Source organism: Malania oleifera, chromosome 4, assembly GCF_029873635.1.
Source record: "Malania oleifera isolate guangnan ecotype guangnan chromosome 4, ASM2987363v1, whole genome shotgun sequence".
NCBI classification, from domain to species: Eukaryota; Viridiplantae; Streptophyta; class Magnoliopsida; order Santalales; family Ximeniaceae; genus Malania; species Malania oleifera.
In genome coordinates, this window is record NC_080420.1 from 84,503,051 (window position 1) to 84,563,998 (window position 60,948).

At 35.2% G+C, this 60,948-nt stretch overlaps 1 protein-coding gene across 4 annotated transcripts; it reads left to right on the forward strand.

Moving 5' to 3' along the window:
• Positions 1-54,010: 54,010 nt before the first annotated feature.
• LOC131154459 (delta(24)-sterol reductase) lies at positions 54,011-60,646 on the forward strand. 4 transcript variants are annotated; one of them, XM_058107258.1, is made up of 3 exons: positions 54,011-54,259; positions 57,793-59,066; positions 59,607-60,646. In XM_058107258.1, exons 2-3 carry the CDS (start codon positions 57,819-57,821, stop codon positions 60,057-60,059), a joined length of 1,701 nt encoding a protein of 566 aa, XP_057963241.1. In that variant the 5' UTR covers positions 54,011-54,259; positions 57,793-57,818; the 3' UTR covers positions 60,060-60,646. The 4 variants fall into 4 exon arrangements, with proteins under 4 accessions (XP_057963241.1, XP_057963243.1, XP_057963244.1 ...); XM_058107260.1 differs by having other exon boundaries at positions 54,157-54,771; XM_058107261.1 differs by lacking the exon at positions 54,011-54,259 and adding an exon at positions 54,291-54,683.
• Positions 60,647-60,948: the final 302 nt, after the last annotated feature.

A 60,948-nucleotide genomic window follows, 5' to 3' on the forward strand; every position in this document is an offset into this window, starting at 1 on the left:
TGTTTCCATCTTGAAGACGTTTCTCTTGATGCCATCTCATATTGGTTGCAATATTTATGCACATGTACAATCGTTGCAGTCGCGGGATTAATAGACAATATTGCAATACTTCTTGGGGGATCTTTTTACCCTTCTTATAATTAGTTATATATCTTAGTTCACCACAGTCTGGGCACTTGTTCGCATTTTCATGTTTAACATAAAAGAGTGCACAATTATATTCCTACACACATGTATTGGAATGTAACTGAGACCCAATCCACGCATGTATGTCTTCACCTCATAAAAGGACTTCAGAAGTGTTTCACCATCAGACATTATCACCTTAATGAGGCTTAAATGCATATTGAATGCGCTCTGAGATAACCTATGCATTGTCCTTGCATGAAGCAACTTTATGAGAAACTTTAATTTTGAGAACTTTTTACAGTTTGGATATAGGGGCACCCATGCATCCCTCACAAGATTAGCAAATGGTTTACCAAGTCAATTTAATGTACTAGGATCGCAAGGTATGATACTTGCGGAAGTAGATTCATCACCAGTACGCGACACACCGACATCGTCTGTGTACACTACAATCCCCCTTTGCAAGTCACCTAACATTTCGATTAATCCTTCCAAACGTGTATCACCACCTACTATATTTGCCCTCTCATCTTGATTGTTATTATCATCGCTCTGAACTACGTAATCTTCACCGTGGAACACCCATGTTGTGTACCTTTTCTCCATTCCAAAGTTTAATAAATGTGTATGAACCAAATCAATGTGTTTGAATGTTATGTTTTGGCATTTCTTGTAAGGACACCTTATTCTACTGGCTTTGTCTGCACGAGGATGCACGAACTCTATAAAATCATGTACCCCTTTCACGTATTCTGAAAAAAGCCTACCCCGAGTGTTCATCCAACTCTTATCCATGTTTATTAATTACCCTATAACATGTTCAAGTAAATGGTGTTGATTACATTCTTATAATGTTTATGATGCATGCATCGTGAATAATATAATCAACCACCTTCCTTCTAAAGGGTATAGATCCTATCCCATTTAGGAATGTTGCATTTATGTTCCGATCAATCACTCAAATTCCTTCGTTGTGGTCATTATAAATTTCGACAACATCTCCCCATGGCTCTCCAAGTACACGAGATGGGGGAAGTAAACATGTTTCTAGCTTTCCATCACTAACAAATTGTCATGACACCCCACTATACACCTAGAGAACACAAGTAGAGACGCTTTCGAAATATATAATGACAATCAACTAATGACAATTGACAAAGCGTGAACGATGACAACAATATAAATACAACTTCCTGAACTATCCACATTGGACAATCCAAGAATGGTTGAAATACAAACATTACAAATCGTAAGTGAAACAAATAATTAACATGTTCAATTGATTATTAGTCAACATAATATGACTAATAATCAATTGAATTTCAATAATTGTTTTGTCTCACATGTATGATGAGACATGATTGTATAGTAACCATTCTTGAACGGATCTAAGCTTCAATGAACACAAGAAATGACAGTAATTAATTTGGCAGTTTACTTCATATAGCTTTTAGTTCTTGGCCTTTCACTATATTTTATACATTGTTGTTCTAAAGATTTTCTAACAGTGCACAATCTCAAATGTTTGCGTTTCCCGCCAGTCCAAGACACTATAGGCATGTATAAATTTTAATAATTTAGTATGTGTGGATTTTGTTTGCATAAGGAGCCTGTGATAAGTAGGTCATCCTCAAACCTGTATTTTAACATTCATTTTATCATAAATATCTTTGTACATATATATAATTCTTTTGATTGTTCCCTCCATTTTTGCACATTATAGATTTTTAACTTCATATATGTTGGTCATCTGGTTATTATATTATTTGTCATATCATAAAATTACTATTATTAAGATTTAATTACTCATAATTAAAAAATTTAAGAAACTTTTTATATATTATTCGATAGAATGGACTAGAAGAATGATGGGATATTGGATCTCATTCATTCAATACTACATGTGATCATGATTAAAAATTAGTCAACATAATTTGATTATTAATGAGCTAGCTAGTATTTGTTTGATTTAGTAAACACTCAAAGAATTCCATAGAGTTGAAAATTAATTTTTGACATATATAAATCTAGTGGTAATAATACTAGATAATCAAAATGATTTTTCCTCTTACACTTACACACTTAAAAGAAGACCCATTAAGTGATAAATTGTTAATTAAAGATCGACCAAACTCGAAACAAAATAATGACTTTTCTTTTCAATGACTTTTTGCGCAAATATGTATATTGAATTATATAGTGAAGCAATATATAATTTTAATTGTAAGAAAGTATATTTTTCGGAAAGAAATAAGTTAATATAACTACTTAAGAATATAACATAACACGCAAATGGTATTTTAGTGAAGTTAGACAAAGATTGAGAAGTGTTCTTCTCTTTTACATCAACTCATTGTCCTACATGCAATATTCATGATATTTTTCACCTTTCTTTGTCAATTGCATGTATTCCAGTAGTTCAATGAAAAAAAATTATCACTTACAAATAATCATGAACATACAAGAGCAGCTTATCTATCTTTGTCTGAAGTAGAGTTTTCACTTCCAAAAACAAGCCCAACACCCCCCCTGCACAATAATAAGTAACTCGATCACATATTAATGAAACATATAAAGCATAAAGTCATAAAAGACAGCTATGGCACTATCTCAAATGAATGGACAAGAAGGATAAAAAAAAGTGAACACTTATCTGCCTACCTTATCTGTGTAAGTAACATCCACATAAAATTCAGAAATAGCAAGAAAAACATAATGATATAGTGAAGCACAAAATACCGGTAGAAATCAAAAGCACCACGTATTTTCATTAATTTTAAAGGCAATACAATGTAGATAGAAACATTGAAGCACGCATACATCCATTCAAAAGCATGGTAAAACTGAGTACAAGAAAAAAAAATCAAAGAAAAGGAAATAAAATAAAAACAAAGGGTGCATGAGCACAGTACATAAGCAAAAGAGAAAGCACATCAAAAGATCTCAAGCATCTAGTCTATCCTAATCAGAGTCAGAATTAAAATCACAACTGACCGATTAAGGCGAGGCGGCTACTGCTCTAGCGGCATCTCGGTCCCGTGCCATTTCCTCCAGAAGATGACGCAAGTTAGGGTTAAAAGGGGAGAGTCGTGGTTTGCATGGCTTGAGGATACGGTGCAACACTAGCTCATCAAGAATGTCCACCGGAGGCCCTGCGGCAAAATCATATGGCATTGTCGGCATAATCGTATAGAACAACACCAGATGAGTGGGTATGTCCTCCGTAAGCCTTGGGGTAACATTTGGGGACTACTCTTTATTAGGTGGCGCAACAGAACGTGCTAGGGGCAACTGCACATCCTCAAGAGTCACCCTTGGTGCTTCAATCTCATCTGAAATCCATTTATGCTCACTCATGGCCGCTCAACCCCTGGAAGAAGACTCTCCCCTTGGTTGGTCCTGGACCCTCTGCTGCTTGGTAGAACATCATGGCAAGTGGCCGTGCTTTGAGGCATACTGAGGCTTCGTTTGCAGAGGCATTAGCTAGGAAAGATGAAATCCTAAGATTTATGTTGAAAACAAATTTTTTTTAGAGGGGCATACTTAACAATAACATTACGAGAAAATATTCACCCCTACTTTTAAAAAAGTTCAACATAGTTTTAATTTTAAAACTCATTTACTAAATAAGTAAAGTATGTTAAAATTTTACTCAATTTGGATTGACTTGAGTGTAATCTTACCTAACAATAACATTACGAGAAAATATTCAATTAATAGGCAAACATATATAACTCACCCCTTTCATACCATTGGAGACATGTGTGGATGTGGTCAAATGATCAACTGTGGCCAGCTTAAACATAGACATGCATACAATTGTCATTTTTAACTTTGAAAAATACAATGTGTAGAGACCCATTGAATTGTAGAAATTAAATAATAAAAGGAAGGAGAGGAAAGGATGTTTTTAAAGGGGTACACAACAGGATCTCGTCGACGAACGTGAAGCAGCTTATTGGGATTGTTGATGGAAACACGTGTCTCATCGACAAGGAATTACTGAGAGGGCTATTTCAGGGCCTAAAATTCCTCGAAGATGAATAAGTGTTCGTCAATGAACTCTTTACTTGGCCTCGTCGACGAAGTAACGTGTCTTGTCGACGAAGGCTGGTGTATAAATAGGCTCAAATCTGATTTTCTATGAGAAAATTCAGCCAAACCCTTTTCTCTCTCTCCCACTTTGACTCCCTTACCTTCTCTCTTCGATTCCAGCCCCGTTCTTTGCCAGTTTGATGATCGGAAGCCACCAAATCACTCTTGGGAAGACTCTTTGCACATCTGCTGGAGTGATTTGTTGGTTAGGCTAACTTGGGAAGCATCCCAAAATTTGAGTAAGTTAGTTAATTTCAATTTTATTAGATATTTTGTGTTTCTAGACAGAGAAGAAAATGTAAGGTAAGATAATACTGCAGTTTTATTGGGAAAATATCAATTTTAGGGTGTTGAGCTGGAGACCACACGGGTGTAATTTTGGAGTAATTTGTAGGCTTTTTTATAAGTCAGGTAAAGGGATAAACTAAGTCAGTATATCTATGAAATTATTTATTAATGTTTAGCTTTTATTTTCAAGGAAACTATATATGTTATTGAATTGAGTTTGGGAATACTGCTATTTAACAGGAAAACTATTTTAATACAGTTTAGTAGGGATTAAGATTTTGTGTAAATTTTATGAATGGAACAATATGCATTTTTGTGTGGCATCAGTATGAAATTCCATGATTTGATGTAATATTAGAATATTATATTTTCAGAATAAGCATGTTTTTACTGTTTTCAGGAAAATATTAAAAACGATATAGCGATTTTCAAACTATGAATGTTATATGATATGTCAGTGTAAGGGCCGTGGATTTTATATGATATGCCGGTGTAAGGGCCATGGATTTTATATGATATGTCGGTGTAAAGGCCGTGGATTTTATATGATATGCTATGTCAGCATAAGGGCTGTGAATTTTACATGATATGTTATACAAGAATTCATGAAAATATTATCATGACAGATATTATTATGAAACAACTATGTATCATTATTTGAAATTTACTATATGTTATTAGAATCCAGATGACTTGGTTTAGGCTTTCACAGAGAACTGTACCGTAGCTATATGATCACGATTATGTTTATGTTAGTGCTACCACTTGTCGTATGGGGTAGTGGGAGATCAGCAATCGATGTGGTTTTATGGTAGTGCAGGCGTCCCTCTGGTGTCCAGACCAGGAGGAGTAGACTCATCGTACTTACAGACTTATGTTGATCTAGTGTCGTCGACCAATCATTGCTAGGTCCTGCCTTCGGGCCGCACAACCCAGTCATGTGGGGGTAAGACATGACACTAGTTAGCTATCCATCCAGGGTGTTATTTCATGTATAGTTATATATGATGATTTCATGTATAGAAACTCAGAATGTTATATCATGTTATGATAAATTATGTTTTAAACAGATATAAAACAGACGGTTTGATTAGATATGATTTATGTAATTTTATATGTATAACACGAAAATGCTCATGTCGCCACACACCAATGTTAGTTTATTTCCCTTACTAAGAGGTGTCTCACCCCAATTATATAAACATTTCAGGAGCCCCAGATAGAAGAGTGGATAAAGCTCTACAGCGTTAGAGGTCGATTGTCCTACCCTGTCAGAAGGGTAAGTTGTTATGCTAAGGTCTAATGGATTTTTGGGTTGTGACCTTTTGGGCACTTTTTGGTAATTTTAGGATGTGTGTCTGTATATAACAGTTTTAGTAAAACTCTGGTAATATTAGTTGTAGTAAAACTCTGGTATTGTGTTGGATGGATGATTTGATATGTATATGATTTTACGTTTCGCGCTGCTTAGGTATCAGTGTTGTATTTTAGGTATATCCCTGGCACCCATGGGTCCAAGTTGATTATGTTTTACTAGGTTTATTATGTTATTATGAAAAAAAATTATGGTAAAATAGGTAGGTCGTTACAGTTTGGTATTAAAGCCTACGTTGCTAGGTTCTGTAGACTCTAGAGTGCAGTGGAAACGATACCAGAGTATAGGAAAGGATTTGAGGTTTTGTTTTGTAGGTTAGAGACAAGACTTCCGTGGTGGTTTCTGTGTTTTTCTTGGAGTGACAATTTCAGGAAAACCATAGTAAACTATTACCGGGTTGTGTTTCTAAAGTGTAGGACTGTATCTTGAATTAGGATAGGGATGTCAAGATAGGGGGATGATATAAGATTTTAGTTAGATGTGTATATTATAAGAAAAGGGTCCTTGAGCCATGTTTATAGTCTTTTCAGGATGGACCCCTGGAGAAGGTAGTGCCCATGCGAGTGGTAGTAAGGGTGCAGGGCCCTTGAGTGTAGACAAGGCTGATTCAATGCAGTACAACATAGTGTAACTCAGAAGGTTATGGTTGAGATCACTAGGCACTCTAGAGCAGGGAGGCCCGTCTGCAGGCTATGGGTGCACGATAGAGAAGTTTATCAAGATGAATCCTTCAGCATTTTTAGGAGGAGTTGATCTTGCAGGTGCCGAGAAATGGCTACAAGAGATCAAGAAAGTTTTGGCGATATTACAGTGTATGGAGGAACAAAGGGTCCTCTTCGCCACCTATAAACTGACAGGGGAGGCTGAGAGGTGGTGGACTGCTGAGGACGACGCCGATAGCTATGACATGGGACCGACTTAAAGAATTATTCTTTGACAGATATTTCCCAACCACTATCAGGGAAGCTAAAGTGGAAGAGTTCTTGAATCTAAAGCAAGGACAATAGTTAGTCCAGCAGTATGCGGTGAGGTTCATAGAGTTGTCTCGCTTCACTTCGTATATTATTCCTGATGAAGTAAAGAAAGCAAGGCAGTTTGAAATAGGATTAAGGCGTGAAATATACAAGCAAGTGGTAGTGTTGAAGATGCAAGATTTTTCTAAGTTAGTTGATAGAGCAGCATTATCCGAGGCCAATGAGTGCATGGATGCAGAGGAGCAGGGATAGAAGAAGAGATCTACACCTTCATACTTCTAGCAAGGTTAGTGGAGGATAGGAAACTATAGCAGAGGACAGAGGCTGGAGGCTGGAGATCGTGAGTTGCAGGTGGTGAAGAATTTTCGTGTTTTTTAAACTTGTGGAAAGAGACAGTTGGGAGAATGTCGAGTGGGGAGAGTCGTCTGTTATCGTTGCGGTAGGTAGGGACATTTGGTGCGAGATTGCCCCACACCACCTAGTACCACTCCTATTCCCAGACCATATTGGGGAGGCTATTAGGGGCCTCGTGGAGGCCAGCAGAGGAATGTAGCTTCAGTGAGGGTCTATACTTTGACACCAGGAGATGCTAAGACAGCCGGTGATGTGGTGACAGGTATGATTAACATGCTTTCATTTTAAGTTATTGTATTGTTTGATTCAGGAGCCACACACTCGTTTGTGTCTATGAGGTGTATTAAATTATGTAGGGTAGAAACACAGTTCTTAGACACCGAACTGTTAGTAACTACACCGACAGGGTCAGTAGTGAGGTGTAGTAGAGTGCTTCGAGGTTGTCCAGTTGATATTTAGGGGAAAGTCTTGCCAGGTGATTTGATAGTATTGGACATGCATAGGTTCGACATAATTTTTGGTATGGACTAGTTGGCAGCTAATTACGCCAGTATAATCTGTCGCTTGAAAGAAGTAAAATTCAACCCTCCGGGAAGACCAGAATTCAGATTCATAGGGTTGCATGTACAATCCTCCCCTCAGTTAGTATCAACCATACAGGTGAGGAGACTACTTCTAGACAACTGTTAGGGGTTCGTGGCCTTGGTAAAGGAAATGCCAGAGAATGAATTGAAGCTTGCTAATACACCAATGGTGAAGGAGTTTTTAGATGTTTTCCCAAACGAGCTACCCGGGTTGCCTCCTGATCACGAGGTAGATTTCGCTATTGATTTTCTTCCCGGGACGGCACCGATCTCTAAAACTCCTTATAGAATGGCTCTAGCAGAGTTGGGAGAGCTAAAGGGTCAATTTCAAGACTTATTGGATAAGGGTTTTATTCAGCCCAGTGTATCATCGTGGGGAGTTCCCGTGTTATTTGTAAAGAAGAAGGATGAGTCCATAAGGATGTGTATAGACTACAGGAACAAGTATCCTCTACCTCATATAGATGATTTATTTGATTAGATTCAGGGTATGCGGGTCTATTCCAAGATTAACCTCAGATCAGGCTACCACTAGGTGAAAGTAAAAGTAGAAGATGTCTTGAAGACAACTTTCATGACCATGTATAGGCATTATGAACTCTTCGTTATGCCTTTTGGTCTAACGAATGCTCCTGTTGTGTCATGGATTTGATGAATAGAGTTTTTCACCAGTATTTAGACTAGTTCGTTGTAGTTTTGATGCAGCATGGTAGGGTTGTAGCTTATGCCTCCCAATAGTTGAAAGAGTATGAAAAGAACTACCCTACCCACGATCTGGAATTGGCTGCAATGGTGCACACGTTAAAGATTTGGAGGCATTACTTGTATGGTGAGTGATGCTAGATATTCTCCGATCACAAAAGTTTAAAGTATTTCTTCACTCAAAAGGAGTTGAACATGAGGCAGAGACGGTGGTTAGAACTTATTAATGACTATGACTGCACTATTAGTTACCACCTAGGGAAAGTAAACGTGGTAGATGATGCTCTAAGCAGGAAATCAGTAGGATCGACACTGGTAGCTATGGAGGTTCAGTATCCAATCAATATGGGCCTAGAGGGACTCGGTGTAGAATTGGTAGAGAGTGATCCTCAGGAATTTATCGCCAGCCTGGTAGTGCAACCAACTTTACAGGAAAGGATTAAGACAGCTTAGAAAGATGATGCATAATTAGCAAAGCTAATAGCTAAGATGCAGGACGGATAGGGAGATGAATTTAGCATTTCTGATGACGAGGCCTTGAGGTTCTGTTCCAAGTTGTGCGTGCCTGCAGACGCTGATATCAGAAGGGCGATTTTTGAGGAGGCTCATAGGTCCTTGTACACGATTCACCCAAGTAGTACTAAGATGTATAGGGATCTGCGAGAGTCTTACTAGTGGAGTGGCATGAAGAGGGAAATTGTCGAGTTTGTACAATAGTGTGTGACGTGCTAGCAAGTAAAAGTTGAGCACTAGAGGCCAACAGTCCAGCTATAGCCACTTTACATCCTAGAGTGGAAGTGGGATCATGTATCTATGGACTTTGTGACGGGTTTGCCACTGGCACCACATGGTTATAATGTAATTTGGGTGGTCATTGATAGATTGATGAAGACCGCTCACTTTATTCCAATTAAGGTCAACTATTCCATAGACAGACTGGCAGAGATTTATGTTCAGGAGATAGTCCATTTTCATGGTGTGCCAGTGTCTATAGTATCAGACTGAGACTCACGTTTAACGTCACAATTTTGGAGGAGCTTTCAGGAGGCTTTGGGGTCTCAGTTATCTTTCAGCATGGTGTTTCATCCTCAAATGGATGACCAGACTGAAAGGGTGATTCAGATATTAGAAGATATGTTACGGGTGTGCGTGCTAGATTTTGGGGGTAGTTGGACCCTGTTTATGTCGCTGGTGGAGTTTGCATATAATAACAACTATCACGCCAACATCGACATGGCACCTTATGAAGCGCTCTATGGTAGGAGATGTCGTTCTCCTTTATGCTGGGATGAGTTAGGTGAGTGGCGAATTGTGGGGCCAGAGCTAGTGCAACAGGCATATGATAAAGTTCGGCTCATCAGAGACAAGATTAGTGCAACTCAGAGCTGACAGAAAAGTTACATTGATACTCATCGCAGGAAACTAGAGTTTAATGTTGGAGATCACGTGTTTTTGAAAATGGCACCATTAAAGGTAATTATGATATTTGGAAGGAAGGGTAAGCTTAGCCTTAGGTTATTTGGCCCGTTTGAGATCCTTGAAAAAGTGGGGTCAGTTGCCTATAGGCTAGCCTTACCACCCGTTTTGTCCAAAATACACGACGTATTCCATGTCTCCATGTTGAGGAAATACGTCCTAAACCCCTCCCATGTGATCAGTTATGGTGAGATAGAGCTCGGGGATACTCTGGCATATGAGGAGGTACCAGTATAGATTTTGGACAGGAAAGAATAGGAATTGCACACTAAGAAGATTCCTTTAGTAAAAGTCTTGTGGAGAAATCATGCGATGGAGGAGGCCTCATGGGAACTCGAGGAGCAAATATGAGAGAAGTACCCGTATCTCTTCAGCGAGAATCAGTAGTAATTAGGAAGAACTACTGGTGAATATGTAAAAATTTCTTTTGTGCAAGTTAGTTAGATGTAATAATTTTTCTAATAGTGTTTTGGTTGTGGGAGAATTTTATTTTGTGTATATGTAATCTCCCAGAGTCTTGAATGTAACCATGATATTCCTCCACCATAAGTAAGGGTAAATAATAAAATAAGTAGCCCATTTTTCTCAAAGGATGGTGTCCAATATAGATAGTAAATTTCGAGGATGAAATTTTTAAAAGGAGGGGAGAATGTAGAGACCTAGTGAATTATAGCAATTAAATAATAAAAGAAAGGAGAGGAAAGGAAATTTTTAAGGGAGTACACAGTAGGCGTTCGTCGACAAAGCGGCTTATTGTGATCGTCGACGGGGACACATGTCTCATTGATGATGAATTACCGAGAGGGCTATTTCAGGGCCTGAAATTCATCGACAATGAATCAGTGTTCGTCAACGAACTCTCTACTTGGCCTCGTCGACGAAGTCTGGTATATAAATAGACTTAAATCTGATTTTCTACAAGAAAATTCAACCAAAACCTTTTCTCTCTCCCACTTTGGCTCCCTCACTTTCTTTCTTCGATTTCGGCCTCGTTCTTTGCTGATTCGATGATCTAAAGCCACCACGTCACTCCTGGTAAGATTCTTGGCACATCTGCTGGAGTGATTTGTTGGTTAGGCTAACTTGGGAAGCATCCCAAAATTTGCGTAAATTAGTTAATTTGAGTTTTATTATATTTTTGGTGTTTCTGGACTGAAAAGAATATGTTAGGTAAGATAATACTGAAGTTTTGTTGGGAAAATATCAATTTTAAGGTGTTGAGCTGGGGACCACACGAGTGTAATTTTGGAGTAATTTGTAGGCTTTTCCATAAGTCAGGGAACGGTATAAACTAAGTCAATATATCTATGAAATTATTTATTAATATTCAATTTTTATTTTCAAGGAAATTATGTATGTTATAGAATTAAGTTTGAGAATACTGTTGTTTAACAGGAAAACTATTTTAATACAATTCAGTAGGGATTAAGACCTTGTGTAAATTTTATGAATGGAACAATATCCATTTTTGTGTGGCATGAGCATGAAATTTCATGATTTTATGTAATATCAGAATATTATGTTTTCAGAATAAGCATGTTTTTACTATTTTCAAGAAAATATTAAAAACAATACAGAGATTTTCAAACTATGAATGTTATATGATATACCGGCATAAGGACCATGGATTTTATATGATATGTCGGCGTAAGTGCTGTGGTTTTATATGATATGCTATGCCGGCATAAGGGCCGTGAATTTTACATGATATGTTATGCAAGAATTCATGAAAATATTATCATGACGGATATTATTATGAAACAACTATGTATCATTATTTGAAATTTACTACATGTTATCAAAACCCAGATGGCTTGGTTTAGGCTTTCACGAAGCACGATACCATAGCTTTATGATCATGATCATGTTTCTGTTAGTGTTAGCACTTGTCGTAAGGGGCAATGAGAGATTGGAAATCGATGTGGTTTTATGGTAGTACAGGCATCCCTCTGGTGTCCAGACCAGGAGAGGCAGACCCATCGTACTTACAGACTTATGTTGATCTAGCGTGGTCGGCCAACCATTGCTAGGTCTCGCCTTCGGGCTGCACAACCCAGTCATGTGGGGGTAAGACATGACACCCGCCAGCTATCCATCCAGGGTGTTATTTCTTGTATAGTCATATATGATGATTTCATGTATAGAACTCATAATGTTATATCATGTTTTGATAAATTATGTTTTAAACAGATATGAAACAAACGATTTGATTAGATATGATTTATGTATTGTTATATGTATGACACGAAAAAACTCATGTTGCCACACATTGATGTTAGTTTATTTCCCTTACTGAGAGGTGTCTCACCCCAGCTATGTAAACATTTCAGGAGCCCCAGATAGAAGAGTAGAGAAAGCTCTCCAGCATTAAAGGTCGATTGTCCTACCCTATCAGAAGGGTAAGTTGTTATGCTAAGGTTTGTTGGATTTTTGGGTTGTGACCCTAGGGTAGTTTTTAGTAATTTTGATGTGTGTGTATGTATACAACAATTTTAGTAAAACTCTGGTAATATTAGTTGCAGTAAAACTCTGGTATTGTGTTGGATGGACGATTTGATATGCATATGATTTTGCGTTTCCCGCTGCTTAGGTATCAGTGTTGTATTTCAGGTATATCCCTGGTACCCATGGGTCCAAGTTGATTATCTTTTACAAGGTTTATCATGTTATTATGAAAAAAAAAATTATGATAAAGTAGGCGGATCTTTACACAATGTGCTTAACATATTTTTTGAAAATACAAACAAGAAAATAATCGTATGCGTATTTTTCTAAATCTAGAATATAAAAGTATGAATTTGTTAATGTTTAAGCATATCAGTGCATTTAGAAGAATTTGTACAAGGAAAAAATAATAATACGAGTAATGACTACACATTAATGCAAATCTTTAGTTTCTGTTCTTGTTGGCCTTACGAGGCTTAACATCTTGTTTTGATTCTAACAAACAAGTAGAACTTAACATGTTTTATTTAAGTGATGTATTTTCAGGACTCAATGATGAATGCAAGGGTAAAGAATTCATGAAAGCTTGTACTTCATATATTGATTATTATATCAAGCTTGAGGCATGGATTAAAACTTGAAGAACATGAGAGCATTGATATAAAAGAAAAAGCTTCAAAAATGAAAGCCTAAGTGATCTAAAGTAATATTGAAAGATCAAGAGAGATAGATCTTGAAAGCTCACGTTAAATTCAAGATCATTGGAGCTCAACAATAAAGAGAACTCAAAGCAAAGAAGAGTCAAATGAGTCTTTAGGACAATCTTTGTAAGTATTTCAAATAATTTCAATATGGATGCATGAAACTCTTAGGTTAATTTATTGGACCTAGATACCTTTTAACATCCTTGTAAAATATTTTTGTAAGGTCAAAAATTGTTTCAACATGCAAGTTTTAGGATTTTATCTTAGCTTTCATTTGACACCAAGAATGTCAAATTTCGAGTTATATAGAAAAATTTATGATTAAACGACTAAAGGGTGCTTGAAGCTGACAGCCTGACATACTACTGTCAAGAACTGGACAACTGACTGCCAATACACTTTGAGGCATCTGTTCGTGTTTGGACAGATGACTGCCACCTTACTGTCCCTTTGGTTTAACTGGATAGACGATTGCCAAAAATGGACAGTCATTTGTCACACGGCTGTTTTGAATTTTTTCATAACTGTCAAATTTTTAAATGAGGTTGCTTAGGGCTCAAAATTTGTGAAAACTTGGGGAATACTCCATGTCACTTGGGGATCAAGTTATATATATATTTTAAAGTCTATTAATAGGCCTCAAATATCATTGAATCAATGGAAAAAAGAATTCAATTCAGCAAAAATTCAAAATCTCTCTCAATTGCTCTCAAATTTTCAAGGCTCTCTCTTGCTCTCAACTTGCACGAATTCAACTGAACTTTTGCTTATCTTCTTCCACCGCAATTGTGCTACAAATTCTAAATCTTTCAATCATTGAAAGAATTAATCAGTGATATACTTCATTGAGTTTCAAGTTAATTTCCATATTGTTATTTACTTTGAAGTATATACTTCTGTAATTGTTGTACTAACCAGCTCTTTGAGGAGCAAGTTCTTTGTACACATCTATTTGATTTATATCTTGTAGATTGATGAGTCCAAGGATTATTTGGATCATTGGCTAAGCAAGGGGATATTGCTAAGAGAGGCGGGCTCTCGCCTAATTAAGGAGTGACCGAATGAGGGGACATCGTTTGGAGAAGGCGGGCTCTAGCCTTAACCAAAGAGTATTGTAAAGGTTTGTTCCGCTCGTCAAAAGAATAGGTTTAGTAAATCCTTTGGTGGTTTTCCAAAGGCGAGGACGTAGGTTGCACTGGGTATAAGCCGAACCTCGTAAAAATCTCTGTCTCACTCTTTCTTTCCCTACTCTTTATTTTCAGTACTAAATTTAAATTGTATGGATGGTTTAAATTGAAAATCATATATACTACGTATATTTGGGAATCAAGTAAACTTAAATTTTAATTTTGATTTGGGTTGTGGAAACCGAAAGGGAGTACGTTGGCTAAACCATATCTTGCGGAAACCATAAGGGAGTATATTACTTGGTTAACATCTCAAAGATAAATTAACTGAGAGTTTATTTGAATTCTAAATATTGGGAAGAGTGTGCATATTGTGTTGATTGGATTTCATATTACACATCATATTAAAGAAGCAAATCCATTACTACAGGGCTTGATTCAAATTTATAACCAGGGCTGACAACAAAAGCTGAAAGTTGAATTTAATATATCGATATATTGTGGTTGAATGGTTTAAAGTTTGAATGTGATTATATTCCAAAGAGTGTTGAATCTTGCATACTTTCATTAATCTAAATAGTGCTGCAATGAACTTATATTTGGCAAATAAATTGGTTGTTTGGTTTGGAGATTATGCTTAATTGATAGGTTGTTTAATTGTGTTGTTGATTGGATAAAGGAAACTAAGTTTTTGTATGATTGACAAATTAAACAAACAAGACAAGAATTGGTTAAAAGAAATAAAAGAAGTCTAAAGGATTCTTAAAAGGAATTAAAAGAAAATTTTAAAATCCAATTCACCCCCTCCCCCTCTTGGGACTACACCTTGCTTTTCAATTCTATTTCGCAGTTTTCTTGGCAACCAAACAGAGAAACAAACATCTGACGAAGAATTGAAAAAGAAAAAGGCATGGAACTCCAACAATAATTTAAGAAACAACAAAACAAAGAAAGTAAACCATGAAATTTAGGTCAAAGAAGACAACCCACAAACATTAACAGTTTTCCAAAAAGAAGGCCAATTCAAATATCAAAGCAATCTTCCTTGGAAGCAAAACACATCGAAGGCATTCATTGAAGACACTCAAGCACACATGTAAAGCATAATTTCTAAAATGGTATGACAATTGGAGAGAATGTCTCAGCGATAGTATCTGGAGGTTACCTTTAGAAGGTGTTCCGTGAAATTAAGTGTTGAATAATGAATTCAAGTATGATTTTGTAAAACAATTTTGGATTTAATTATAATTGATTAGTGAACTTATATTTAAAATTATTGTAAATATTTGATATATAATATCTGAACATGTTTTATTGTTCAATTTTAGCTTTTTTGCATTATTGTTTGGTAAAATTAACATGTGATACAGTATATTGAAATTTTTAATTTAATATAAACAATATTTTGTTGCAATATATTTAATAATTATTATAATTTTATATATATAAAGGTTAATTACCAAACAAATAAAATAATTTAACATTCAGATTTAGAGATCCAAATTATATTTAAAACTCAATTCACAAATTCAGAAATGCAGTTTTAATTCTTTAAAGTATCAAGAAAAAACTTGTTTGCTAAAATTAACAAAAAAAAATTGAGATCAATTTATATATATATATATATATATATATATATATATATAAAATAATGTGTCTCAAATATAAAACATAAAAATATTAATTGAAAATATTTTCTAATGTAAATACTTTTTTCTAATTAACACTTCAACTAAATGGTTGCTTTTTCTCCATATTTTTTCACCTTTTTTTACATATTGGTAGGGAGGGATAGAATCAAATTTACTTGATTTGGTCACTCACAATTTAAATTTTTATTCTGTTCCTTACGCATTCCATTTTGCAAACCAAAAATCTCCCAACATGGTGTTTTAGTAAAAATTGTAAAACTGCAATAGCATAGAGACAAAATGAGACATTGCAATCCATATCCAAAAAGAAGTTCATGAAGTTTAGAGAAAAAAACACAAACAAATAATAAAAATCAAAAATTGAAAAAAAAATCACAAAAACAAATTCTTCAAATCGCAGTTCAAAGAAACATAACTTGAAGGCTGGAAGGCTTCCTGTGGTTGATCTCCTCGGCGAAGGCGACAGGGAAGGATCTAGAGCGTCAGCGGTGGCAACAAAGAGAGATGAAGAGAGAGAGAGAGAGAGAGAGAGAGAGAGAGAGAGAGACCGGAGAGATTGAGAGATATGGAGAGACTAAGAGAGAGAGACCGGAGAGATTGAGAATACCTTGAAGGCCTCGAGCGGTTGATCTCCTCGGTGAAGGCGATGGGGACAGATCTAGAGTGTTAGTGATGGTGGCGACAAAAAGAGATTGAGAGATGGAGAGACTAACAGACAGAGACCGGAGAGATTGAGAGATGGAGATATTGAGATATAGAGGATAATGAGGAGGCTTGGAGGGAAAGGAATTGGGGAATCCGCATGCGGTTTTTCAGTGTTAGACTATTAGTGACGAATCTTCAAATTCGTCACTAATAGTGTTTAATAAAAAGAAATTTCTTATTTAAAATAAATGAATTATTAGTGATGGTTCCCAAATCCATCACTAATAAGGGGTTAATAGTGACGAATCTACCAATTCGTCACTAATACTATGAAATAATTTTATTTTTATTTTTTTAAAATAAAAGAGTATTAGTGAGAGCTTCCAAATCCTTCACTAATAAGTGGATAATAGTGACAAATGTTCACATCCATCACTAATACTATGAAATAAAATTTTTCTAAGTTTTTTTTTTAAATAAAAGAAGTATTAGTAACGGTTCGCAAATTCGTCACTAATAATTAGCTAATAGTCATTAATGTTCACATCCGCACTAGTACTATGAAATAAAATTTTTAATTTTATTTAAATAAAAGAAGTATTAGTGACAATTCGAATATCCATCATTAATAATTGGTTAATAATGACAAATGTGAAGATTCGTTACTAATATTGTGAAATAAATTTTTTTTTTCTAAATAAAAGAAGTATTAGTGATGGTTCCTAAATCCGTCACTAATAAAGGGTTAATAGTGACGAATCTACTAATTCTTCACTAATACTATGAAATAATTTTTTTAAATTTTTTTTAAATAAAAGAAATATTAGTGATGGTTCTCAAATCTATGACTAATAAGGTGCTAATAGTGACGAATCTTCAAATTCGTCACTAATATTGTGAAATAAAATTTTTTTTTTTATTTTTTTTAAATAATAGTAGTGATGATTATTTAATCGTCACTAATAAGAGTCTTTTAGTGACGAATTTAATTCGTCACTAATATCGCACAAATTGTCGCTAATATTTTTCCAAGATAATTTATGAGCAAAAAATGTTTTCCCGCGATATTTTTCGATTTTTAGTGATGAAACTATTAGTGACGGTTTCAAATCCATCACTAATAGTGTCGTATTAGTGACGGTTGCTAAAACCGTTACTAAGACCCACTTTTAGTGACGAATTGAATCTGTCACTAATAGTTTCATCACTAAAAACCAGTTTTTTTTTTTTTTTTTTTTTTTTGTAATGAGATTTTCAATGATTTATACTTGGATTTACCTGATTTGGCTTAGAGGACCAAAAAATCATAAACAATTCTTCTTCAGGGTCATAAGCCTATATTGCTTCTTTTCTTGTAGATCTCAATGCATAGGTTTCCTAGTCATTTGCATTTTCATATAGATTGAAACCTATTGCAAATAACTTACCCATTTGACATATTCAAAAGTTTCTAATAGATTTGATTTGAGGTTTGAGAGCTCGTGAAGTAAGATTGGACAAATACTCTTAACAATTAGGTTATCATTAAGTTTAGAAGAATATTTATTATGAGTGGACAGTATTCAAAATATTTCGTGGAAGCGAATATATCCAACTACTTAGGCAAAGACTAATTTGGGAGAATATTAATTTTTGAATACTGCTCTTTGGGTACTTCTGATTATCCTACCATTGGACAGTATCCCACAAGTATAATCTCAATTTTAAGTAAAGGAACGAACCAAGGATAGATGAATCTTTATCGGATATGATCGTGGCATGGTAAAGATTCCTTGTGGAGGAAAAGACCTAATCACAAATCAAAATTAGGCAATTTTACATTTTAAGCACAAAGGGAATATTTATTAAAAATATCTTGATAAACAATTTGATTCCCTTAGAGAATGAGCCTAATTTGATTATAACAAGATGTCTTGTTGACCTTATAGGTCACACCCGATTTTGATAATGACAAATACTTGTTGTATTTGACGGCTATCTAAGGACATGTGCAGATATATAATTGGAAAATCAAAATGATGGCACATGAAGTAGAGCTTGAAGACCTCAAAGATCATATTTGTGTTGTACTTTAAATTCATTTTATGTAATGCGGGTCTATAATAGTAATTAGGAGAAAAATAGTCTGTAATAATCAAATGCACTACATGCATGATATGATAGGTAAGCTTAACAAGACCTAGAATGACCTTAGGACCCACATGCATGTACAAACCTATGTGCTTATATGAATAGGGTTAATGTATAAGAGGATCAAAACTGAAATGCACTAAAAATGCATGTTCAGTCGACTGAAATGGAATGTATAAAAACATTCAATCGATCGAACCGGTCAGAGGTCAACATTTTGACCATAGAACGGTCGACCGTGCCTTACCAAGTTCATACAACTTGGTCGACCGTACTCCCACCAGGTCAATGTTTTGACCCCTCGATTGACCAACCAGATTTATATAGGCAACGCTCTAGTTGACCGAACCGCCATGTGGGAGATTCCAACTGCTCCCAATCGACTGAACTACCTAGTTCAAAATCACCTAGTCGATCGAACTGTACAGATTTGGGAAAATCGCTTTTAAGACCCTTAGTTTGGTAGACAGAACTCTTAGTTCATTTTTTACACGATCAACCGAACTTTGTCACTTGGTCAACCGAACCTCAAGTTCAGTCGACCGGTGCTCTCGGATTGGACAATTTTTTTTACCGTGGTTAAATTTTTTAAACGGGGTTAACATTGCTAAAACATTTTAAAACAATCTTAATAATATCCTATGTGTCCTGGACGGTAATAATTTTGGGGTACCCTATATATACCCTCTCATTTGAAAAGATTAGTACCTAATTAGCAATCTTTATTAGCAAAATTCTCTAAAATTCAAAAATCTCATATACTCATTTTGAAGCCTCCTACACTCACTCTTGCTAGTTCTTATTGCTAAAATACCTTTGTAAGTGTGTGCTTGAGTGTTCTTATGATTAAGCTATTGCTCTCCCTTGCTTGGTTGATTGAGATTATTTTCTTTGAGAGCAAAGCTTTAAGTTTTTGCTATGAGACTTTATTGATAAGTCTTCCTTAGGAAAACTTCATTTGAGCTTTTGAGTATTGCATTCTCATTGCAATCTCTCAAAGAGTTCACATTGCATTTTGATTTCTAAAAATACTTTTTAAATCATCTCCAAATATCTCGTGTGGTTTACTTTGAGAAATATTTGTTGAGATATTTGTCCATGTGCTAAAATATCCTTGTAGCAATATCCTTTGATTGATTTTATCATCTTGAGCACAAAGATCAAATCATTTTTACAAACTAAATCTGAATATCTTTTTAGGTTTATATTTTGAGAAAAATATTTGTTGAGATATTTAAAGTGTACTAAGGATCTTTGTTTGCACATTGTGATTGAAATCATTATTTTGGCACAAAATTATATCATTTACACTCTCACACACTGATTGCAATATTTGCATAAATATTTGAGAGTAGACATTTAGACCACATTGAACATACTTCATCATATCATTTGGTGATGTATTGATTAAATTGGTACATAATCTGCTTAGATAAGAAGCATACTTGTTGTACGCAAATCAATTTGAAAAATATGTTGTATTCTAGGCATAGCCTGAGGGGGCGGTAATCCAACCTAGTAAGGATTGTTTGTAAAGGTTGAGGTCAGTCTTATGCTAATTGACCTAATTGTTTAGGTGCCACTTCACCCTTTAAGTGAGCCTTATAATAGTAATCATTGTGCTTGTTAGCCAAGGCGAGGACGTAGGCTGTTTTCTGAACCTCGATAACATTTCTTCGTGTCATTTCTTATTTACGGCTTTTTTGGTGCACGCTTGGTTAATTTTATTGTTCAATTTAATTTCCACTGCATATTTAAATTTGTTTAATTTATCTACATTAGATTGGACATAAGATTGTGTAATACTACTGTTAGATTTACCTAGGGCATCAATTTTGAAAATACCAATTCACCCCCCTCTTGGGTTAATGGTAAAGCTAACAATTGGTATCAGAGTCACATAGTATAGACTCAATAGTTATTTTGCAAAAGATCTTAGATGGCTTATTGCACTGTGACCCTTTTCCTTGAGAGACCATCTTCCACACGATCTCCGGTTTTCAGTGGTGTTAATTACACCTTCTAGAAATAGAGGATGCACATCTACCTTCAAAATATAGATTGGAAGGTGTGGAGGATCGTTTCTAAGGGAAATTATGTTCCTATGAAAACAGAGGGTGAGACTAGAGTTCTTAAAACTGAGGAAGAATATAATGATGATGATATGAGAGTTGTTAGTTTGAATGTCACTGCTATGAATAATTTGTATTGTGGTCTTGATGTGAATAAGTTTAATCGAGTAATGGCATGTGCTACTACAAAAGAAATCTAGGATAAATAAGAAGTCATATATGAAGGCACTAGGGATGTAAAAGATAGTAGGATAGATATGCTGACTAATGAGTATGAGACTTTTAGGATGAATGTAGGTGAGTCCATTTAGAGTATGTACACCAGATTCACACACATTATGAACTCACTGCATGCATTAGGTAATACCTATGCTACATATGAGATGATTAGGAAGATCCTTAGAGGCTTGCCTCCTATTTGGGAAGCTAAGGCTACGACCATTTCTGAGGGTAGAGACCTTAAGGCCATCACATTAGATGAATTGATAGGTTCACTAATCACCTATGAACTAGCTATAAATGAGAGACTTAATGAACATAATAGGGTGACGAAGATAACTGCATTGAAAACTTCAACTAATACATCTAGTGAATGCAATGAACCTAATTTTGAGGATGATATGGACATGTTAACTAGAAAAATTAGCTGATTCTTCAGGAAGAATAGAAATTCGTACAAAAGATATATGAGGTCTGCATCTGAGAAGGGAGAGTCTGGTAAAAGGAAAGAAAAATCAAATGCTCTCATGTGCTACAATTGCAACAAAGTTAGGCACATCAAGTCAGATTGCCCACTATTGAAATAGGATGCTAGGAAAAAGAAGAAAGTCATGAAAGCAGGCAATTCATGGGATAAATTAAGCAGCAGACACTCAGACTCAGACTGCAGCAACTCATAGGTTGCTAATCTGTGCTTGATGGCATATTATGATGAGGTATCGTCTTCTTGCTCTTTATCTTCATATTAGTCTTCCGATGATTGTGATTCTGATTGCATGCCTACATTTATAGAATTACAATTTGAATATATTCGTGTATCTAAACTATTGAATAAAATGACCAAAGATAATGATGATTTGAAAAAGAAATGCGAAAATTGGCCAAAACTGTTTGGAATTGCAAAAACCTCTTATGCTTCGATTTTGAAATAAAAAGATGTGACTATTGCTGAGCTTGAGAGAAAATTGGAGGATAGCCCCAAAATTGTTTTTAAATTCACCGAGGGCAAACACAATTTTGAAAAACTACTTGGTGCCCAAAAAAATTCTCTAAGTAAAGAGGGTCTAGGTTTTAATGGCATTGAAAATGTTAGATGACCTAATCTTTACTTAGGACATTTCACACGTGAATCAAAATCTCAAATCCCACCTAAAGATCCTTAACGCAACTAGGCTCCACAAAAGCCCAACAAATCTCCCACTTGGAGACTAGTTCAATCAGCAATATCAACTGCAATCCTCCAAATGAACAATCCCTCATCCCTGCAACTCATCCTCCTGTCCTCAAGCTAGAAGACCAACTAAAGTTGCACACAGCTTCAGCTTCTCAATAGTAACACCCTTAGTCAACATGTCTGTCGGGTTCTTAGATCCACATATCTTCTCAAGTATTACCAACTTATCTTCAACAAGGTAACGAATAAAGTGGTATTTTGTTTGTATATGTTTCGACTTTGAATGAAAAAGCTGAATTTTTAGCAAAAAAAATTGCACTCTGACCGTCACTGCGTAGAATGCCCATCTTCTGCTTCTTACCCAATTTTTTTAAGAAACCATGTAGCCAAATCATCTCCTTTCCAGTTTCAGTTGCTATAACATACTCAGCTTATGTAGTAGATAGGGTAACAATCTTTTGCAAATTTGAAGCCCAAGATATAGTTGTACCACCCAAAGTAAATACAAACCCAGTAGTACTCTTTCTACTATCATTATCACCAACAAAATTAGTGTCTACGTAACCCTGCAGTTTCAAATTTGCACCTATGAAGCAAAGACATGTATCAGATGAACCCCTCAGATATCTCAGAATCCACTTGACTGCCTCCCAATGCAACTTTCCTGGCCTACTCATGAATCTGCTCACAACTCCCACTGCATGTGCAATGTCTGTTGAAATTAGGAATAGCTTCCCAAGAGGAGATGAATTGGCTTTTAAAAATTTCTTTTAATTCCTTTTTAGAATTCTTAAACTTATTTTATTTCTTTTAACCAATTCATGACTTATTTGTTTAATTTGTTAAGCACTCAAGAACTTAGTTTCTTTATTTAATTCTTAACCATACAAACATCCAATCATTCAACCAAACCAATCAACTATAATTAGAAAGCAAACAAACAAGTAAATACACAACACTTATGTAATATAAAAACTCAAAATGGTTGTTTGTTGATATTAGCCAAATTTGAACCAAGCCCTGTAGTGAATGAGAATTTATGCTTGCTGATGTAAAGCCTTGTATAAATGAATCCAATCACTCTTTCCAAATATTTAGAATTCAAATAAACTCTTGGTAAGTTTATCTTTGGGATGTTAACCAAGTAACGTACTCCCGTATGTTTTCCGCAAGATATGGTGTAACCAACGTACTCTCTTTCGATTTCCACAACCCAAATCAAAATTGGACTTTTAAGTTTACTTGATTTTCAAATATATGAAGTATGTATAATTTAGATATTTAAAACATCCACGCAGTTGTATATGAACTGAAAATAAAGAATAGGGAAAGAGAGAGTGAGACGGGGATTTTTACGAGGTTCAGCTTATACTCAGCCGACGTCCTCGCCTTTGGCAAACCACCAAAGGATTCACTAAACTTGTTCCATTGACGGGTGGAACAAAACCTTTACAAGCGATACCCCACGCTAAAACACTCCTTCACTACGCTAGAGCCTGCCTCTCCAAATGATATTCCCTCGTTTGGTCCAACGATTTTACAACCTTGAATCATCTATAAACAAGAACCAAGATATAGAAAAGTTTGTGTACAAATGACACTCTCACTGCAGAATAGGTTAGTACAACATTCAGTACAAGTATACTTCAAAGTAAATCAAATATAAAAGGATTGAAGCTCAATACTGATTTAGATCACCAAATATCTTTCAAATATTGAAAGATTTAAACTTTGAAGGCTTTACTTCAGAGTTTGAATCAACAGCAATTCAGTATTTGAAGTTGAATGAACACAAGAGAGTTTGAGAGCTTTTTAGAGAACTTTGATTGCTGTAAATTTCTTGGTGTATAAAATCTTTGAAGTTTGGGGCTATTTATAGATGTTTTAAAAGTAATTCCTTATCCTCAAAGTTTCCTTGAAGTAATCCCCAAGTTTTTCAAAATATTAGTGCCCAAAAAAATCATTTAAAAAATCTTCCCATTGGAAATTTTTAAACCAACGTTCGAGTGGCAGTCGCCTGTCATAGAAGAAACTTAAGACACAGAACACTAGCAGTCGCCTGCCAGAACCCAAGAAGTCGCCAAGCATGACCACCTAGGCGCCTGGCTATGATCAGGAAGTCTCCTAGCATCCTACTGCCTCTTTGAGAATTCTTCATTTAATTTGGGCAGTCGCCTGGCATATGGAGTTAGTCACCTGGCCCTTCTATTTTTTTAAAAAAACTTTTCTTGTTAAAACCCTTTTTTTCTTTGATTTGAAAAACATACTTTAGGGTTTTTCTAAAAATATATATTTCTAAGTTTCTTTTGATTTTATGAGAGCTTCAATTCAGTTTATACTTGAAATTAACTTGAAGTACTTACATACAAACATCCTTAAAACATTATTCCTTTGATCTTCAAGTAAGTCCTTGTTCTTCCATCATCTTTAAGTTTCTGATCTTTTCTTTGAGCGTTCATCAAATTATCTTTAATCTTCATGCTCTTCAAGACCTTTTTTGATCCATAAACTTAATCATCCTTTTGAGCTTTGTCACTACCTTTAATCTTTGAGCTTTGTCATTACCTTTAAGCTTTGAGCTTTTTCTTGAAAAACTTTCACTTGAACCATATTAAACACATCATGATTTGTTATGATCCAAATAAGAATTGTAAGCCTTGTTAGGTCAACATCTGGCCTTGTACACACCATAGCATACATCAAGCTGCCAATAGATGAGGCGTAGGGCACCTTACTCATATGGTCCCTTTCTTCTTCTGTCTTCGGTGACTATTCCTTGCTTAGTTTGAAATGACCACCCAAGGGTGTGCTTATTGGTTTAGCTTCATTCATGTTGAACTTGCTAAGAATTTTCTTCACATACTCTGACTGTGAAATCTTCAATGTACCATTAGCCTTATCTCTAATGATTCTCATTCCAAGGATTTGCTTTACAGCTCCCAAATCCTTCATTGCAAACTGTTTTGACAATTGCTTCTTCGGATTATTAATCTCCTTAATGCTGGACCCCTGCAATGAATATATCATCTATATATAACAGTAAAATGATGTAAGAATTGTCAAAGAACTTAATATAACAACAGTGATCAGCTTCACATCTCTTGAACCCACTTTTATGCATAAAACTATCAAATTTCTTATACCTTCTGGCTGAATCATGTAGATGTCTTCCTCTAAGTTACCATGAAGGAATGTCGTTTTCACATCTAACTGTTTAAGATGTAGATTTTAAGTAGCCACCATTCCCAGTACCAGCCTAATTGTCGACATATTCACAACTGGAGAAAATATTTATGTGAAGTTGATGCCATCCTTTTGCTGGAACCCTATAACAACTAATCTGGCTTTGTAGCGCTTACTACCATCATGTTCGTTCTTTATTCTGTATGCCCACTTGTTGTGCAAAGCCTTCTTCTGTACTGGCAATTCAGCCAATTCCCATATCTGATTCCCCAACAAGGAATCCATCTCATCCTTCATGGCAAACTCCCACTTGCTTGAACTTTCATCCTGCAAGGCTTCATCATAACACTCTGGCTCACCACCATCAGTTAGTAAGAGATAATTTAGAGCAGGTGAATAACGTTGTGGAGGTCTAATGGTCCTAGAAGATCTATGGACCGTAGCTACAAGTGTATTCTGATTTGCCTATGATTCTACATTCTCCTTATCATCTTCACCCCTTTCCTTGACAATACTTTCAATCAATTCATCTAAGTTAACAAACTCAGATTTCTTCTGATCTATCACTGTGATATCTAACACTACAGTTGACCTGTCCTTGTACATAACCTATTCATTAAATATCACATTTCTACTTCTGATGATTTTCCTGTTTTGTTCATCCCAAAACCGATAGTCAAATTTCTCATCACCATAGCCAATGAAATAGCATATTTTGGACTTTGCATCAAGTTTACTACGAGCATCAAAATCAATATGAACATAAGAAACACAACCAAAAACTTTTAAGTGAGAAAACTTTACCTATTTATCGCTCCAAACCTCTTCAGGAAGTTTGAAATCCATGGGAACTAAAGGTCCTCGGTTTATCAGATAAGATACAGTACTAACAGTATCAGCCTAGAAAGTTTTTGGTAGTCCAGCATGCAACCTCATACTCCTAGCATGCTCATTGAGAGTTCTGTTCATGCGCTCAGCCACACCATTCTGTTGTGGCATCCCAGGAATGGTCTTTTCCATTCTAATTCCACGTGCTGCACGATACTCTCTGAACCCTCCATCTATGTACTCTTCTCCATTGTCCGACCTCAAACACTTTACTTTCAAACCTGTCTCTCTCTCAACCATAGCCTTCCACTTCTTAAAATTTTCAAATACATCATATTTATTTTTTATAAAATAAACCTATACCTTTTTGGTTAAGTCGTCAATGAAAGTAACGTAGTACCTTGAACCTCCAAGGGATGCAACGGGAGAAGGTCCCCACAAATCTATGTGCACTAACTCCAATTTTTCAACCTTCGGTGATCTGCCATTTTTCATGAAACTCACCCCTTTCTGCTTTCTTAAGATGCAGCTTTCACACAAGTCAAAATCAACAAACTTCAATTCCGGTAGTTTCCCTTTTGATAGCAGTATCTTCATCCCTTTCTCACTCATGTGACCAAGTCTGCGGTGTCATAAGCTTGTATCAGTACTTGCTTCAGCAACTGCAATTGTGTCTCTTGGACTTGAGGTCATGTATAGAGTACCAGATTTCTTTCCACAAGCCAATACTCTAGCTCCCTTTGTAACCTTCCAAGTGCCACCAGCAAACAACATTGCATACCCTTCATCATCAAGTTGTTCGATAGAAATCAAATTCCTTCTTAGGTCAAGAATATGTCGTACCTTCTCCAATAACCAAATAGACCCATTAGTCAATGACATCTGGATGTTTCCCATACCCACAATATCCAAGGCTATACCATCAGCCAAATACACCTTACCAAAATCTCCTGTTACATAGTTCTGTATGATTTCATGGTGTGAAGTGGTATGAAACGAAGCTCTTTAATCCGAAACCCAATCATCAAGTGGACTTTCTACTGCAAGAAGTAGTGCATCTTGTAGCTCTTCTATTACAGCATTAGCATAATCATCCTCATTCTTCTTCTTAAGGCTTTTGCATTGTTTCCTAAAATGACTCGTTTTCCCGTAGTTCCAGCATTGTCCCTTTTGGCCAGATCTAGATTTACTTCTGTTTCGATTATAGTTTCTAGATTTTGATCTACCCCAATTTGAATTTCGGTCATTACCTCTGCCTCTTGTCTTAAGGTTTAGGGCAGAACCAAATCCTGAGGTTTCACCCGCATCTCTTCCGCAAATCTCCTTAATCAGCATTAAATCTCGTATATCATTATACTTTAGTTTTTCTTTTCCAGTAGAGTTGCTTACTACCATCCTCATTGCCTCCCAACTGTTTAGCAATGCAGCCAAAATGATCAATGCACAAATCTCATCATTAAAATCAATTTCTACAGGCGATAATTGATTTGTGATAGTATTAAACTCATTCAGGTGTTGTGCTACTGATGCATCCTCTGCCATCTTCAAATTAAACAATTTCTTCATCAAATGTACCTTGTTATTTGCTGATGGTTTTTCATACACACCGGAAAACGCCTTCATCATATCTGTTGTAGTCTTCTCCTTCACAACATTGTGTGCAACAGACCTAAATAGAGTTAATCTTACAACTTCTAGTACCTGTCTGTCAAGGAGAGTCCATTCGTCATCCTTCTTAGTAGCAGGTTTTTCTCCTAGAAGCGGCAGATGTAACTTCTTCCCATAGAGATAATCCTCGATCTACATCCTTCAGAATCCAAAGTTGGTGTCATCAAACTTTTCTATTCTATACGCCTTTCATGCTTCCTCTGCCATTGCTCTCACTCGAACCTAACCCTAGGCTTTGATACCAGTTGTTGGGAATTAAGAACAAATTCTCGAAACCTGTGAGAAACAAAATAGAGAAAGAATACACGCTAGAGAAAAATTAATCACACGCACAAGACAGTATTTACGTGGTTCGGCAATTTTGCCTACGTCCACGGAGTTGTAGGGATTTCACTATTATCAAGAAGTAAATATAGAGAGTATGGCAGTACAATGCTCTCCCTCTCGCTCTCTCGCGAAGTGTGACCACATACCCTAATCACCCCAAAAACAATCACTTTATATGTTGCATACAGGGTTCCGAATGGGCTACAAGCCTTCGCTCCATGGACTAAGCCTTAGGATAGAAATCTCTCATTAAAGAAAGGTCGAGTCATCATCCAAATTTAACGCAACTAGGCTCTACAAAAGCCCAACAGCATGTTTATTTATTCTATAGGTTTAGATTATTATTATGGTGTTCTACATTTATGTTATTTTATTTCGTATATTTATGCTATTATGAAAGTACGGTGCATTTATGTTATTGGTGTGTTAGTATATATTTTTGCATATTCGTGTTATTATTAATGTGTGATAAATTTATGTTATTAGTATTTTATTGTATATTTAATTTGCATATGTATTATTCTCATTGCCTTAATTGTTTATTGGCATATTTATATTATCATTTAATTGCATGTGTAGTTTGCATATTTATTATAGTGATTACCTCATATAGTTATTTGCATTTTATTGTGTTTCAATTTTAGATTTTTGCAATGTTTCCTAATTATCTCATGTTTCCATATTGTACATGTATACATTTGGATAATAGATTTGTAGTTTTAATTATTTCCACAATTTTGTTTCCATGTTGATATATTGTATACTATTTATGGGGTTTAATTATTTTTACATTTGTATTGTCATATTTATATATAATATTTGATGTGTGTACCATCGTTATCATTGTTAGTATTATTATTATTATTATTATTATTATTATTATTATTATTATTATTATTATTGTTGTTGTTGTTGTTGTTGTATTTGTTATTATTATTATTATTATTATGGCAAGAAGCATTATTATAGTATTATTATTATTCTTATCAATATTAATATTATTATTACTATTTTTAGTTTTTTTGTTATTTGGCCTTATTATTATTATCATTATGGCAAGAAGCATTATTATAGTATTATTATTATTATTCTTACCAATATTAATATTATTATTATTATTTTTAATATTTTTGTTATTTGGCCTTATATGTACTATGGTATTTATTTTTATAAAAATATTTTCTTAATTTTATCCCTATGATTTTGATGAGAGGGTATGAGCTTTCAAGCTTCACGAACCCTTAGTTCTGAGGGAATATATTATATATATATATATATATATATATATATATATTGTGGGTATTTCAAAAATTCACTAAAAGTATATATATATATATATATATATATATATTGGGTATTTCAAAAATTCACTAAAAGTATATATATATATATATATATATATATATATTGGGTATTTCAAAAATTCACTAAAAGGGAGTAATTTTAAAGACTTTAAATTTACTTTGGGATAATTTTATAATTAATTAGGTACCGTTCATAAGAACAGACGCATAGGGGGTGCTCGTACCTTCCCCTCATGTAACCGAACTCTCGATCCCAGTTTTGGTAATGCAAACCGATTCTACCCTTAATTGGGTAGTAATCCAGTATTCTAACTACACTAAAAGGTTAGTGGCGACTCCATTCATGTTTTTCCCGAAAATTTAAAGATATGAATTTTATTTCACCACCCTAGGGCACACGCGCGCTAGGACGTCGCGACAAGGAGCATTGTGTTGTATTTCCATCTTTTTGTAAGGTTGCTTGTAAGGTTCTTTGTGATTCGTTTGGTGAAGGTTCGTTGTGAGTCGAAGTGAAGGCTCTTGGTGAGCACGGTAGGGATTTGTTCCCAAGTGTAGGGTTTGGTACAAGAGTTGTAAGGCTTGCTTTGCCGCTGAAGGAGTACTTATAGTGGATTGTAGAATCCTTAGCTTGGTGCTAAGGCGTGGACGTAGGCTTGGTGCCGAACCACGTTAAATTTCCGGTGTTAAGCTTTCACTCCCTTAACTCTTTTATTTATGTCTTGTGCATGATTTATATTTCATATATTGTGATATAATTACTTGTATCTTACCAAGCATTCTATTTTGTAGAAAAGTACACATTCCATGAAAAGAGTCCGTTCACCCCTCCTTTAGACTATATACTCCCAGGGTTAGGACGCCTAACAAGATACGCCAGTATTTTAAAACATGCATAGTAGATCAAATATGAACACAAGGGCGGAAATATAAAGAGAGATAGAGAGAGAGAGAGAGAGAGAGAGAGAGAGAGAGAGAGAGAGAGAGAGAGAGAGAGAGCGCAAACATAGGATTTTTAACGAGGTTCAGCCAAACCCAGCCTATGTCCTCTCCTTGGGCAAAACACCCAAGGATTCCACTATTCTACTCCTTAAATTGGCAGGGAGCTTCTCGTTTACAACATGCTGCGTACAAGAGGTATAGCTTCCTCCTAATCCATTACTTACAAGAGGTACAACTTCCTCCTTCCCGGTTCACAGCCCGAACCGTTAATACAATAGATGAATAAACTTTCTAAGCACTCAAATGCTTCTCAACAAGCTAATGAATACAATAAACTCTAAACATACTCACAGGATATAATGTGAAGCTCAATGAATGTATGTGACATTTTCAATAATATTTTTATAATAACAAATGTATGATCTTTGTATAAAAAGAATGTATAATAAGCTTGCTCCAAATATCTAAACCAAATATATGATCTTTGTATATAAAAATATATGATAAGCTTGCTCCAAAGATCTAAAATAGCTTTTGCAATAATATAATAAGATGAAATATTTGAATAAGATATAAACATAAACACTTTCAAAGATTAAAATTTTGGTAAATACTTTTTCAAAAGGGATTTTTCAAACAATAAGTAGATGAAAGACCAAGGTTTTTCCTCTCAACAATATATTAAATATAAGAGTATGAGAGAAGAAAACCTATTGATATAAATATTTGAATGCACAAAGAAACTGCTTATTTATCAAGCCTCAATACCCAAGGATTGCTTGCAAGATATGTATGTGAATGCCCTTTGAAAACTGAGATAATTGCCCAAAGATGTTTAAATAGATAGAGTGTTGGCAAAAGCTAGAAAACTAGGTTTTAGAGTTTATATATATAGGCATCCTCGACATCTAGACGCTCCCCAACTATTGGATCATTACAAATTTATTTCAATTAAAAATATTTTCTCATTCAGCACTGGAGCTTCAGTCTACGCAACATACTCGTTGATGAGTGGACACATTTGTTAACGAGTGTCCTTCACTCATTCGTTGACGATACTAGGGGTTTGTCTCCGAGTGGTCTATCTGAGATTATGAGGTCTCAGTATTTTCTCGTTGATGAGAGCAGAGTGTTTGGCAATGAGTGGCCTTCAGTCATTCCTCAACGAGACTAGGGGAATTGTCGACAAGCTGTCTGTTATTCAGCCCGATCCAACCTAGGTCAATGCATATGAATATGTCATCAAAAATATGCATCCTAAGGTCAATCTATATGTCATTTTGAGCTTCCAACTATATCATGTGAGCATGCTTATACAAATATAATCTAAAACAATACAACTGAAACAAGACTACGTCTTCACTCATTGATTCTTGAATTCTCTATGGAATGGGCCAAGATATGTGAGCTTTATGTTCTATATGGCTTCCATTTTTCCTTTTCCATGTGTTTGTGCTTGAAGTATAAACTTGTTCCAGTACGAAACGCACAGATGAGATATTTGTGTTTCATCATTATCAAAACGAGATCAGACTCAAGAAGTCAACCGTTGATGATATGTTAGTTGCAAGGAAGAATTTAACAGAGGCTAATCATTTGGAAACTCTGTTGAGAAAATAATTTGACATGATCAAGTACCTCTCTCATTTTAGCAGGTGGAGCACCTCTCTCCCTTTAGTAGGTGGAGCACCTCTCAAGCAAGAACACCCTCTTGCTTGTCCTGATTCAATATCTCAATAGTTCCTTTTACAAATAACAACAACATATTTTCGTACAAGAAGAAACTCTCTCAAAAGAGTGGATTTGTACATGTTAAAATCACTAATATACTCTCAAAGATAAGTTGCAACGAAGCTCAAGAGGTTTTCTAAGTTTTTTGATTTTGGAAATAAGCAATCAAAGAACAAAAACCATAAATTATTTGTAGAGAAGAAGAACGGTGCACAACAGTTTTTGAAAGATGAAATTAATGAGTTTTTGTGTGATTAGGTTTTTAAAACACCATAAGGGTTAGCCTTAAATAGCTGAGTTTGAAATCTGACCGTTTGCCCAAATTTTGGTAACAATATCTTTTGAAAACAAAAAGAAATCATGTTGTTTGCAACTTAAATCATGCAACTTTGGTCGATTGAACTAGTAGTTCGATCGCTTGAGCCAATTAAATCATGAATTTCAAATCAAACAATAGCCTTTTGGTCGACTGAACTTGTTGTAATTGGTGTAATCCCAAGAGGGGGGATAAATTGGGTATTTAAAAATATTTGGCTAATTTAGACTTTGTTCCAATTCACCACAAAACATATCCCATTTAAATTTGAAGCGTGTATGTAGATGGTTAGGCAATAAATACAAACATACATGTGTGACATATCTCATTTAAATAAAGTACGTGTGCATGCAAAGTAGTTATAACCATAAATGAATAAGCATACACATATGGAAATTAACGTGCAGAAAATAAATAAGATAGAGAGAGATAGACACACACACACAATTTGTTATCGAGGTTCAATCAAACCAACCTACGTTCCCACTTTGGGCATACCCTCAAGGATTCCACTAACCCTGCTCACTTAACGAGTGGAGCAGAAACCATTACAACCTCTCCTTATGGGGCGAGGTAAACCCCAGCCCAATTACAAGGCTGAACCACAACCATACTGCCTCTCCTTATAAGGCAAGGAATATCCCAGCTTAATTATTAGGGTGAGCCTAACTGGTCTCTCTTACAGGGCAGAGACACCCCAATTCAATTTATTGAGTTGAACCAAACCGGTCTTCCTTACGAGGCAGAGACTCGTCAGTTCAATTTGCGGGATGAACCCAACCGGTACATAAAAACGGTTTTTGTACATAAAGAATGCTTCTAATGCAAGCAGAGATGTACACAATAAAAGCTCTAAAATGCACTCTTATATGATATGAAATATGCTCAAGAGAGTAAGGGTGTTTTTCTCAAAGTAATATTTTTCAATTTTGAAATATGATGTATATAATAAATGCTTCAAAGATTTAAACCCTAACAAAATTTTCTCCCTAAAACATTTTTCAAGAAATAACAAGAGAACCTAGGGTATGCTTTGAAAGAGTTTTTTCACAAATAAAAATATATGATCTTTGATTAAAAATGAAGTATGCAATGAGTACCTCAAAGATCTTCGAATCCTTAAATGAAATCTCCAAAGAATTTTTTTCAAAATGAAGCATAGGAGATTTTAAAGTTTTAGCTCAAAAAGGATATGTGCAATAAAACAAGATGAGCTTATGAATCTTGTAATGGAAGTGCAAAAGATTCACAAGTAAGAGGTTTTTCCCAATAATATTTATCAAGAAAAATGTATGGGAAAAACTATAAGCAACTCTCAAAAATTGATTTTCAAAAATAAGGAATGGATGAGAGTATTATGCTTTGAATAAAAATGAATGCACAAAATAAAATGCTCTCTTCAAAATAAATTTTTAGAGAATGAGTGGAAGAGAGTTGGAGAGAATGTTAAAAATTTTGCCCCAAAGAAAAATTTGCAAAGAAAATGTAGTTGGGGGAACTTTGATTAAAAATTAGCCTAAAAATATTAGAGAGAAAATTTAGCTAATCAAAGTTGCTAATCAAGCTAATACAAGGAGTATTTATAAACTTCTTGAAAATATGATCGTTTGGGGGCACGGTTGGTACTTTGAAATTTATTTAATTAAAATTTAACCGTGTTTAAGCACTGAAAATTACCAAAACTTGAGAGGTTCGATTGGCTAGTGCTACGGCCGGTCAGCTGACCTTACATAGAAAATTTAAATTTTAAAAGGGTTCAGTCGACCTAGGGAGGTGCCAAGCTGTCAAGCCAAAAGGCGATTCTAAACTTTCGTAGGTTTGGTCAGCTGAGGTCTAGGGCTAGTCTACCGAGCCTAGTGACTGGTCAGCTAAGGGCCTTTTTAAACTAAAAAGGTTGATCGGCCAGGGCATGTAAAAATACGGTCAATTTAAAAGGCTGGTCGGCTGGGGATTTTAGTTATAAAATAGGTCGGTCAACTGGTCTTAGCAAAAATACAGTTTTGCCCTTAAGGCAAGGTTGGTCAACTAAGGCATTTAAAACAAGGATGGGACGGTCGACCAAAGTCAGTTAAAGACAAAAAAAATTTGCCCTATTTTGACCTTAAAACATTTTAAAAACATTTTGTATGATTTTGGAATTTAAGAAAAAGGTTTTTCTTTGAAAGGTTTGGTCTCCTAAGGTCAGTCTATGGTTTGTCCTGAGCATTAGGTCATATCATGCAGAGTTATGCATTCTTACAGACCAAATAATGAAAACCGAAATGCATTACAAATGAAATAATAAATGTCTTCTTCTTTGCTCCTTTGACTTCATGGAATGCGCCTGATTGTGATCTTGACATCCTTTATGGCTTCCATCTTTAATCCCCTTATGTGTGTGTGGTGAATTATATAGCTATTCACAAGCTAAGTACATACATAAGATGCATGCACTTTGTCAGCATCAAAACAGGGATCAGAATCAAAAAGTCAACAATATCTCCATTTTTTTTATGATGATAAACGCACCAGAGCAAAATGGGTTAAGCTTGAAAAGGCTCCCTTTAACATTATGCATAATGTAAAAATAAATGATACAACTCAAGCATATTCACGAAAGAAGACATTAACAATTTAACACGTATTTAGTTTTAGCATTAAGGCACAATAAAGTTCAAATTTTTGCCCCTATGTTATTTACCCTAAAAAAAAAAATCTCCCTTTTTTTTGTCATTATCATTTTGCTCATAAGTTTCTCCCCCTTTTGGCATTAGCAAAAAGGGTTAACTTAAGTAGAAAATAATTTTAGCATTTTGTACATTTTTAGCTTAAAAGAGAAACTCCCCCTTTTTTATTTTATTTTTATTTTACTCAAAAGATTCTCTCCTTTTTTGGCATTTATTCTCATGAAGACAATATAACTAGTCATTTTAGAAAAATAAAAAAATGTAATGATAAACATGATCAGACTAGAGATATCCTTAAACCATTGCAGTTTATGCACTACATAAGACCCGCAAAAGATTTGAATGCAAAGCATGCGATATATGATAGAAAATGTAAGTTTGAGTATAGAAGTGGTTTAACTAGTTCGCATGCATTTTTATATAAAATCAATGAACCAGTTATGTAACACCTTTAAAAATTTTGATATATTTAAACTTCATGACATAAAATGTTAACACAGAGATAGCACAAGTCATGAAAACATTTAAGCACATAAGTAAGAGATAAAATATATTCTATATAAGTTTATTTCTTTCTTTTAAAAAGATGTATATAAATATATATCCCCTTATGATTTTCGATAAATACTGGGGACTATGCTTAATGAAAAAGAAACTTTAACATGAAAGTTTAAGCAAGTTATGTTTTTATGGAATACATTTAAGTACATAATATTTCAACAAATAACTAGAAAAACCAACCATATAGATCCTCAAGGTATCAAAAAATTCAAAACACGGATCATATGGCAAAACCTAAGACATTTGTGGCTCAGTAACAAAACTCAATCTTAGATTTTCAATAAAATCATCATACTTTAAAGCGCATGCCACAATGAATTAAAATAGATCTAAGCCAAAGATATTGGTGAGCATAACAAGATAGAAATTCAATTTTAGATGCTCCCCCAATCAATTTGAATATGTTCTTAGATTCTGTTAACTACTTATACTGATATAAATTGTGAAAATTCATTTAAAGTTAAAATAGTATAAGTGTTATTTTTCATTCTTAACTGATTTTACTAGATATACATTAAATAATTTGTACTTCACCTGTAATGACCCAAAAATTCATACCATTTTTTCTTATATATAGACTGTAAAATTATATTACTTTGATACCCCTTATAAAATCTACTATAATGTCTCAATCCCAATGTGGACACCGAGAATTCTTATTCATAAAAACAAAACACCTATGCAGCAAAAAAAATAAATTACATCACCATAATTACAATACCAGAGTTTCAGTAATTTCCAAACATACATACACATCTCTCCAAAATCATCCACCAAATCCCCTAAGAACTACTCAAAAATACATCTCCCAAAATCACTTACTCCACAGATAGGGCAGTACAAGGGTCTTCTCTATCTCCGACCCTAATCTGCTCGTCTAACTAGATCACCTGAAATGTTTATAAATACTGTGATGAGACAACTCTCAGTAAGATGAAATATGTTATTACCAGTGTGTGGCAAATGAGTCTACGTAAGCAATGTATTTATTAATCAGGCTGTAACTGGGATAACATATAAAGATAAGATGCATCATAACTCACACTTATGTCACTAAAAGTACAAGTGTTTATTAACTTTCTACTTAATCATACTTTTAGCTACTATATATATACTTTATGTTTTCTGAAAATCTATATACATATATATAACTGTGAAAACTTCCATTGATGGATAATTGTATGTCATGATTTAACCCCTCGTGACAAGGTTGTGCAGCCTATGGGCTGTACTTAACACTGGTTGGCCTACCAGGATAAGTCAACTAAAAACCTCTGTCATCAGATTGGCCGCCTCAACCTGGACTACCAAGGAGTCCTCATCTCTCCCCAGGCACAATCAACTACTCATAAATTCCATACTCTATCTGAGATGTGTGGTTGCACTCTGAATTGTAATAGCTACAGTACCGTGCTCTATAATTTGATCTAGACCATCAGGGTCTGATATTATATGTTGGAATTTGTGTGATCCCAAGAGGGGGGGTGAATTGGGTTTTAAAACATTTTTTGCTAATTTAAACAATTCGCCGATTCACCACAGTATCATATCTCATTCAACATGTATACGTGTATATAAGGCGAGTTTAACAATAAAAGCAAACATACACGTGTGCAGTGTCTTATTTAAATCAAATGTGTGCATGAGAATAGTTTCAACATTAAATAAACATTCATACACATGCTAAAATTAAAGTGCAGGAATTTAAATAAGATAGAAAGAGCGACACCAGATTTGTTATCGAGGTTCGGCCAAACCAACCAACATCCCCACCTTGGGCTCACCCCCAAGGATTCCACTATACCTGCTCACTTAACCGAGCAGAGAAAAAGCCTTTTACATCCTCTCCTTATGGGGCAAGGAAAACCCCAGTTCAATTCCTAAGCTGAGCCAAACTAGTTTCACTTACGAGGCTGAGACTCCCCAGTTCAATTCCGGGCTAAATCGAACCAGTCTCACTTGCGGGGCTGAGACTCCCCAATTCAATTAATGAGCTGAACCGAACCGTTACATGAAAACCGTTTTGTATATAAAATATGCTTCTGAAATACAAGCAAAGATGTACACAATAAGCTCAATAAATATACACACTCCAATGATGTGAAATAATGCTTAGGGGAGTAAGGGTGTTTAACTATGTTTAAACCCTAATAAAAAGTTTTCTCCAAAAATATATTTCAATAATGATATGGGAGAACTTAGGGTTTTGCTCTTTCAATGATTTTTGCATAAATAGACTGTATATGAAAAACGAGTATTATGCTCTCCAATCAAAGATTTATGCAAGTAAATAATATTTGGAGAAACTAGAAATTTTAAGCTCAAAAGAATTTGTGCAATAAATAATCTTTCTCCCAAGAATATTTATCAAAGAAATAACCAAGAGAAATGCAAACAATACTCTCAAAGATTGATTTTCAAAAGGTAAGTAACAAGTGAGAGTATATGCATGTAAATATAAATATAAAGCCCAAAATAAGATACTCTCTTTGAAAGTGATTTTGAGATAAAACAAGTGAAAGAGAGTTGGAGAGATTTGAATAAAATATTTTGCTCCAAAGAATAAATTTTTGTAATAAAAACAAGTTGGGGGAACTTTGATTAACAGAGGATTAGAAAGAAATTTAGAGTTAATCAAAGTTGCTAATCTAGAGAAATGAGGGGGTATTTATAGAGTTTGAGGAAAATATGACCATTGGGGACACGCTCGGTATTTTGGAAAATTTTAATTAAGTTTAATGACGTTTTAAAAACTTAAAAAATATTCCAACCTGAGAGCATCGGTCGACCAGAAGACTTTTGGTCGACCAAAGTTCATATGGCTCGGTCAACCGAGCTAATTTTGAACTTCAAGGTCAGTCAACCAGGAAGGGCGATTTTTCCAAATTAGTGTGGTTCGGTCGACCAAGGGGAAAATGAACTAAAGGTTCGGTTGACCGGAAGAGGCAATTTTTCAAAAGAGCGAGGTTCGGTCAACCGGGACATTTTGAATTGAGAAGTTCGGTTGACCAGGTTGTTGGGGCATTTCCCGAGGACCCTCAGTCGACCAGAGCGTTGGAGTACATTTTGGGCTCGGTCGACTAGGTGGTCAAAAAATGGACTTCCTAGGAGGTTCGTTCGATCAGGGTCATTTGAACTACAAGAGTTCGGTCGACCGGGACATGGTTAACCGTTGACCTGGACCTAGGTTTGGTCGACCGGGCTACAAATGAACTACGAGGTTCGATCAACCGAAAGTGCAAAACTTGTGCATTTCAGTTCTGTTTAAGCCAACAATCACCCTATTTCAAATGACCAAGAATGGGTATGCATAAGTGAGTGTTCTAAGGTCATTTCTAGGTCCTTTTTCAAGACACCGAAAAAATTTGGTGTCGGTCGACCTAGTTTTCGTAAACTTCGTTCTAGCCTCGATTTTGACCTTAAAGCTATTCCAAAAACTTTGTATGATTTTGGCCTATTTAGAAAAGAGTTTTTGGTTAGATGTGTTGGTCCCTAGGGTCTATCTACAGTCGTTCTAAGCATTCAAACACATCATGCAGATGCATGTAATATTACAGACCAAAGATAAAAAAATAAATGCATATACAAATTAAAAACAAATGTCTTCGTCTTTTTGCTCTTCTGACTTCACAAAATGCGCTTGATCGTATAGTCTTTAAGTCCTGCAAGCTTCCATCGCCGTTGCCTTATGTGTGTGTTAAATTAATGGACTTGCTCACATGCTAAGTACACACATAAGAAACATGTGCATTGTCAACATCAAAATAGGGATCGGACTCAAAAAGTCAGCAATGTCTTCCTTTTTGATGATGACAAATGCACCAAAGCAAAATGGGTACAACCTGAAAATGCTTTCCCTAAGAATATGCATAACATAAAATACAAACAACAAAGCGATGGCATATTCACAAAAGAAGACATTACAAATGATCAAGCATTTGAATTTTTCATTAAAGCACATGCTCAGAAATTTGCCCCTATGTTTTTGCCCCTCAAGATATTTGCCCCTATGGTCATAAACATTTTGCTCAAAAATATTCTCCCCATTTTGTCATCAGCAAAAGGGCAAAGCTAAGTAGAAAAGATTGATCATTTAAAACAAACTTAGCAAAGAGAACTCCCCCTTTTGAAAAACTCTCCCCTTATGTGATGTAGCAGTTGGACAAAAAAATTTTATAACTGTTTTAAAGATATATGGAAGTTAAGCACAGAACAATTTTCATAACTGGTCATTAAGAAATTAAAAAGCATATGACAAACAAGATCAGATCAGGATTATCCATAAACCATGACAAATTAAACATATCATAAGACTCGTTAAAGATTTGAGTTCAACACGCACGACATATAATAACAAATGTAGGTTTGAGCATAAGAGTGGTCTAATGAGTTCATATGCATTTTATATATAATCCATGAACCAGTTATGTAGCACCCTTTAAAAAAGATTTCATAACACAAAATTTCAAGACAATACAAGCACAGTCATGAAGATGTTTCAGCATATAAGCAAGACATAGAATATATTCTATATAAGTTCAATTCTTGCTTTTATAAATGTGTATATATATATATATATATATATATGTATAAAAATATATCCCCTTAAAATTTTTAATAAATGCAGGGGGCTTATGCTTGCTGAAAATGAAGCTTTAATTAAAAGCTCAAGCAAGCATCATTTTCCTGGTTAAGCATTTAAGCACGACACAAAGTATGACCAAAAAAATGCAACCATATAGATCCAAGGATATTAAATAAATTTAAGAATGGAGATCATATGGCAAGACCTAAAACACTATGGCGAACAAAATATTTTCATTTATTATATTCAATGAAGATGCTGCAATTAAGCACACGCCACAATGAATTCAAAAACCAAATCTAAGCTAGAAATGTTGCGAGCACAACAGGATAGAAAAATAATTTGTAGGTGCTCCCCCTATCAATTTGAATACGTGCTTAGATTCTTTTAACTACTTACACTGATGTAATTTGTGAAAATTCATTAAAAATCCAAACAGTATAAGTATTAATTTCAGATTTTACTGAATATGTGTTAGACAAATAAATTTTACCAGTAAAATGTCCCTAACTCACATGCACTAAATATTATGAACTAAGTCATGCATGGTGTTCATGTGTACCTAGAACAATTCATATCAAAGATATTCAGTAGAAACAGGATATGATGTTCAAGGTGCCTAGAAAATCTTCAGACTCAAAAAGTAGAAGCAATAGAAATAATGTGAGTCATGGGTCATGTGATTCTTATCCTTTTTCAAGGATGAGGCTTAACTTCCCCGGTATAGTCTCGAGCATACAAAAGTGCATTAACGTTCAAGGATGGATTTCATTTAAGCACACTCAACACATGTGCATCCTTCTAAATATTACTTAGCATGCAGGAGATTATAGGCATTAAGTACATTTTCCTTACAAGTGGTGCTTAAACTCCTCCTGTATATTTGCATGCATACATACTTGCTTTAAGTTTGGGATGATAGTTATTAATAACATTCCTAAAAAATTCATCCTTTCAAAAAATTTTCAGCATACAGCAAATACAGACATTTTGCACATACTAGCATGACATGTTGCATTTCAATTTAAATACACAATAGCCAATCAAGGCTATAATACTAAAGCGTAATGCAATAGGGGTTCAATAAGTATGACACAACTCAAAATTCACAACAATGAGTGTGTGTGAAATGAAAAACTATCCCTAAGTCATGCAAATTCCTTAGTCAATGGACCATTATCAAAATATGGGGCGTTTAATTTAAACGGGATGATGCTCTACCATTTGGTTCCAGAGTGAAAATACATAATCCAAAGAATTTGACCAAATGGTATCCATGAACTAACTTCATCCTAAGACACAACCTCAATGTGTACATGTCTTCAAAACACATAGCGGTTTGGATTTCACATGTACTATCCTATGTAATTACTGTGCATCCTAGGAAGAGAAATGTGATGCTTACACTAATCAAAAATTGATTTCACTAGGTATACCAAATAGTATAAGCGGTTCTTTTAATGCAGCTATATTGGTTATCTGTTAAGAGATGTTGTCATATGTTCAGTATAGTCTTCCCTATAAGCCATAGATGCATCAGAAAATATATATAGAGGCATGCAATAATGTTCATGACCCAAGAACATTTCATATCAAATCATCAGACTTTAAGCACTGGATATAATGTTTAGGGTATTCTCAAGAGCCTCGATATTCAATAAATGAAGATGATGCATATGGAACATTTTTGTGCTTCTTATAGGGATGGAGCTAGGCTCTCCTAGTTATTCGATGATTATGCAAGGATGAATTTTAATTTTCTATTTGGTTTCACTCATCCTTTCAAAAATGTTTTAACATTAATTTTATCATAATCATTTTTAGCACAAGGTTTTGGTTTGGGAAAAATCCTATCGAAATTTCGGCAGCATGTCATCCGTAAATCGGATATTTCCCAAATTTACCATGTACCTAAAACCAGATAGATTCACGCAATCAACAAGTAATAATCTAGTTTAAGCATGCGAGAACCTATTTCCACTACCAGCATGCAATTCTCATCAACTGCATCCACCATGCAGGAGGCATTCTAGACTAAGCATGCAATCAGGTAGTTCAATCAATATATGAAGCTATAATATATGTATGTTATGGTTATGTAATATCTGTGTATCATGGTTCTACAATTTGAGTATCATGGTACTATGAAAACTGTACATCATAGTTCTATATAACCGTGTAAACTATAATTCTATAAAACACTGTATGGCCATAGCTTGGTAAATAAAACTGTATAATTTGTGTATCATGATTCTGTAAAAACTATATAATCATAATTTTGTAAATTCGTATAAAAATTCTATGATATAGTAGTGTTTCTCATGCCACACAATAATTGAAACACATTAAATATAATCTGTAAAATTGTATAATTTCTTACTCTAAATTATTCAAAATCTTACTCTAGAAACCCATAATTATATACTATATTTTAGTGGTAAAAATCTCTAATTTAACTAGCATAACATATTTCCCTTACCCGGCTAACAGAAACTAGTTTATTATTTACTAATTCACGCCTATGGCATTCATTATTCCAAAACCCTCAAATTATACATATATATTTTTCCCAATCAATCAACAAAATTTTCCAAAATAATTATCCAATTCACATCTTTTCCGAACCGCATATTCATAAGTTCCTAGACTATGAACTATTATCAACTCTACCTAAGTTCTTGAGGAGTATCCACTAGGATCCTTATCTCGTGCCTGCGGTGTTTGCACCAAAACCTATATTTCACATCAATTCCAGTTTAATCAACTCAAACTTCAGTATATTTTTTTCTAACACAAATCCTGGGTCCAAAAATACCTAATAATCATGAAAACCTTAAATTAACCCACTTACCCTAATTTTGGGATGGTGCCCAAGAACTCCAAACCAACAATCTGTTTTGGCTAAGTTGTAGAGAATTTCCCCAAGATCAATGTGGTAAGTTCTTATCGTTGAAACGAGGAAAAACAGAGCCGGATCGGAGGAGAGAAGGAGGGAGGGCCGAATGTAGAGAGAGAGAGAGAGAGAGAGAGAGAGAGAGAGAGAGAGAGAGAGAGAGAGAGAGTGAGTGAGTGATTTCTTGTTGGAATTCTGATCTCAGCGTATTTATGGATGGCTGGCCACATGGCTTCTTCGACGAGGCCACTTGTCTCGTCGACGAACCCAAAAAGGGATTTTTTCAATGAAGGTAGTGAGATCGTCAACAAACCATTAAGGTATGAAATTTTACTCTTGGTATCTTTTCATCGACAAAATTTAGGTACTCGTCCACAAGCCATACAGGTAAGTTTGTTGATGAAACCTAAAGGTTCGTCGACGAACCCTAATTGCCCTTCTTTTGAATTTCTTTTTTCCCATTTAACTCCCTTTTCCTTATCATTATTTAATTGCTATTATTTTTTTGGGTTTCTACATTCTCCCATTCTTATAAAAATTTTGTCCTCAAATTTTGCTATCTATGTTATACACCATCCCCTGAGGAAAAATTCGCTACTTATTTTATTAATTACCCTCACTTATAGTGGAAGAATACCGTGGTTACATTTATGGTTCTAGGAGATTACAATAGCTAACCAAAATTTCCCCCAAACCAACTATATCCTGTAAATCCAAAACACAACTTAATACATTAATTACCCTTCACTATATAAAACGAAATCGAAACAAAACTTACCTTATCTAAACTATTACTTTTCTTTTTTGACTAATACCGATCCCCACTGAACAAATGTGGGTACTTTTGTTGTATCCCCTGCTCAAGCTCCCACGAAGCTTCCTCCACTATGTGATTCCTCCGCATGACTTTTACTAGTGGTATTTTCTTGGTGCGCAATTGCTGTTCTTTACTATCTAGAATCTACACTGGTGTTTCTTCATATACTAAAGTATATTTAAGCTCTAACTCCTCATAACTGATCACGTGGGAGGGATCTGAGATGTAATGACCTAAAGTATAATGGCATTTAAATAACAATTAAGAGAGAGAAAATGGGAATAGAAAGTTCGTTGACGAAACTCTTCAGGGAATTGTCGATGAATCCGGCTCTATAAATAGCCTAAAACTCGGTTTTAAACACAGAAAAATTAGGAAAATTTCACTCTCTCTCTCTCTCTCTCTCTCTCTCTCTCTCCTCCCTATGGTTTCTCTCTCCTCTCTATTTGATTTTAGCTCCGTCGTTCGTCAGATCGACGATCTGAGGCCACCACGATGCTCCTAGGGAAGTTCTCTTCAAATCTTCTGGAGCGGATCGTTGGTGGAAGCGAGTTGAAAGTCATCCCTGAGTTGAGGTAAGGCTTTTTATGCCAAATTTGGTCTTATCGTAATTATAGGAAATGATATTCACGAAAAAATACTAAAGTTTAGTTGTAGGAGTTATTGTTTTCAGAGAGTTGAATGGGGAACCCTGCGAGTGCAGGACCGATATTTTAGGGGTTTTCTTTTTAGTGTCAGGTAAGGGAATAAACTAAAGCAGTTATTTTCCACGCGTATTATTATTATTTATCAGTAAATTAATTTTCAGGGAAGCATGTATTATATTTGAATATTATTAAGAAAATGCATATTTGGGAAAATACTGTTGTTAAGTTAAACAATTTAGATGTAAATTTTCAAAAGATATCTATTTGACATATTTTAAGTATTCTATTGATTAACTTTTTAACATTACATGATTGGTTCTTTCAATGGTAAATGATAAATGCAGGTAGTTGTTACTATATTATCGATTCTTAGTTTGGTTATTCCTACTTTCTTTTCCATTAGACCTTCAAGCTTAGAGACTAGGATATGATTGTTTATAGAGGTAAAGGTGTGCTCAATTCCATGAAGAACATCAATGATGTCTTGGTGTCGAAGCTTAATTAATAGTGTTGATGTCAATTAAAAAAAATTGTCAAGATCATATGAATATTTATCGTGTAATTACTTATTTTGAACCATTCGATTTTTAAAAGTGTTTTTGTTGCTTCTAGCAGGAAAGTAATATTTGTTTTTCACTCTTGGGGATAGGAAGACTTGAAATGCTATCCAAGTAGTGCATTTTTTCCCTTTGTTTTTGGGGGAAAGATGTTGGAAAGTTTTTATTTGTATATTTGATAGTTTCTACTGTAATGGGCTGGGATCTTTCACTCATAATTTCTTATGCTAATAATGCTACAACCTCATAACTCAAGGCTGCTCTAATGAAATTAATTTGATTTTTACATCGATTCTTTGTCCCCTAGAGCAATATTTATCAAAAATGTATTTGGATGATGTTTGATGAGTGTTGAGGAAGACCACAAATCAAGGAGCAAACATGAGACCCCAATTACGTGATATTTCCTTTTGAGAAAAGTTAGTAAATCTCGTTATTATAGAAAAGAGCTGGAAATTAATTTAGGATTAATTTTGTATTTATTCCATTGTTCCCCAATTACAAGTATAAATAGGGATTGTAAATTCTTGTAAGATATACAACTTTTGAATAGAGTTTATATATATATATATATATATATATATATATATTCTTCTTCCTTTAATTTTTCATATGGTATTAGAGCTGGTTCATTGAACCTTTGCTCCGATTGTCCAGTGATCTCACCACTAGCTCCGCTATCGACGACAACGAAGGAACCGTCACTCCTTCGCTGCCTATCTGATCTTCGTCTCTGCTATCAATGACCTTTGACATTGTTTTCTCTATTGTTGTTCTTTTCTGAAGTATTCAACATTGTCATCGACATCTCTGTCAACTTTCTGATTTGTCTGAATCAGAGGTTGAAGACGACCTCCTACAGATCTGCGCCCAACCAACCCACGCCAAAAGTGGGCTCTGAATCCTGCCATTACTTCCACTCAACTTTGAAGAGCAATTCCAAAGTGACCATGTTAGCTTTGGTGTGAATTCAAGAGGGGGTTGGATTGAAGATTTAAAAAACTTTTCGGTTAATTTAAAAGTTTCTCCGATTCATTACATATCATATCCTATTCAATGTTAAATGCATGTATGTAAAAAAAATTAAGTTATTTGGTTCATGCATACATGCGTATCTCATTCAAAGTAAATGTGTGCATGCAACTAAATATAACAGTAAATAAATAACCATACACATACTAAATTTAAAGTGCAGTAATTTAAATGAGATAGGGAGAGAGTGACAAAAGATATTTTTTATCAAGGTTTGGCCAAACCAGCTTACGTCCCCGCCTTGGGCATACCCCCGAAGGATTACACTGAACCTGCTCACTTAAACGGGTGGAATAGAAGCTGTTTTCATCCTCTCCTTACGGGGTGAGGAAAACCCCAACTCAATTACTAAGCTGAGCCGAACTAGTCTCACTTACGGAGCTAAGACTCCACAGTTCAATTAACGGGCTGAACCCAACCAGTACAATAAAAATCATTTTTGTACATAATACAGTGCTTCTAAATACAAACAGAAATGTACACAATTAAGCTCATAAAAAATACACACTTCAATGATATGAAATAATGTTAAGGGAGTAAGGGTGTTTTACTCAAAATAATATTTTCAATCTATGAACAAGATGTATATGATAAACACATAAAGATTTAAATTCTATAAAACATTTTCTCCAAAAGTATTTATCAACTAAATAAACTGGAGAAACTCAAAGATTTAGCCTCAAAATGATTTTCTAAAAATATGAGTTTAGGTGAGGGCAAATGCACTTTGATAAAATAAAAGCCTAATCAAAATGAATACACTCTTTCAAATGATTTCCAAAAGGTAACAAAGAGTGTTGGGAGAGTATAAAATTTACCCCATAAAAGATTTTGCAATAAAAACATGTTTTGAGGGAACTTTGATTAGGATAAAAATTAGAGAGAAAATGGGCTAATCAAAGTTACTAATTTGATATATGAAAGGGGTATATATGACTCAGGGAAATTTTTGACCATTGGAGACATGCTAGGAATTTTTAAAAAAGTTTAATTAATTTTTAACCCTAATTACCCCAGTTAAAAATGAGCAACCCGAGACTTTCGGGCGCCTGACCTGAAGTTCGGTCTCCCGAATACACACAAGAGAAAAAGCGAGTTTTTGAGGTTTGGGTGCCTGAAAAATATGTTTAGGTAGCTGAACCAAAGGCGATTTCAAAATACCGTGGTTCAGTCGCCCGGTCTAAAGTTCGGTTTACTGAACTTACATGTTTGATTGCCCGAGGTGGATTTGAACGTGAAGTTCAAGTACCCAGAGAAGGTGAAAAGTGACTGCTCAAAGGTTCGGTCACCTAGGAACACTCAGTTCAATTTGGTTCGATCGCCCGAATCAAGTCAAACTTGTTGACCAGTCAACCATTCGGTCGACCGAGACGTTTTCAACGCACAGTTCGGTTTCCTGAAGCCCTTTCACACTTAAGATTTTGTCTTGCCTTTTTTTTTTTTCAGAAAAATTATGTGCAGGGACCTAGGGTCAATCTAGGGTCTAGGCATCTTAATTTACCCTAAAAACCTAGCATCGGTCGACCTTCACCCTATGGTCTATCTACGGTCTGTCTGAGCTTACATTCATATCATGTAGGATGAATGCAGTTATTACAAACCAAATTAAAATCAAATGCAATTACAACACAAAACATGTCTTCTTCTTCTCCTTTACTCTTTGACTCCACGGAATACGCTAGAATGATGATAAACTTGAAGTTCCTCCTGTATTCCACTTCTCCTTATATGTGTGTTGAATTATAACCTGTCCAGTCACTAGATTACACACATAAGTAACAAGTGTATTTGTCAGCATCAAAACAGAGATCGAACTCAAAAAGCCAACAAACCCACTGACAGCTTTATAGATCAAGGCAAAACAATATTTTAAATAGTTAAAATATTAAACTAAGTGGAGAATCAATTCTTCCAAAGGATCAAGTCAAATCAATATTTAAAATATTTAAAATATTCAACTGAGTGGAGAATCAATTCTTCCAAAAATAAAATATAAAATATAAAAGGAAAAGAAAAAAAGAAGTGTTTCATTTGAGAGGTTTCATTTTTCCTCATGGCTATTCTCAATAATTCCACCCCTTCGCAATCCATGGCATACCAAGTAGGTAGTGTCGACTCTTCATTGGCAGGTACGCCCAATAGTGATCATCTGTGGATTCTTGACAGTGGTGCAATTGACCATATGGTTTACACACGCACTATTCTAACCCAATATCTTCCAGTCCATGGTTGGACAGTTCAATTACCAAATGGCTCCCATGCCACCGTTACTCATATTAGATCAATTCAATTCTCTTCTACTCTCACTTTAAATAGTTCTTGTATCCCAACCTTTCATTTCAACCTAATTTCTGTTCGTATGTTATGCAAAATACACTATTGTCTCATTATCTTTTCTTCTGATTTCTGTTTTATTCAGGACCTGCACTCAATGAAGATGATTGGGATGGGAATTGAGCAGGACGGCTTCTACCACTTTGCAAACACCAGAAAAGCTTGTTGTTAGGCGACCACCTCCACTTCGACTTCTCATATTTGGCATCACTGTTTAGGACATTTGTCCAATAAAAATTTGTCTTTTCTTTCCAATAAAGAACCAGAAATTTGTAATTTTGATTTGCAACCATGTTTAATTTTCCCATTGGCTAAACAGACTCATGCTCCATTTCCAACTAGCTCTATTTCTTCCCATAAACCTTTTGAATTACTACTTGTTGACATTTGGGGGGCTTATCGCACCCCTTCTATTATTGGTGCACTTTATTTTCTCACTATTGCCGATGATTTTACCCGTAGTACTTGGGTTTATTTAATTTACCACAAATCTGACACCTGTTCTCTTTTGCAATCTTTCATTCATCTCATTGAAAACCAATTCTCTACCACCATCAAAATCATACGAAGTGATAATGGGCCAGAGTTTCACATGCCCACATTTTATGCACCCATGGGTATTATCCACCAAACCAGTTGTGTCTCCACTCCTCAACAAAATGGAGTGGTTGAACGCAAACATCGTCATCTCCTCAATGTTGCCTGCTCCTTACTTTTTCAAGCACATATGCCCACACACTTCTGGAGGGATGCTATTCTTACTACTACCTATCTCATTAACATCACACCTTCTTTTGTTTTGGGTGGTCTATCTCCTTATGAAAAATTGCATGGCGTCAAACCCACACATACTCACTTGAAAGTATTTGGATGCTTGTGTTTTGCTTCCACTCACTCTTAAAACCCAACCAAATTCGACCCACGAGCCATCCAATGTGTCTTCCTTGGTTACCCGTATGGTCAAAAAGGGAACCGACTCTATAATCTTAGCACACAGTCTTTGTTTCCCAAGATTTCATTTTTCATGAAGATATTTTTCCTTTTGCCTCTTCTAAACCTGAACCTACAGAACTTGTCCTACCTTGTCCTGTATTTTCCCTTGACCATATTCTAGATGACCCGTCTCCCAGATGGATCCATTGAACGATACAAGGCTCACCTCGTTGCCAAGGGTTACAATCAACAAGAATGCATTGACTACACCGAGACATTTGCTCCAGTCGCCAAGATGACCACCATTCGCACCATTCTGGCACTTGCTTCCATGCATAACTGGCATCTTCATTAGCTTGATGTCAAAAACTCTTTCCTCTATAGAGATCTGGAAGAAGAAGTATACATGCAACTTTCATCGGGATTCGAACGAAAGGGGGAGACTAAAGTATACAAGCTCATTAAGTCTCTCTATGGCCTTAAACAAGCCTTAAGGCAATGGTATGCCAAGCGCTCATCCACCCTTATTGATGCAGGATATTCACAGTCCAAGGCAAATTACTCACTTTTCGTCTAATCCCACAAGAACAATTTCACTGCCATTTTAGTATATGTGGATGATTTTTTCGTTGCAGGAAATAGTTTGGAGCAGATCAATGCGATCAAGAAACTTCTAAATGACCACTTCAAGCTCAAAGATCTGAGAATTCTCAAGTATTTATTGGGAATTGAAGTGGCTCGTTCAGCCAAGGGAATATTTCTGTCTCAGAGGAAGTATGCCCTTGAGATACTGGAAGATGCTGGCTTCCTTGGAGGTAAGCCTAGCAACTTTCCCATGGAACAAAACCTTGCACTCAGCAAGAGTGAAGGTGAACTCATTATAGACCCTTCATCATATAGACGACTTGTTGGAAAACTGATTTATTTGGCTATCACAAGACCAGACTTAGCCTATTCAATACATGTACTTAGTCAGTTTATGGACAAGCCACGTATACCACACTTGGATGCAGCACACAGTCTTGCGGTACATTAAGAAATCTCCAGGCCAGGGGCTTTTCTTGCCGGCTTCTAGTGAAATTCAACTCCATGCATACTATGATGTAGATTGGGCACACCGAAGGGACACTAGACGATTAGTCACCGGGTATTGCATCTTGCTCGGAAAATCACTCATTTCCTGGAAGACCAAGAAACAAACAATAGTCTCTCGCTCTTCAGCTGAAGTGGAGTATAGAGCTATGACCTCTACATGCTGTGAGGTTACTTGGTTAAAATCTTTACTCTTAGATCTTGCAGTGACACATTTTCAACCAGTCAGACTGTACTGTGATAACAAAGTTGCTATACAAATAGCCTCAAATCCAGTATTTCATGAACGAACCAAGCATATCGAGATAGATTGTCATGTGGTTCGAGAAAAACTCCAAAATGGGATCATTCAAATAATCCAATTGCACACAAGCCAGCAACCCGTTGATTTATTTACCAAAGCTTTTGGAGTTGCACAATTTAACTACCTACTCAACAAGTTGGGTGTTATAAATATCCACGCCAACTTGAGGGGGAGTGTTGAGAAAGACCACAAATCAAGGAGCAAACATGAGGCCTCAATTGCGTGATATTTCCTTTTGAGAAAAGTCAGCAAATCTCGTTATTATAGAAAGGAGTTGGAAATTAATTTAGGATTAATTTTATATTTATTCCATTGTTCCCCAATTACAAGTATAAATAGGGGTTGTAAATTGTTGTAAGATATACAATTTTTTAACAGAATTTTTTTATTATTATTCTTCTTCCTTTAATTTTTTCACAATGAGCATTTCTTTTGCTTCCAAAAGTAAGAAAAGTAACTTCAAAAATATTAATGTAATGAGGCCTAAATGTTCCCATTCATAACTTGTTAAAGACTTAATTTGGGTGTTGATTTTATTCAGGAGGCAGCTGATTAGTTGAGTTACAGCTGAAACTTTCCCGAGTCAATGGCAAGCATAAGGTAGTTTGGTTGTCATTACTCAGCATTGCCTAAGTGGAGTTGAGTTTTGTGCAAACACTCAGATTGGAGGAGATGAAACAAAATTTGGGTAATGCAGATTTTAATATACAATAATATGGTAGAATGCACATGTTAGTAATTTACTATTGGGCTATTCTTTGAACTGCTAATTATCTCAACTACTCTGCAGAGAGCAGCCAGGTTGCTAGTGCTTCTAAGCCTAGCTTTTTTGGTTGGTATTGGAAGATGAATATACTGATAGAATGCTTAGAAACGCATCCAAGCACATCTATCGTACCAATCTGCCAACCTGAAACTTCTATCACAGAACTAGCAATGTTGCTCAGCCTGGCATGCACATCTTCTTCTGAGGTTTAATTCTTGGAGGGAAGAAAAGTCCCTAAACTTTAGATGCTGTTTGGACTTTGGGAAAAAATGAGGGAAAGGGGAAAAAATATATGGATGAGTTCACTTTTTTTCATATATATTTGATGATCAAGGAAAATAAGAAAGAAAATAAAAATATATAAAATCAATAAATAAAAATTTGAATTTTAAGCATCATTAACGTTTGATTTTTTAAAATTTTTAATTATATTAGAACAATTTTCATTTTTAATATTATTTGATATAGATAGAAAATATAATAGAAAATGAATTTCCTATCTATTTTTCTTTCCTTTTATTTTGTTTTCCTTATCAAACCTAAAGAATATGATGGATAATTTATTGTTGTTGAGGACTTGAGGTGAATAAAAAACAAACCCATGAGTAAGAATAACTCTTTTACCGGATTTTCAAAGTTGAGATTTATTTTAGTGACAGTGTTGGGGTCTGTCCGTTTATTCTTGAAGATCTACTCAAAATAACACATTCATCATGTTTAATTGAGAAAAATTTACGTTCTCTGGGAGGACTAACGTAATCCTCCTATTAGACCATCTTATATAATAAAAATACATCAACAGTAAGTATCATATAGTAGGATTCATGTATTTCCATTATTAATAAGAGGGTCTGATGAAAAAACCACCTCGGTCCTCTTAAAAAACCTTCTTTTTTTTTTTTTCGGTTTAATATGGGAAATAGAATGAGAAATGAATTGAATGAATGAAAATTTAAACAAAATATTAAAATAAAAAATAATAATAAATTTGATTCCATTCTAACCAATTTCATTAAATCCTTATGTACTAAACATGTCATCTCTAATTACAAATCTCCCTCATTTGCTTGGTTTGAGAGCTCTATAAGCATCTTCAACCTTTGATAAAGAAAGATCCATCAATAAAAACACCACTACTGGCCAACGCCACTGATGCCAGTGCCAATGCTGACACTGCCACGGCCGCCCACACTCCAAGCAGCTACTGTTGTCTATTTGGAGGGAGAGCAAGGCAGAAGCCAACATTTTCTCCATTTTGATTAGTTGAAGACCAAGATCCAAGAAGTGTGCTTTTCTTATAATGGCTAGGTTGTAATGGTCCCCAGCCAACTGTGCTGAGGTATTGTCAGTTTTTATGTATTGGTTTCACAATTTTACATGTAAGTCCAAAATTTACTTAGTACACATTTTCAGTACAGAATCATGACATGCTCTCTCGCCGAGCCGATCTCTGGTGCCCCGTTAGAGTGATCCATACCTTTGTATAGAATCCATGAACATGATAGTATCTTGATGATAGTTTTGATACTAAGTATAATAATCTCAACCGAACTTTAATGAAATATTGTCTACTACGTCCTTTTAATTTCAATATTTTTTAGGGCATTATTAGGTGTTTTCTTTATTTTTTTTAATTTTTTTAAAAAAATTTCCCTTTTCATTTTCTTCTAAATTTCTATTTATGTTCTTTTTCATATCATCTTCTTGTAGTTCACTACTACTAAAAAAAGAAAAAAGAAAAAAGAAAAAGGAAAAACAAGGATATGTTTATTCACTCTCTTCTTATTTCTCTATATTAGTTGTTTATGCGTTATTATCTTATTTACTTGATGTCACAAAGAAATGTTGAATGTTAAGTGCTTCGTGTTTGTAGAAGTTTCATATTTTTGTGATATTTAAAATAAAAATTTATTTTAATAAAATTAAAAAGATTAAATGTTAATGGTATGTAAAGTAATTTTATATCTATTGATTTGATATATTTTTTATTTTCTTTATTATTTTGTTTGATAACCAAATAGTAAATAATTTATTTTTGGGTAATATTTTTCAAGTTTCAAATTAAACCTTAGGGTATATTTGAATCAAAGATTTTATTTGGAGGAAAAAAATAAAAGTAATTTTTTTTTTGTTATATTCTCTCTCTTTATTAAATATTATTAAAAAATAAAAAAAAATCAATCACAATTAAAATTTTTTAAAATAAATATTAATAATGTGTAAAATTAAATTTTATTCATTAATTTAATATATATTTTATTTTTTTTAATTTTCTTAAAAAATAAAATTAAAAATGAATTCTTTATGTTTTCTAAATATTTTTTAAATCCTAAATAGATAAGTTGGGTTATGATAAATAGCGAATCAGCGTACTTTGCCTTCATCAAAATCATAATAAGATTTATTATTCGGTTATATCAAGTATTTTTTTTTTTTAAAAATTAATGATATTGACTAAATTACATGTAATTTAAGGAAAATAATTAAATAAATAAAAGAAACCTTTGACACGTTGGGCAAGGTGTGTACTGAGATCATTTTATAGGTTAATTTCTTTCTATAGAACATGACCAAGGCCTCTCCGCTGTCTGCCACTCCATCTGGTTTCCACCAGCTCTGTCGTTTACTCAGGTACGCTTCTCGAGTTCACTCCCCGCGCTTCACAAGCAACAATGGCGTCTCAAAACCCTAAATTTTCTTTCCGTTTTCTCGCTCTCCGGAAGCCCCCCTCCCCCTCAAAGCTCTGCACCTCAATCAGTCATTGTTGTCGCTTTGTGCTCTGTAAAGCAGCCATTATTGCTCTTCTGCACGTTGGCTATTTAAACACCAAAAAGCTTAGATAAAATATAATGAATTAAATATGTTGTATTGGACACCTTGTCACGTGCTGGCCAGCGAATGTCATTGGGGGATGAGTCCGTCTTCTTCTTAGTTTGATTTCATTTCATTTTCCCATATATAAATCTTCAAAAACGTATTCAGAACACTGTCAATCTCTCACTCCATCGGTTTCTCCTCCCACTACGCGTTCAAGCTTTTCCCATTTCAGGCTAACGTCCGTTCCTCTGCGATTTCGATTCTCCTGTTTTTGATCTACCTCTGCATCTGCATTTGCGTTTGAGTTTGTGTTTCATTTGCCTGAGGTGCTTCCGTACTCTACGTCTCTATCCCTCTTCTTTTTTTTTTTTCCTCTCTACTTTTTCTAGGGTTTTGGGTTTTTGTCGGAGTATTCGTGCTAACTTTTCACCGTTCGTGTGGTAGATCTTTGTGTTTCCTAGTCGAATAAACTGTTTTACTACTAGATGTTGACTGTCTGTGCTGTAGATTTGTACTTTATGATGTGGATTTCACTTTTCAAGTGATGCTTACTGTTTTTATGTAAAAATTTCATTATAGAGATTGGTTTTAGTTGTTTGTGTGGGACATTTGGAATCTTAGTTACAGTATGTGTTTCCTGAGGTTTTGGATCAGGGAGGGGCTTGTATTATGTTTGTTTTCTGGAGTGCATGAGGTTTCACATTGTTAAACAAGCAGATCCTGAACTGATTTTTATGAGTTCCAGTTTTTTCTTTTGGTTTTTTAAGTTTATGTTTATACCTCAATTCTTTGACAATGTATGTTGCTCTTCATTTGAAGTTTTAGTGGGATTGTTGTTGAATCCCTTTTTTTTTGGGGGTGTTCTGTGTTACTTTCCTATTGCAGATCTTTAAAAGGTAAATATGTAGTTAGATCTTCTCATGCTCTCTCTCTCTCTCTCTCTCTCTCTATTTGTGGAGTTTGTTGTGCTGCTTTTTGGTTTAATTTTATCTTGCTCTCAAAATGTTTGGATCTTGGCGGTTATACTGTAAAAGTAAATCATAATTAATTTACTGTATATGTACATATATGTGTGTGTGTGTCTATATATATTGTTTCTTGTATTGTTCATTACTTCATTTCCTGCACTGTTTTTATTTTATTTTGTGGAAATGAGAACTGATTTGGATGCATCACTTTTAGTTATTGATTTTTTTTTTCTTTGCTCTTTAGCTTTGAGGTGATTTACATGACTGGTTTTTTATGTTTCAAGGGAAAGTTGAAATTTTGGAATACTTCTAACTAATTTATGTTAAAGTTGGAACTTTTCTTTGGAGGTGGAGAGGGGGGGGGGGGGAGCATGTATTTCATGCTTCCCCAAGAATGATTTACTTCATTGCTATTCAAATGCAAGTAAACGGGTCCGTCAGCAATTTTGGATTTGACATATCAGACCATGCACACGCATTAATGCTTGTTGAAGAAGCCCTTCCCATGAGGAATGGAAGCATCTCTGCCAATAATTGGGAACTGGGAACTTCCATTATTCTCATAGTTTTACTTATAAAACCAAAAAAATTTCAGTTCATTTATTTTGGTCATACCAACTAGCATTTAGATCTAAAATTGTTTTTGGTTTGTATTTAGAGGGTTTTTTTTTAAATAATAATAATAATAATAATAATAATAATGCAGTAGGCCAACTTCTTAGCTTAGAGGAGCTTTGAGGCACTGTCATGGAAATGATGGTCCATGATTCTTATTGTGTAGTTGGTGGATCAGGCTTCGCTGTCTTTGAAAATTGTTTAACTGTGTTCTTTCAATCCACATGATATGGAGTTACTCAACATATTGTAGTGTGAATGTAAATGGTTAGTAGCATAAGTGAGTTTTTGGCCCTTGGCTACCCTGTTTATTACTTTCATTAATTTCAAAAATTTAAGATTTGCTACAAGATAATTCGAACATCATTTTTTGAGGATATGATTCTGTTACACTTATAACTGTAATGTGTTAGTATTACTTTTCTATGAGTTTGCTGGGACTGTTTGGAATGAATGGCTCATTCCATATGTGATAATGTTCTGTCAGATACCCTTGATATCGTTTAGTTTCATTTAATATTAAAAAAGTTAGAAGTTTCAACATAAGTAATGTTTTCTGCTTTTAATACGAGTCTTAGAAAATATCATGTATATTGGTTATTAATAGCTTGAGTTCCTTCTTTAGATCCTTGATATTTCTCTGAACAAAAATGTTGTCCTCTAGAGGACATGCTGCCATAAAATATGTTTATTTGAGTTTTTTTAGTGTTTGTACTTGTACACTTTCATGTTTACTGTTGTCAGTTTTCTGGATTAGGTGTTTCTGTGTTATAAGGTCAATGCATCAAGCATATCTTTTTTGAAAAAAAGACAGCTGTCATGATAATCTAGGAGTTGCATAGAAGGAATAAACTTGCCATCCTCTGCCCGACCTACTCAGTATTTTCTTTGCATTTCACCAGGAAGTCAAGAACGTCTAATGTCTTCAATAGTGAATTTCTGAATTTATTTCTCGAGTGTTGCATAAGTAATCATTATGAGTTAGTCATATTTTACTCCGCCAACTTAAAAGGATTGATTAATCTACATTGAAGGGATATTTTGCCAACAATTCTAGGTGATATGAAGTGTCTTCATCTAATGATTGATCTGTAGGTCCTCAGGCTGCCATATTTCAGACTTCAGAGACGTCTTTCACATAGCCTACTCCCATTCAACTATTGATCTAGGCATAGTTCTACCCTTCAATCAACTAGTATATGCATGGTGCATGGATTGACAATTTATTTTCGGCATTTTATGTTCATTTCAGTGAAATCAGCTAGGTTAGCTGATGGTTCCACCATTTAGTATAACTGATTAATGAAAGTTTCAGAACCAGTCACCACAATGATTGGGCCTGACAGCTAAATAGAATATGCATTTTGGTGAATTAATCATGGTTGACTTTCATCCTGACATGTTAATTATAAATGTTTTTCAAGTAAAATTTTTAGAATTGTTCATCAATGTCCTAGTCTGGATCATCTGTCATAACGGGTGCTGTGTATGGGAATTTTGCATTCTTGAGCCAATTTATTACTCTAAAGCTGACTACTACTTCTCATAGATGCTACTTTATTTAAATTTCCTGGAAGTGAGCCCTGAGTGTTTGCATTTGCTATTGGTTTACAAGCTTTGTTCGGTTTTGTGATTTCATTTTCTTTTCTTTAAGTGCCAGTGTTTTTTCTATTGCATTTTGAACACTCTTTTAACTTGTACACTCAATTTATGAATTTTCTGTGACTTACCAAATTCTGTTGGTTTTTTTTTCCCTTCATACAGTGAAAAGATTATCTACATTTCCAACTATGTCGGATCTTGAGGCCCCCCTGCGCCCCAAGAGGAAGAAAATTTGGGTGGATTATTTTGTTCAATTTCGATGGATAATTGTGATCTTTGTTGTCCTCCCTGTCTCGTTCACAATATACTTCCTTACATATCTTGGAGATGTCAAATCTGAATCTAAGTCCTTCAAGAAGCGTCAGAAGGAACATGATGAAAATGTGGAGAAAGTTGTGAAACGTCTCAAAGAGAGGAACCCTTCAAAGGATGGCCTTGTGTGCACAGCCCGAAAACCCTATATTGCTGTTGGAATGCGTAATGTTGATTATAAGCGAGCTAGGCATTTTGAGGTTGACCTCTCAGCATTCCGCAATATCCTGGAAATTGACAAAGAGAGAATGATTGCAAGAGTGGAGCCTTTGGTTAACATGGGGCAGATCACCAGGGTTACAGTCCCAATGAATCTTTCCCTCGCAGTTGTTGCTGAGCTTGATGATCTTACTGTTGGTGGCCTCATCAATGGCTACGGGATTGAAGGAAGCTCTCACATCTATGGCCTCTTCTCTGATACTGTTGTGGCTTATGAGATTGTTCTTGCAAATGGACAAGTTGTTAGAGCTACTAAGGACAACGAATATCAAGATCTTTTCTATGCTATTCCGTGGTCTCAGGGAACATTGGGGCTTCTTGTGTCTGCCGAGATAAAGCTTATCCCTGTTAAGGAATATATGAAGCTGACTTATAAACCTGTTGTGGGCAATCTAAAAGAGATAGCAGAGGGTTATGTGGATTCTTTTGCACCCAGAGACAGGGATCAGGATAATCCAGAGAAAGTTCCAGACTTTGTTGAAACCATGATTTATTCTCCTACAGAAGCAGTTTGCATGGCAGGGAAATATGCCTCAAAAGAGGAAGCCAAGAAGAAGGGCAGTGTGATTAATAGTGTTGGGTGGTGGTTTAAACCTTGGTTCTACCAGCATGCGGAGAAGGCACTAAAGAAAGGGGAGTTTGTAGAGTACATACCAACTCGGGAATATTACCACAGGCACACTAGGTGTCTGTACTGGGAGGGAAAGTTGATCCTTCCTTTTGCCGATCAGTGGTGGTTTAGGTTTCTTTTGGGGTGGATAATGCCACCCAAGGTGTCTCTGCTCAAGGCCACTCAAGGTGAAGCTATCAGAAATTATTACCATGAGATGCATGTCATTCAGGACATGCTTGTTCCGCTTTACAAGGTTGGGGATGCTCTAGAGTGGGCCCACAAGGAGATGGAGGTATACCATTTTCCTCTTTAGCTCTATTCTGTAATGTTTCCGTTAAATATAGTGTGATTACAGAATTCCTTCCCTGTTTTCTGCATTAGTAATATGTTTTTTTACCTTCATCTAAATGGGACACCGTATTATCATCATCCCATCCTGGGCTAGACTCTAGAGATTGAAAAGAAAGTACTCTGACAGTTTCCTTTTTTAATTTTATTTTTTGCTTATTTTTAAGAAAAGCGAACATAATTTGTGCTTATGCAAAGGTCTTAAAGCAGCCTCTTGATCGTGGATTTGAACAAAAAAATTTCTATGTATTGCATGTTTAGCACATTTGGAAACATATCTTAATTTTGCATAAAATGAACTTTGCAGAAGTTAAAAGCATGGTTAGCCTAGCATTAAAACATCTTAAATAGTGTGGCAGATCACAAAGAAGTTGATTTTATGCATAATTGCTTCCAAGTGCATTCTCATGATATGAAGTTCATGGTGCCAAGGTAATTCAATCTTGAGCCTGACAATTTACCGTTTCCATTTTTAATTCTCCAGGTATATCCTATTTGGTTATGCCCACACAGATTGTACAAGCTCCCTCTCAAAACCATGGTGTATCCTGAACCAGGCTTTGAGCTACATCGCAGGCAGGGAGATACGCATTATGCTCAGATGTACACGGATGTGGGAATATACTATTCACCTGGCCCCGTTTTGAGGGGTGAAGTCTTTGATGGTGCGGAGGCTGTCCGACGTATGGAGAACTGGTTGATTGAGAATCATGGGTTCCAGCCACAATATGCCGTGTCTGAGCTGACTGAGAAGAACTTCTGGAGGATGTTTGATGCTTCACTATATGAGCACTGCAGGAAGAAATATGGAGCTGTGGGAACCTTTATGAGTGTTTATTACAAGTCAAAGAAAGGACGGAAGACTGAGAAGGAAGTGCAGGAAGCTGAAAGAGAACAGGAGACTGCCTATGCTGAGGTCGATCAGCCAGTAGACTGATTTTTGATTGGACATGGATTTTTCTTCCGGTAGGGATTTTCTGTTTCCCCTTTTTCCTAATTTCCTGGTTGTGTTTTTGTATTTGTTCTCTCTTTCTTGGTTGTGGAAGTTCTTAACAACTTAGAATGGGTGCGATTTGAGGGATTTATGGTATCTTAGTGAGTTTGACTGAACTTGGTCTCATTAAGTTCAACTAGACTTTTCGGATGGTTTATGGGCTCTGCAGAGTACACACTTAGTGATGATTTATGGTGCGAGGCGGAATGCGTCGGTCACCGGTCCCCTCCTGGCTGGGCTTACCTATGGTTTGGAAGCTTATTTTAAATGTTCCTTGTGCACAGCCATAACAAAATTACACAAACCCTCCAGCTTCATCTCTTTGCTGGCCTGCAGACTTGGCCGGTGGAATAATTTCAGTCTCTGCTATGGCAGTAAAGGTCTGTATTGGACGAAAAATGCTTCATGTTAGCATCTTAAAGTGTGAGCGATGTTTATTTTCTCCGGTTTATAAATTCTACTATTTATGTTTGGGAGAGTGGAGTTGAAATGCTTATATTATTATTTAATATATTTTCAACATTTAGTCCTCTGCTTTTCTTTTTTCTTATTGAAAATTCCTTTGAACAAGACGAAACGAATGATGGACCGAACAATACAAGGGTCTTTTGAATAAACGCCGCTCATTTTAAATAGTTCTCCCAGCACAATTTAGGCAGTTGTCTCCTCCCTTTACGCCATCAAGCATGGAAAGGTACATCAATTTTCTTTGGAGGTAAAAGAAAAAAGCAGTGTCCACCAACTTCAGCTGACTGTTTTCTCGGCTTTGCTGCTACAGATATTCCAAATCACACCCATATTTTTGACTCGCCAATATGTAGGGAGAGATATC

Coding starts and splice junctions, on each gene's coding strand:
- LOC131154459 (XM_058107258.1), top strand. CDS start 57,819: ATGTCGGATCTTGAGGCCCCCCTGCGCCCCAAGAGGAAGAAAATTTGG. Junction 59,067..59,606: donor GGGCCCACAAGGAGATGGAG/GTATACCATTTT, acceptor TTAATTCTCCAG/GTATATCCTATTTGGTTATG.